The sequence below is a fragment of the Diadema antillarum genome, unplaced genomic scaffold, assembly GCF_040938485.1.
Source record: "Diadema antillarum isolate AM-2024a unplaced genomic scaffold, OU_Dant_1.0 seq00000840_RagTag, whole genome shotgun sequence".
Lineage (NCBI taxonomy): Eukaryota > Metazoa > Echinodermata > Echinoidea > Diadematoida > Diadematidae > Diadema > Diadema antillarum.
This window is the reverse complement of record NW_027271716.1, coordinates 47,178-119,266: the sequence shown is the minus strand read 5'-3', so window position 1 is coordinate 119,266 and position 72,089 is coordinate 47,178. Positions and strand designations below refer to the sequence as shown.

Here is a 72,089-nt window from a genome sequence, read left to right as displayed (position 1 = left end):
AAAAAAAAAAAAAAAAAAAAAAAAAAGAAAATAGTCCAACTGATTATTATGTTCTGTGCTCTTCCAGGTTCAAAGATGAGTACAAAAGGCAGAACGAGGAGCTCAGACGACAGAACCAGCAACTCCGTGATGAGAACGCCAATCTTTTCTCAGCAGCACTGGAAGAGAAGGAGAAGACGATAGTAGTCCAGAGGAATGACATCAAGGTGCTGAAGGAACAGTGTAGAGAGCTGGAGAGGAGATGCAGGTGAGATTGAGTTGATGCTGTTACTATGGTTACCAACTTGGGTCAAAAGAAACAGCATCATTGACACATCATTTTCTTCTGCCACTCCACACGTTTTTGCCCTCTGTGTGCCCAACCAAAAGCTGGGAATTTGTACATAGCAAGCTCCTCTCTCTAGCTCCATGTATGCAATGGTGTACCACCTTTGGTATCCCCCCCCCCCCCCCCCCCCCCCATGTGCCACATTATTCTGAGACCACAACACATGAGTGCTTATGTAAAACATTTTTTTTTTCTTCAAAGGCATGTATTTTTCTTCAAAGGCATGTATTTTTTTTTTCTTTTTATTGAAACGTTTATTCAAGACAGGCAGTGAGCAAAGAGGTAGAGGAAATTCCAAGCTTTGCTGTGAATGGAATCCTGAGTAAAGCTTTTTCATTGTGCTGTGACATTTGATGATTTGGATTGGTTTTGGCAGGGTTGTGTGTTTGAGCAAAATATGTGAACTTGGCAAGGTGTCGACTGAGTCAAGCATGCAAACATGGCACATACAGAGCTGAGCAAATGATGCAGTGTTGAGTGCAGATCACCTGGATGAGATGTTGGAAAAAACAACAACACTCAAACAAACAAAATGTGCAAAAGTATGCCAAGCTGTAGATACAAGATGAAGGCATGTGAATATTGACAATTTCCAAACTGGAATGTGATAAGCGATTTGAGATGATGTATTTAGATTTAAAAAACAAACAAACAAACAAACAAACAAACAAACAAACAAACCTGAAATGTGATTAGATGATGTTGATTTTATGATGGCCTCATATAATGTATGAATTGTGTCTTTGTGTGTGTGTGTGTGTGTGTGTGTGTGTTTTGGGGTTTTTTTTTCCGCAGATGTGACCATTGGCCACTCAAAGTTGACCAATCGTAGCTGAGTATGAGAAAATTGTGATTGATGGGTAGAGTTTAGTTTGTTACAGTGGCTGGAAGTTGTTCTTGTGACACTCTCTCTCTACCTTGCCCTTGGTTTACACAGTTTACAAGAGCAGGAACACACAGAGAAAGAGAGACAATACAAGCAGATGTCAGAGAAACTGGAGAATGAGCTCAAGGCTGCGAGGCATCAAATCAAAGGCAAGGAAATGAGCTGTTATACAGATAAATTGTCGCTGGGGTGACAAGACCTTGTATCTCAACTTTTGGTGAAAATTACTTTTTTTTTTAAATTACCGGTAAAGGTCAGATAACCAGTTAAGTGATGTCCTGTCAAAATTCTAGCTGTCTTTCCCCAAAAATGCTGCCGGCAGACTTGAACAAGGACATCAAAGTTGAGAGTCAGTTTAACCCTTTGTACCATTTGAGTGCCAGTTGACACAGAACCCCCCCGCATTGTACATGCTGTCCAAAGTCCCTGGGGCAGAAAGGATTAATCCACTGAGCCATAGCAGCTCCTCTATCACCACCCAACATCACAGCTTCTTACAGGACAAGTCCACCTTCATATACATAAGGATTAAGGAAAATTGGACAATCTGTTCAAAAGTTATGAATATTGTAAGTATCTGCGCAGTCACTGCTGGAAGAGAAGACTACTACAGTATATGATGTCACATGCGTACAACTATATAAAGAAAATAAAAAGAGAATTTCACAAAACTTTACTTTTTGCATAAAGTGCACAGTTCTTCGACTTGCTACTGATGTATGTTAAGGGTAATATTATTCCCCCTGCCTTCTGAAAGAGAGAAGTCGAGTGTTCTTTTGTTATGGGAGAAAAATGGAAATATGTTGAATTTTCTTTATTCTTTCTTTATATCGTTGTACTCATGTGACATCACAAGCTATAACAGTCTTTTCATCCAGCCGTGACTGAGCAGAAGCTTTAAAAATTCATAACTTTTTAACGGATTGTCCGATTTTGCTCAACTCTCACTATTGTGTTCTACTAATATTGCTGCATTCACTCAGCCCACATGTCTATGAAGGTGAACTTGTCCTTTAACAGTAAATTGATAATGTATGTATCTTCACGCTTGCTTCACAATTGCTTCGCACTTGATCCATGTATAATTTACCCAATAAGCTTTACTTGTTCTTTTTTTAAATCTGACTTGTTACCTCATTGTTATGATGACTTGTGTCATCCCTCTATTGTGTAATATGTGTGAATTATGTTGTATTTCATTTTTTTTCATTGTATATATTGTAAATGTCAAAAGAAATGAAGGAGAGTTTTATGCTGTCAATCATCATCACCATCATCATCATCATCATTATCATCATCATTATCATTATCGTGATCATCTTTGCTCCCCTCCAGAGGCGCTGAGCCAGCTGAAGCAGGAGAAGGAGAGTAAGGCATCACAGGACTCCGCTCTCGGCCTCAAGCTGGAGAAGTTGAGCAAGGAGCGGCAGGAGTTCCTGGACCTCTCGATGCAGCGTGGGAAACTCATCCAGGTAGGACAGGCCACACTGTGCAGATGGGATGTGCAGAAAGACTTTGCTGCATCTATCAATATGCCTCAACACTCACAGAAATGATAGCATATCAATTTATTTCAATTAAATTCAGTTCAATTCAATTCAATTTTATTTTATTCAATTCAATTCAATTCAATTTTATTTTATTCAATTCAATTCAATTAAATTCAAATCATTTCAGTTCAGTTCAGTTTATTTCAATTCAATTCAATTTAATTCAGTCCAATCCAATTCAGTTCAGTCAAATTCAGTTCAATTCAGTTCAATTCCATTCAATTCTGTTCAATTTAATTTGATTTAATTTAATTAAGTTTAGTTTAATTTAATTTAATTTAATTTAACTAATTCAATTTAATTTAATTTAATTTGATTTAATTCAATTCAATTCAATTTAATTCAATTTAATTTAATTTAATTTGATTTAATTCAATTCAATTCAAATCAAATCAATTAGCTCATCCAGATATGACTGGCCATACCATGTAGCTATGGGATATTCAAAATCACTTAACCACATCTGTGTGCAATAATACTCAAAGAAGTGATAGCATATCAAGTCATTTCAATTCAGTTCAATTCTCCTGCTATTCATCATCATTGTAGGAATACAATAAAAAAAAATAAATGTGTAATTATATATAGAGTAATCAGAATAATGGAATAATGATGATAATAATAATTAAGTGCTTATATAGCACATATTACTATTGTTGTGTCTTTTTGCATTTTAACCCGTTTAGGACCGACTGATTTTGCTACAACACCCATTTCCCATAGACACCTGCCCGAGTATACTCGGAGCTTGTCCTCAACGGGTTAAGGGAGAGGGTTGAAAATGGAAAAAAAGAAATGTACTGTATGTACCATAGATGTTCCAGTTCTATTCAGTTCGAGGAAGAAGAGTAGAACTTGGCAGTGGAAACTGCAGGAGAAGCAGAACTTACAGATAGGATCCCAATAACATTTAGGTAGTGATGTAGAATGGATGTAAATGCAAGAGTTTCTTTGTATGTTTCTCTCACATCCTGGAGCTGATTATGGGAGTGATAAATGCTTAAAGCCTTACAATCGTGGCGAGTTGTTTGTGCGGCACGGAGACGAACGCAACACGTTGCCTCCCCCATTCTGTATCAAATGTAGTGACCCCGAATGAGAATAGTGCTGGCTCAATGGGTCAGCGAACAACACGCTAGACTACAAGAGCTCTGTGCTACAAATCTCCTGACCCAAAAGGGCTGTCCGAACGAGCCACGAGAGCTTCCGAATGGACGCACACTCTCAGTCTGCATGCACATGAAGAGAGGCCAAAAGAGCCACGCGTCTTCTGGCCTCTCTCCTCCAATCACCGCAGCTCGCGGTCACAATGTTTGTGTATGATGCGTACACACACACGCACACACACACACGCGTCTCAGTGGCAGCATTGTCTCACACATTTATGGATATAGCACCAACTCTGGCATTGCGCAATTGCATGCACAAACTTCGGTCGTTCGGGAGTTTACGTACCATTAGGGATGACGATCGTCCGACTTTAAAGGGACTGTACAGTACTGGTTGAGGTGGGGATTCATGTTTTGAACATTCGTAAGTGAGATAATGAGAAATCTCTTATGAAATATGAAAGAGCATGTAATTTTATGAAGGATTCAACGTTTATTTGATGAAAATTGGTTTTCAAACGGCTGAGATATCCAAAAAAGTGATAATAATAAGAGGCGACAGGCCACGCCTTTTATCAGGATCTCTTTGTTTCTGGATATCTCAGCCATATCAAAACCGATTTTTATCAAATAAACTTTTGATACCCCTTAGAATTGCATGCTCTTTGACATCTCATAGAGTGGTTTCTGAATATCTCGCAAAACGTTCAAAGCTAAATCCTCACCTCAACCAGAATTGTACACACCCTTTAATTCTTATTCTTGTATGTAGATACTGAGATGTTGCTCCATTTTAAAAATCAAAATTAAAATGTTTCCTCCAACTGTATTTATGTTGTTGCTCAGACAGCAATCTATCAAAGTGAGTGACATATATAAAATGGTCCACTTAATTTGCCCTCTGAAGTGAATGTAATCTTCTTGCAGAGCTTTCAGTAGCAACATATTGGATTATAGTGAGGATAGTAAGAGTGGAAGTAAAGTCGTCATTGTACGAAGTACAATATACCTTTGATGTGTCCTGAATCAAGAAAATGTGTAGCATTCTTTCTGGTTGAACTCAGTCTGGATGGATGGCCTCTTCTATTTATTCTATCCTATTCAAGCTTACATAGATAGCTTCCTGCCTTCTTCTGTTTGAAAAGCGTTTTGATAAACTGCCCATGTTCAAGTTTGGTTTTGTTGTTTTGTTTTCATCCATTGTTGCTATGGTGATGACAGGATAAGCAGAAGGAGATCAAACAGCTGATGGAGAAAGTGAAGGAAGCGGAGCTGACTGTTCGCAAGATGGAGGAGAAATTTGAGTGAGTGAAAATGTTCAGGGTAGGACTAGCCTCTCTCAGAGGCTGTTACACTAATGATTGAGATAATTAATAACTGAGAGAAACAGAGCAGACTGTTCGCAAGATGGAGGAGAAATGTGAGTGAGTAAACTTGTCGAGGGTAGGACTAGCCTCTCTCAGAGGCTGTTACACTAATGATTGAGATAATTAATAACTGAGAGAAACAGAGCAGACTGTTCGCAAGATGGAGGAGAAATGTGAGTGAGTAAACTTGTCGAGGGTAGGACTAGCCTCTCTCAGAGGCTGTTACACTAATGATTGAGATAATTAATAACTGAGAGAAACAGAGCAGACTGTTCGCAAGATGGAGGAGAAATGTGAGTGAGTGAACACGTCGAGGGTAGGACTAGACTCTCTCTAAGGCTCTCACACTAATAATTGAGATAATTGATAATAACTGAGGGAAACAGAGCAGACTGTTCGAATGATGAAGGAGAAATTTGAGTGAGTAAAAATATTGAGGGAAGGAGTAGCCTTTCTCAAAGGCTGTCACACTAATAATTGAGATAGTTAATAATTGAGAGAAACAGAGCAGACTGTTCGCAAGATGGAGGAGAAATTTGAGTGAGTGAACACGTCGAGGGTAGGACTAGCCTCTCTCAAAGGCTCTCACACTAGTAATTGAGATAATAAATAATAAATGAGGGAAACAGAGCAGACTGTTCGCATGATGAAGGAGAAATTTGAGTGAGTAAAAACATTGAGGGTAGGACCAGCCTTTCTCAAAGCCTCTCACACTAATAATTAGCATTGATAGTTGTGAATGAAGTTAGACAAAGCAGAGTGCAGCAGTGTGAGGGTTTTTTGAGATCAGTAGATATGATAATTATTCATAAGCCTGTTGAAAGCCTACCTAAATGAATAATCATTTATGTGTGTATGTATGTATGTACATTTACTGTACATGATTATCCACTCTTTGTTTGTTATTGTTTATTTGTTCGGTTATAATGAAATTTCGATATAACAAAAGAAAACTGCCGGTCCCGAGGACTTCATTATAATGGGAGTCAACAGTACATGTATGTGTTGATCCATGTATGTATGTGTGCAGGGCTCAACATTTTTTTTTATGTGGCCCGATCAGGTAACAAAGATTCAAAATGGATTGTTACATTTGCTCTTATATCGGGCCATGTCATTTCTTTTTCCAGCCGCCAAAATTTCAAATTTAAAAATCTAAGTTACCCAAACAGGAATCCAGAGAATAATGTTAGTGTCGAGACGTGACGTATGTATGTGTGTATCATAAATTGGATATACTGTGTATGTATGTATGATATTAATAGAAAAAAAAATTGAGGTCCAAATACAAAGAAAGTACAGTGTCTTTATGGCATGTAATAGATATTTCTTTCTCAGGGTTGTAATAAATCACTTAAATCCAGAAGCCATTCCGTCTGGCACGCAGTGAAGCTCACCAAGTCTTTGCCCCAACTATTTTTTCTTTCAGGAGGGAAGCTGCACAAGTTTCGGCCAATCTCCAAGTCATCAAGCTCAGGGAGGAGAAGAGTGAGGCAGAGGAAGCCCTTGCAAGCTTGCAAATGGTGAGTCAGTGCCCACCTTTCGTGGAAGGAAGCTGTACATTCAGTCGCAGGATGGTGATGACTTTTGTTGTCGTTTTTCTGGTTTTTGTTATATTTATGCCTCTGCCACAAAGTGTTACCAGGGGGCATTATGTTTTCTGGTCGTCGGTCCGTCTGTCCATCCTTCCTTCCATCCATCTGTCTGTTCTTCCATCGGACGGTCCTTCCGTCGGTCGGTAACCAATTTTGTAAATGGCGTAACTTTAGAACTGTTAGAGGTATCCAAATAAAATTTGGCATATGCAGGTATGAGTTGACAGAGTTGTGCCCATCAACCTGAAGGCACACATGCCCAAGGTCAAAGTTCAAGGACATATTCTAAAATTTCTCTGATTTATCCATATTTTGAAAGTTGCTCAAGTTATTGTCATGAAAATTGGTGTACATACGTTACCAGAAAGTCATTACTTGGAGAAATGTGTGGGGCATGGTATCAAAGGCCAAGGATCAAAGATCAAGTAAAAATGCACAGATTCCACTTTCTACATCATATTTCCTTCCAATCATGTGAAACCATAATCTCAAATTGTCAAGATGGTTAAAAGGAATGCTCAACCGTACAAACGCTCTGAAAATTATGTTCACACTATCAAGATGTCTCGAAAGTTATACGACCATGCTTGCAAAACTGTTTACGTTTATTCGAACACCATCATCTATCAGAAAAACGTAAAAATTGTAAATCTAGCTATCTAACTACAAAAGCTGAAAATTTAGTCAACATGGTGTCAAGTTGGGCTTTGATGTCACAATGTTTTACTTTCATATTCATGTGTTTGTTTGTTTGGTTTTTTTTTTTGTACTTGCAAGTGACTTGTCTCTTTTTTTCTCTTCATGCAGGAGTACGGAGCCTACAAGAAGCACAGCGCCAATTTACTTGCTAAGGAGAAAAAACTCAATGCACAACTCAGGAATCTGGCGAGAGTTCCTTGACTACTTTATTGTAGGCTACCGTGAACATTATTCGATTTTGGGAACATATGTGAGACTGTTGATGTGACCTGGGCTGGCTACAAGCTGATATACGTGGAAAATTGATGGCGTGGAAAATGAGGGTTTAATCCTGCTATGCTCAAAATATTGATATGGGTGCTTCTGTGGTGCATGAATAACAAAATTTTTATTTATTGAGCTAATAAGACATGTCAGCATCGAGGTAGTGTATGCACTGCAATAAAACTATGTCATTTATGCCATCAAGTCCATGCGTCTGGCAAGCATGACTTTCATGTCAAATATGGAGGGTGTTAGCTCACCAGTAAATTGTCTAGTCATTTATCAGTACATCAGCTTTGAAAACAACAAACAAACAAACACAAAGACAGACAAACAGACAATCTACTGTGAAAGTCGATATTTTCACATGAGTAAGTTTTCACGCTCGGCCTAGTAAGATGAGTTTCGCATGCTTTTAATTGTGAAGAATCAAGAAGTATATTAGTGGAACATATGGCAAGCAGCAATATTTGCGTGCCTCTATTCATGCATTAGTTTTTGGTTGTGTGAAATGCGCAAAAATTTCAACACCCCAAAAATTTCCACTTTTACAGGATGACAATGAGCAGCATTAACAAGACTTTGGCTTGTGAATCACGTTTGATTGCTGCAGTAGGTGTACCATGATGTTGGAGTAGTTTGTGCTGATGGATAAAGGAGTGTTTTGTGTCTGTAGAGACAAACATTCTTGCTGTGTAAATAGACACATTTTGTCCTGTGAAAGATACAGATGCTTTCCTGTTGTTGTTTTTTTAAAGTAATGTTGTAGCTGTGTTGAAGAAGACATACAACACTACAGACTTTACAGGAATGCCTTGAAATCCAAATCTTTGTAGAATAAATATCTTTGGAATATTGCTTTTCATTGTCCAACAAACCCATCATTAGTGGTAGCCTGAACAGTACATTCCTCCTACTTTATACTGATTTGGTGTCTACATGTTGGTTGCAGTTGTCCACCAATATATTCTCCATACAACGTGGTAATATTTCTTCCTCTAGGAGCATAGTTTCTGTAGTTCCTCTTTGCCAACACTTCAAAGCATTTGTAGATGGTGCTGACTTTTTTTTTTCCTCAGAGTGACCTAGTGTTCACCAAAAGTGTACCAATATTGAAAACATACACTGAACCAGAGTCATACTCAATCCTGAATTCACAAAACCTGTCAACTTGATATCATAGAAAAGAAAGGGAAAAAACAAAACAAAAACAAGATGCTGTCTGCACTTAAAAAAGTCAAAAAAGTCAAAAAATTGTTGTGCAGATGATAACTATCATTATTACTGTGCTTAGTAAGTCTGTAGTCTTGTTCCAAGTGTCCTATGAAACGGTCTGTCTGATTAGAACATCACATGGGAACTGTTGCATAAAACTTTCTACCTGAGAAAAGCTCGGGTTGATTTTCAGCAGAGTTTTTCCTGCATCAAAGTCAATGGCAGTATCACACTAGCCTGAGTTTTCACTTCTTACCAGAGTTTTTCTCATTTTATTAAAATACTTCATGCAACGGGCCCCGGGTTTTCCACAGTTTTACCCACAGTGCAATTTGCTACTACATGTGTTCAATACATGTACTATTTGGTGCCTGTGTAACTAAATTTAGTACATGAGAAATCAGTGTTTGCTTATACATGTATTATGCATCCCACACTTGATTGTCTGAATAATTTGTGTACAGACTTGTAATTTGTACATACAGAATGTACATAATCTTATCTAGTTTTCCAGAAGTCTTCAAAGTATTCAAACTGTGCTGAAATATTTCCTATATATCTACTTGTACATATACCTAGCATGTAAATAATAGTATGTTATTTATTGACTTTACAGAGACATTTCTTCTCTTTCAAGTGCCTCAAGCATGCCATAATTTTAACCTTTTCACTTTGAGGTTCAGAAACTTGAACGTGAACTTGAGCTTTGTACAAGACGTACAAGGCTATCTGTACCGTATGTCCCCCCAAAAAATTACAATTGGACCCTCCGCAATGGTAACTTTAGAAATAGTGAATCAATCCAAATGATATTTCAGGGTATGAAACTATAACTTATTTCCTACATCTTACTGAAAACCCCATCCAATTTGCTTCAGTGGTCAAAGAGAAATGAGGAATTTTGTAGAGCATGTCGGGAATCCCTTCCCTCTAAGTTCTGTCCATTGTGTTCATACATTGATATGCAGTTCCAAGAGCATCCAAGTGCTAAACTTTGGAGAATCAGACCCATGACATGCTCTACTGCAATCAACATTTCTCTGTGACAACGTAACCAAATTGAATGAGATTTTCTGCAAAATATAGCTCAGATGTTACATTTCAAGACCCTGAAGTAGCATTGAGACGGTCAAAAGCGTGAAAGCTGGTCTATGCTGACACCAAAATTTGCATGCAGGATGTCCTTCCACAGGTGAATTGCATGCAAATTTCCCATGTAATCAGAAGTACCTATAATGGTGGATTATATGTAGCTGTGCCCCAATGTATATTCTTGGTACTTTGCCATTATTTATTGAATCTGTGATATACTTGTATGTGTCACTTTCCGAAGTTGAACTCCTCTATCTTTTTTTTTTTCTTTTTCAAACTTTTATGCTACAATTGTATTACAATTTCTTTGTGTAGAGAATACAGTGAATTAATGATATCACAGTTATTATACCCCCGCATACACAAAGTGCATAAGGGGGTATAGGAATAATTTGTTATAGCTTGGGTTGGAACCAGGTACGCACATAAACACTCATGCCAGGTGAGGTTGTTTAGAACCAGTTTCTATGGGGATGAATGACTATGACATCACACCTTGGGACTATTCATGAGCCTATGTACCGTGAGAGTTTAAGTGTCTTTATTGAATGCAACTGAAACCTGTTATTATGTTGTGATATGTACGGTATTCCAACTTTGAGTTATTCTTCAGGTGCAATTATTAACATATATGATATGTACCGGTAGTTATTTGTATAATTTAAGCTTTAATTCTGTTTCATAGGTGCAAAGTACTATGAAAAAGGTGCCAATATATAATTTTCTTCCTGATTTGAATCGATGATGACATCGTTGTTGTGATTATGCAATTGAATTGCGCCATTTCCATTAGTTGTATGCCTCCACCAATTTTAATATTTTTATCGCTTTATTTCAATTGAAAGTGCATATATGTATACGTGTATATAAATAATTAAAAAAAAAACACACATTTTCATCTTTCGTGTACTGGAACCAAGGTGTGGACTGAAATCCTCATTGTGTATTGTATACAATGTATTTATTTTGTCCACTAGTATTTTCAATATTTCGTATCAAAGTTTGTATTCAACCGGGGGTCTTTTTTGCGGAAAGAACAGGAAGGTTCTGATAAAACCAGAAATGGACTCAGTCTCATGACAGGCCAATGTAAGAGCTGTTTTGTCAGAGGCTTCAATGAACTTTATGACACTTTAACAAGGTACACGTAGCTCACCACCAGACACAAAGTGCTTGTCGTCTTTTGTATTGAAGTAAAATATAACTCGAATGAATGTAAATATCTACTGCCAACATGAATAAATGACTTCTGATCTGAATATTGTGCATGTAGTTGTGGCATTAATTTTCACGTTCTGCATATCGTCAAGAAGATATCAACAGATATCGAGTAAGGAACTCAGGAATGAATGTAAATATCTACTGCGCCAACGTGAATGAATGACTTCTGATCTGAATATTGAGCATGCAATTGTGGCATTAATTTTCACGTTCTGCATATCGTCAAGAAGAAATCGACAGATATCGAGTAAGGAACTCACCTAATTAAACATATTCATATAATTAGAAAATGTATGTATAATTGATAATACCATTGTATTGCTTATTTCAATCCAGGCAGCCAGGAAACACGGATAATGCAAATTTTAAAGGGTTTTCGTTTCCATTCATAGCAACAGTTTCTATTTTGAAATGATGGAAGTGTCCTGAGCAGGCAAATTAGCATAATAAGAGAATTTGCATATGTACACAGTCTAATAAATGGTTACTCATGCTATTTATATGGTGTTGAAAAGTTGTTGGGTAGAAAGATTTTCGTTGAATTGTGTTATAGATGGTGTTGAGTATTGAGGTGAATTAAGCTTGCATGGTTATCACCTTAGCAGACTTGTGCAATTATCTTCATTTGTCTTATTAGCATATTCCGCTAATGAGCATAACATTGAATAATAGAATGATGCTAATGTTGAAGTAGGAAGCCTGAAAACAGGGAATGTACCATCTATCGGATTATTGTACGTATGCAAATTAGCTCATTATGCTAATCATGATATTTAAGACACTTGCATCATTTCAGAATGGAAACTGCTGTAATAGGCTATATGGATTTCTCCTCATAGAAAACCATTGAAAACATGGATTATCGTGTTTTTAGGCTTCCTGGATCAGAATCAGCAACATATGACATATAATGATGATTGGCTGAATATGATAATTAGACTTATAAAGACTACTGCGCGAGGGTGCTTAGGTGACAACCAAGCTTAATTTACTTCAATACCGTCTACAACACGATTGAACAAAAATCCTTCTACGTGGAATATTTTCAATGCCATATACGTAGTATGCCGTACTATTTATTAGCTTCCTACACATGCAAATTAGCTTATGCTAATTTGCATGTTTAAAGGGGATGGCTAGTAACCGATCAGTGGGAATCAGTGGGAATGCTGAGGGATGATTGTTCCAATCCTTGTGGGATTCATTTAAGAGTACATTATATATCTACTGTTGTGTGAAAATTATTTGCTTCAGAACGGTCTCATATTCAAGTAATGTGCAGATTAATGCCCCGTCACTGACCAGGGACGCTTACCTGGAAACATTAAACTGCACATTACTTGAATATGAGACCATTCTGAAGCAAATAATTTTCACACAAGAATAGATATATAATGTACTCTTATATGAATCCCACAAGGATTGGAACAATCATCCCTCAGCATTCCCACTGATTCCCACTGATCAGTTACTAGCCATCCCCTTTAAGGCACTTACATCATGTCAAAATGGAAATTGTTTTTACAAACGGATTCATCACCACAGAAAACCTTTGAAAAGTTATACTATCCACGTTTTCTGGTATCCTGGATTAAAATTAGCAATTTATTTGTATTGTACGTATGCTAATTAAATGATTATGCTAATGAGGCTAACTAAAAAAAGTTGCCGAAGGTTGCCAATGTGGCAAACAAGCTGAATTTACTTCAATAGCCTTGAAGAACACGAATGAAAAAAAAAAGAAAAAAAGAAAAACCTTGTGTATACTTAAAAACATTTTCGGGTCTGAAAAAAATCTATCCAACTATTTCGAGAGCTTTCGGAGACAGACATGGCGCTCGGGGGCGAGAAATGCAGTTGTCAATAAAATTTGGTGGTGATACAGTATTCTGTTCGACGCCACTGATGATGATGATGATGATGATGATGATGATGATGATGATGATGATGATGATGATGCTTGCGACGTCCCTGTCGATTACCACCATCTTTTCCCCGGGCCCATAACACTATTAATATTGGCACAACAAAAAGTAGACAGTAATTAGACATGGTCGTCGACGAAACTGTAATTGAAAAAGCATTATACACTCAGTCTCTCAATGAATAGACAGTCATTTGAAAGTCAACATTTCATCGTGCTCGGGCTTAGTGCACGTCGGTACCTCGCTCGACATCGCCGTCGATGTTGTCGCCGGTTCTTGCTCTGTCTGTGGAGTGACCTCGAGCGCGGTCGCTTTGCACGACGGCCGTTGAGCGGCTCCTGACAGTCCTGCCCCGAAGCTCGCCCGTCGCCTGTTTGCCGGCAAGGAGGTCAGCCAGGAACTCGATGTACAGAATGGCCAGTCGCAGCGTTTCGATCCGTGATAGTCGCTTCTCGTGCTTAAATTTTGGTACCTATGGGATGAGGATACGGGACGGGGTAATAAACATACATGAAAGCAATTAAAACCGAAAGATTGAGAGGCCTCTGTTTTGCAGCAATGGCTTGCAAGGTATTACATAAAGCCGAAATATCGGCAACCTTGTAGGGCCCTAATCGGATCCTAATGGCGTTGAGTACGAGTAAAGTTTGTGGACTGTGCGTGTGCGACGTTTCACATGGACGTCGCATGAGAAATGGCCACCAAATTATGCTCAATAACCTTGACAGTTCGTCATTAATTTTTCGCATGATGGAAAGTAAAAACATTTAATCTAACAAGTTAAACCTTCAACTTATAAGTCACGAAAACACCTCAAGCTCAAAGGCATGTTGACAGAATAATAAAGAATTGATTAAAGCAGTGTATTGTTTCCATAGTCACTTACGTTTAAAGAAGATATACGATTCTTTTCTTTAACAGTGATACAAGAACAGCATTTTACATTTCAATTCAATATGCAACGCTAATGATTAATTCCTATATTGTGATAGCCACAGAACGAACCTCTTTCCGAAGTTTGTCAAAGGCGTCGTTGAGACTGAACATTCGGCGTCTCTCACGCACATTCGCGGCTTTCCGCTGGGCTACCGTGACGACCCGACGACGAGGCTTTGACGCCGATGGCCTCTTAGAATTCGTCTCTTTGTGAGCTATCGCCACATTCTCGCCTTCTTTGAACTCCTTGTCGGGGATCTCTATGTGTGTAGAGCTAAATGGTATCCCTCCGCAGGCTGGGGGGGGGGGGGGAGCGATGTACATATTGAAATACATGCATTCGCGCATTCATATGATTGGAACAACATTTTGCACATGAGTAACATTCTTACATCAATCATATATCATGTTTATGACGACATCAACATTCAACAGCTATGCACCAGGTGACTAGCAATAATCAGCAAACGGTATCAACCAGGCATACTATACGCCAGAAGAAGAAGAAGCTAAATGCATATTTCGCAATAGTATATTGACAGTTCGGAAATTTAGTGAAAACGTAATTTCGATAATATCAAATGGCTTAACGCGTAAAACAAATAAAAACTTTACCAATGACACAAATTAAGATATAATCGTGTCGCTAATTATGCCTTCAATATAAAGCATTGGCAGATGTTGGGATATGGTTAGGGATATAGTCAGGTTTACGAATATGTTCTCGAAGTTTTGTCATTGTTTTCCCCTTTTAAATGTTCAAACGTTGATTTTTGTGATCCACGTGAACACGGCATATGTTCTTATCGGGAAGGTGTGCGATTTGTTTTCCATAATGGCTTTCAATTGAGACATCGTGCATATCAACGTAAAGACATATCGACGTTTCAAAGAATTATAGAAAGGTATTCATTGCGTTGCATATGAAGTAACGATGACGATGCAAGGAGCCAGACGAAAAAAAAAAAGGAGGAAAAGAAAAGGAGGAGGAGGAGGAGATGAAGAAGGAGAAGAAAAGAAAAGAATGGAGAGTGTAAAGGCGGAAATGAGGAAGGGGAAGAGAAGATAAAGAGGGAAGGTGAGTGAAGAGAAAAGACAAAGGAAATGGAAGGGGAGAATGAGGAGGAAAAGGAAGATTGCTGTTACCTTGAACGGAACCACTTTGGTCCTGTTGGTCGAAATATGGGACGTGATACTGATAACTTTGCGAAAAAGCTTCAAAACTCGGAGGATAATTGTGCCTCGTGTTACATTCGTTCACTGTCTCGCAGTACGATGACGTCTGGACGTCGTGTATCTCTGACGAAGACGTCGACGATACTTGTCTGGTGGTCGCATCGCCGTTGTTGTTTGCATACCAATCCACATTCCAACATGTTTGATCCGGAGCAGAACTGCAGCTAACATCATCGCGCCCAGCACTGTGGGTGGAAGTTTCGGCAACCTCTCCCTCGTCGAAGAGGCCATCCTCAGCGAGAATACGCAGAAGGTGAGCCGCATTCGACTCCAGTTTTTCGATGTCGTTGACATCGAAGGTTGGCGCCGTGAGTTCGGCGTAGACAGGTGAAGTCTCCTCGCTCAGTTCTGGTTCATCGGTCCTTCCATTAACACACTGAGGTGAGCCCACGTTGAATCCAGCAAAGCTGATGTTTTCCGCGTTCGGAAGTTCCATTTTACATCAACGGAATTAAAGATTTCGTCTTACTTTGGTTGTTGCTCTGATTGGTTTAGATGATTGTCACATCTCAGTTAGCCTATTTATTTACTTCGAAAGAAGAAATATAAATCAGATGGCCACAAAACAATATTGGTTTTACAGATTTCTACGATAAAAACGAGAAGAAGAAGAAAAAAAGTTCCCCTGAAGTTTTGGTCTTCAACTGTCCGTGGGCCTGGATCCGAACCTTTATATATTAGACACCAGTTCCTGCTTACGTCAAGAAGCCCGGGGGCTAAAGAACTACCAGATGAGCAAAAAGGGCGTTGATACAAGAATGCTAGAGAATTTGAGTTGCGTTTAGACGGACAATTAATTCTCATCAAGGAGCACGCTTAGCTGCAGCACTGTCACACATTTTCAAAGATTCTCAGTACGAATGCGTTCGTTTACCACGGTTTGCTACCAAGGGCATTAGCTGATTGGCAATGAAAATGATTAATAAGTCTTACGAACAACCTCTTTCTTGACGATTGATGGTGCTTGCTTTACAATATTCCCTCTATCTCTCCAGTTTATGACGGATTGTGTCTCGTTCCCTGTCATGGCGGAGTGGTGTGAACGCAACCCCTTCGCGAGCGAGTACTCTAACGGGAGCTAATTTTCTTTGTGTTTTACAAGAGCAAGACAAACAAAGGTCGTGAAAATGCTTTCATCCTTTTGTTTGCCTGATTAGCCGGTTTGTTGACGTATTAGCACGCTCCACGCGTGGCGGGAGGCGCGAGGCATCCACTCAACCTGTTGATCGCCATTCAGAACTCGAGTGCTCTCAAAAAAGATTGACTTTGATTTTTTTTTCTCTTCTTCAGACGAGAGTAGAAGTATTCGCCTGTTTGATTATCGAGCATAGCATATTTAACCCTCTTTTATTTTCTTCTCTTTCTCCTTCCCTCTCCATCTCTCTTCCTCCATCAGTTTCCTTTCCTAACCCCAACCCCCTTTTAAATTTCGTCCATCTGTCTCTCCTCCTCCTCCTCCTCCTCCTCCCCCTCCTACTCATCATTGTCATCGTCATCATCATTATCATCACCTTATCACCACCATCATCATCATCATCATCATCATCATCATCATCACCATCATCATCATTATCGTCATCATAGCTCGTACGTCCGTCTCTCCTTTCCTTATGTACGGGTCTTTTTCTAACTCCAACCCAGCGAAAGTCAATTCATCTATCTCTCCCTTCAATAATTCCGGTTCAATTCCACATCACGTGCGAATTGACTTCCATAAAGTAGAGTAAAATCAGAAGAGCGGAATAGCACAAGCTTCTCCCGAACCAGACTTCAAACAAAACAAGTCATAAAAATATACAATAATACACTTTTCACCAATATAATGTTTATCTACCCTTGCCAATTAGAAAGGAGAGCGCTGTCATCCCCGCCGTGACCCTCCCATTCGTCTCAGTCGAAAATTTTTAGAAATTATTACAAGCCGTTTTCCGCAGTATCAGTCACCTTCGCTTGGTAACTACAAGACAACAACAATTTGATACGAAAGTTACATCTTATGAATGTTATTTGTTGAAATTATGTCAAACGCGGATATCTAGTAGAGATATATAATGTAAAGATCAGAGGGAAACCTGTGAGCCGTTAACATCATCGCCTCTGATTTCTACTAAGTCTAACAACAATTAATCAACCGATCTCCTGTTGTAATAATTATCAGACGAAATTGAAATCACTGCACTTTCCTTCCCGTTCGCTCTGTGTATCTGGACAAGTTATCCAAACTTTACTTCTTGAAAGCCAGGCTTTCTCGACATTGTTTCAGATGAAAAAGTAACCACGCACGTCCAGATGTTGCCACTCTCTTTTATGATTTTGGTGAGGTATGTTTGCGGAGCGTGCCAATATTGACTCTCCCCCGGATAGGGGGTTCGCAAAGAGAAGAACATATCAAAGGATCGATTCATTTATATAGGATAACCATAATGGATAAAACTGGCCACTGTTTACACCGCTGATGGTATTCTTACTGGCGCGAGGGGATATTGGTATATGGCGACGTGTGACAGGTGTGGGGGCGCGCGTTTGTCGCGTGCTTGGAAGACAACTTCTCCGCATGCAAGCTTAGAAAGATCATAAGAAAACGCAAAATATGTAGATAAAGAAACGAAAAGAAAAGAAAAAAACCCAAACAAATACATCTCTTCACCCAGAAGCAATTCGCTGGCACGTAAGAGTGTTCATAGTGTGTCGGCGCCAGCAGAATGGAAGGTTAGAGACCGGTTCTCTTTTAATATTGTTCCCTCAAAGAGAATGGACATCAGGCATATACTACTCAGTATACCTGTATACTGATTCATGTGAAAAAAAGGTGGGGGCAAAATATGAAAATATGAAAAAAACGGAAATGTGTTGTTATCAATCATTTTTTTATTAAAAGACAATACATAATTTGACAACTGCAACAGTATAAAAAGGCAACATACTCTTTGTGTCTATAGGCACTCTCCAACCTAATGAAAGGCGACGATAGTCAATAAAAACTTTCTATTGAAGTTAATTCCATATAAATGTTTGGCTATCAAATGGTGTCATTCATCGTACGGGATTTGGCTAACAGTCTTTCTGTGTTTACCACCAACCTTTATAGAGGTCTAAGGGGGAACCCTCCGGTTGATATTCTAAAGTTGCATCGGAAGTGATCGATCGATAAATCAAGTAGACTTTGCTCAAGCCAACCTCAAAACATTTCAATTGTTTCCCGACCCTCCTTCAGGGAGCGCCAGAGTCAACAGGCCGGTTAGCAACGTGTACACGCGAAAAGTTAATGGATCTTAGACTAAGCCTTTAAGTGAGATGTGTGTTGGTTTTACCTGACCACTCGGTGTATAGTTCACTCCGCCCTCTTATAAGGAGTCCAACAAGAGAGGCAAGAGTGCATGGAGTCCTTGTTGTATGCCCTTAGCGATTTTCATCGATATTTGTCAAAGATTATTATTCCCTTTGAAACTTATCCCTAGTTTGTTTTGTTTTTTGCCTTTTCCGTAGTAATTTTCTTTTCTCTTCTTTTGTTTATGTTTTGTTTTAGTTAGCACTCTCCCGATTTACAGGCCGATCATCACATTTCAGCTATAGGCCGAGATTCAATTTAGACCCTAGATTTCGTCTTGAAACATCAAAACCATCTTACTTCGTTCTAACAATCTGTTTATGTTGACGCCGCTGTGATTTTAAATCGCAAAGCTTTGTGAATTCCACCACAGTGAAAATTGGACTTCATCGATTTTTGCTATTGAAGAACAAAAATTACGTTTTGAGGTCATTATTACACTCTACATCTCCAGGGAGGGCCACTTTGCCTTTGCTCCCGTGAATGTTTATCAAATTATCAAACCATCGAACGTGTCTGTGGGATTTTATCTCAAATCTGGTATGATTATTTTTAGACAACCCCACACTGGATATCTCTTAACAGAGGTAGGTTGGAATTTTAGAAAAAAAAAAGAATAGTTATTTTGAGAGCGGACAGAGGATCAGGCTAGTGAAATCTTTGAGCGTTTTGTAGTGAATAGGAACTATTATAGTATTCTAAATTTTCGAAGACAATTCATAAAAGGTATCTCGTATATGACGATTAAAATGTCTGACTATTTCGTAAAGCGAGAAGCAAATTTCGGATATAACACCTTGTCATCACTTCTAACATCGGCAAAACGCGATTTCTCTTCGTCCGTTTTGTGGGGGTGGAAATTTTTAAATCCCCCAGACCAGCAGATCTAGACACTGTTTGTTCACCTCGAGAGGTAGTCAAACACTTAAGTATCGCGATGCTAATATCGGATCGATACCTCTTTACTCCAGCATTTAGAACCGTATAGGAGCTTAACTTCATAAGTGGTAGAAACGTTTTGATAAAGCAGGAGAGAGTAAACGTCACTATATTATACTATGTTTCCTTCTGTTAAACCGTATCGCATTTTGCTGCGCGTGTTGGGTGTGCCGTGTGTTGCAGAATAATAGACAAACGGAGGGTGGCATATTCAAATGCTGTCCTATAGTAAACTGAATGCTAGTCTTTTATGCTAAGGGCTAAGGGTTCGAGAAGAGAAACATAAATGAGATGGTTTGAATAATTGGGATGAGACTTACATATGTATCTTTCTCTCCCCCATCCTCCCTCCCTCTATCTATCTATCTATCTATCTATCTATCTGTAATAATAATAATATATATATACATATATATATATATATCATATATATATATATATATATATATATATATATATATATATATATAAAATATATATATGTGTGTGTGTGTGTATTAGTGATCAAAATAAAACCACAGATAACTTAATCTTCGTCGTTTTCTGCTGAAATTATGGTTTCATCAAAACCATATGGGACTCTGCATAATAAACAACTCGACGAGTTCCATTTTAGGTCTGTTCCGTGTTTGTCAAATAATTTGCCTATAATCTTGTTGTTTTCGAGTTCTGTGGAGAAGAGAGAAAAAAGAACAACGTGTTTTATTTTGGATCTGTTCCGTTGTGTCGAGTACTTTGCCCATACTCATGATAATCTTATTGTTTTCGAGTTCTGTGTAGAAGAGAGAGAGAGAGAAAAAAAAAAAACATGTTCCGTTTTTAGTCTGTTGTCAAGTACTTTGCCGTGTTCTGTGGAGAAAAGAAAAAACAACAACAACAACAACCCACGTTAACAGCTATTTTCGAGGATAGTTGCATATTGCCGTGCGCTTACACTCACTAGATAGAATTTATAGCGTATGTGTATTCGGAGCCAACTTCAGAATTTCATAGAAAGACAAACAAGACAATAAGGAAGAAAAGACAGAGAAGCACAGAAAGAAAGAAGAAAATTGCTGAAAATACAAGGAGGACAAAAAGTAGCAGGGGGAGGAGGGAAAGAAGAAAAAGAAGAAGAGAAAAAAGAGGAAGAAGAAAAAAGAAGAAGGAGTAGAAGAGGGAAGAGAAGGAGAAGAAGAAGACGAAGACGAAGGACAAGAAGAAGAAGACATAGTAATAAATAATACCCCCATTTCATAGAGATTTTCTCTGACTCATCGGTCGCTCATCGGAAGCAGTTTGTTGCTTCCGGCCACTCACAGAAGTAGCCTATATCGGATCGCAGTATGATGAATCCGACTTGATAGGTGAATGTCAGACATGTCGCGTGTGATCCTCATCGGACGATCTTGCCTCATCGGATCACAGCCCGACATGTTTGACACTGACCTGATAGTCGACCAACACAAGTCGGATTCATCAGACTGTGATCCGATACGTTTCTGTTGGTGGCGGGAAGCGATACACTTTGCTTCCTATGAGTGACCGATGAGAGAAAGTCTCTGTGGAATAGGGGTACAAGACTCTTGACTTTCAAACGGAGGTCTCGAGTTCGAATCCCACCAAGTGCCAACGTCCTTGGACAAGATGTTTTTACATTCACCATGTTCCTCTCGACCCAGGGTGTAATGGGGCATTTATCGAGAGGGATATGGTGAGTAAGTAAGAACAGCTTGTCCAATAAGGACATAAGCACTGGAATGGATTCGAACCTGGGCCCTCCAATTGAAAATCAAGAGCTTTATCCACTACGCCGCAGCGCCCCCACTGATATAGCATTATTTGTATAGGTTAGGCCACGACCAGGGAGGTACCACCTCCCTGATTGTACCAGTGTGTCGGGGAATTGAAGGCAGGCAATCATGATGAATACGAATATTCTAAGATTATTAGAATGGATTGTATAGTTTTGGTTGAGGCCTAACTTCAGGTTTCTAACTTTTTGGTGAGATAATGAGAAACCTCTTATGAAATAGGAAAGGGCATGTAATTCCATGAAGAATTTAACATTTATTTGATGAAAATTGGTTCGGAAATGGCTGAGATATCCAAAACAGAGCGATTCTAATAAAAGACGGGACCCACCTTTTATTACGATCACTTTGCTTTACTTTGTTTTTGGATGTTTCAGCCATTCCAAAACTGATTTTCATCAAACAAACTCTGAATTCCTCCTAGAATGGTATGCTTTATACTATTTTATAAGTGTTTTCTTGGTATCTCGCAAAGAGTTAAAAGCCCAATTCTCATCTCCACAAATACTGTACCATCCAGTTAAAACTCTTTAGTTAAACAAGCTGAACGTGTTTAATAAGCGAGTGTCGTATATAGTCCACAGGGTAGATGGCTAAAGTTAACATGTCGAATGATAATTATACTAATATAAATAAAATGTATAGTATGTTAATTTTGAGAGATTGTGTGTTATCATTAAACTCCTTTAAACTCCATGAAAATCCTTTCTTGTCACATCCCACGCCTCCTATAACACCAAAGCATGTTGTGTTGTGATATCATGCAGAAAGTAATAATCGATAGTCATAGTGTTATGAAAGAGAGAAGCCAGTTGAGACTTAGCGTAATCTTTTGGAGAAGTCTGCTGTTATCAACACTCAAACATTGCTAGGCGACCACATAATAATTATTAAGTTTGCTAGAGGGACGTAAAAGGCAGTCAAGGCATGTTCAAGGGCGGTGAGTTGGCTCAGCCGGTAGCGCGTCTGCCTCACGATCCTAAGGACCCGGGTTCGAACCCGAGTTTGGACTGAGCAATGTTGTGTGTAAACATACCGTCCACTCTAGCAAGAGGCAAAACACTCTGTCCCTCGAATAGGACATAAAATGGAGGTCCCGTGTATGAGAGAGTCACAACTCATGCACGTAAAAGATCCCACTTCATTCATTCATCGCAAAGAGCAGGGTGTTTAACCCGGTGAAGTGGTCCCACCCTCACATCCAAGAGGACCCATGGAAGACCAGCTTACAGCGTAACTGAATATGGGCTATTCAGCCATCTTCGCAGATGGAAATGAACAAACAAACAAACAAAACAAGCCCCACGGAATTCGAAAATAGGACTCCGTTTAAGAAAGGAGGGTCTTATCTAATATATTATCACAATGATTTCACCGTATAAATTTCCTTATCACTGATTAAATTGAAATCTATCAAATTCACATCACTATTTCCCCTTCTCGCAACGAATACGACATCCAAAGAGTCAAACGCAGGAGTGAACGAGTTAATGAGTGAATAACAACCTGAATCGCGAGACCGACAAAATAACAACAACAACAACCACACAATATATTGATGGCATTGTGAAATTATATTTCCGTGAAGCACGGTTCATATTTCATGGGGGAGGGGTATGAAGTGGAGCGACAAGACATATGTACACAGGGTGAATAATGGGTACGTAGCTGTGCAAATAAAAAGGCTAATAAAACTATCATACCCCGTTCTTTCCTGCCTGACATGGAGTAAATACAATTCAGAAAGAAGACGGATATTGAAACCGGCGAAGTGCTTTATACACTGTAAATCAGATCCAGGACTGAAGCAGGGAGTTCAATTTCATTCATCAGTTCCTCCATTCAAACTCAGCAACTGGACCATACCACTACACAAAATCTGCTGTACGGGCGGGTGCAAGCCGCATTCAGGGTGCTGCCCACGCTACAGCTTTATTCTTTTGTACGAGTATTGTCACCGCTGCGCACTCTAATTTTTCGCACTTCGGTCTCCGTACGTTTCTCACCTACTCGGATAATGGACTGGTCCCGTAGGCTTTGCGTTGCTACGGTCCGTTTCTAAGGTCAACAGGTGCAAGCTTTGGACCCTCCTACGGGCCGGAACCATGTGCACTGGTAAACATACGTTGACAGGTTTCGTGTGTATTGTGTGCAACCGGTAACCGGTCTGTGTAGTGCTATATGCATCTGTAACAAAGTTACGATTGTCGTTGTGATTTCTGTGTCGTGTTTCTGCTTGAAACAAGGATTACTTCGTGATACATTTGAAGTGTATTACAAGACTCTAAGATGGCTCTCCACTAGGAACAGATTGTTATTGAGGTAAGATAACACGATTATCGATCCCTATATATTGCTATCTGTTTATACAAGTGTCATGTACCTTGCTATAGTTGTTGTATATACACAATGACGATACTACTACCGGTATCATCTATATGGGGGCTATGGATTCTCAAGTGGCCAATTTCAAATATCATTGGCAACGTCTTGATTAATGATCAGTTCCTTTCTCACTGGCTTTGTACGCATAGCATTGTGTACGTGTCTGATTCACCAACTTGTTTCTATATAAACAATGTTGTTTGTTTGTGTGTGTTTTTTTATCTATTTTCATCATCTTATGTCTCGTCTTCGTTCTAACTCTCACTGACACGTCGCACTGGAAGTAGTTTAAAAAAAATGAATGGAGGTCATTCCTCTTCTGTTTATCTATTTGCGAAATTGCAATGCGCAGATACAGATGATTTCATTCTACACTACACTGCTCCTTGTGATCATACCCATGTTCTAAATGTTCCACTGTAGTCAAAATTCATACCAGATATACATTGTAACACCTTACGAGCTTTTGGAACAGTGACATACACTGTAAGCATTACAAAAAGTATATCAATGAAAACGTATATTGGCTTACACACATTGTCATAGTAGGCTTGATAATACATTGGTAAAGTTGAAGGTTAATCGTGGCCACCGGCTGCTGTGACTGCCAAGCCAGACAGTATACACAATACATGAGTTAGAGGGAAGTATAGGACAGAACAATGAGTAAGAGTTGCTTAACCTTATAGTCTCTGTAGGAAACAGGTTGTATTCTTACTTTGGTATGCCTGCCATACTAGAGGGATCTATAAATAACATGTCATTTTGAAATAAAGCGCACTACTTAAAGAGGGGGTTCTCCTTGCATGGGTGTCCATGTGCTCCAAGATTAATCACATTCCTTACAACGATTCATGTGCATTTTCTTCACTCCACGATAAAACAAATCAGTAAGAATTGTCTTTTTGATACAGGCTTTCAATGTACCTAATTAAACAATCGAATATGCAAATCAATGCAAACTTGCATTTTGACATATAAAGTTGGCATGGTTGGACTCATCCCTATTTCGTTCGTCTGCTCTATTTTTACAGGTTGATGAATACTAAAGAAACATTTATTAGAGTATAAGAACAAGAGGTCCAGGATCGGTGAATGTCCAGTGGACATGACGCAAGTCCAGTCTCGCGTCTCAGAGAATCAAGCCCACTGCAAGATCGCCGGTCCATCGATTCCGATGATGACGAGAACAAAGGATAGCCCTCGTCGAACTAGCACGGGCGGCGGTGGGCACACGAGGACGAGGGCGACCACGATCATGAATCCGGCCGAGATGTCCTTCATCGAAAAGAGCAAATTCCAGGCTCGGCACGACCTCCTGACGACGCGGAGCGACTCCTACCTCATCCGGCCCCCCGAGGAGCCCGAAGACATTTGGAAGCGACCGCCGCCGGACTTCACCCTCCAGCGCTACATGCCGAAGCCCCCGAAGAGGAACACGAGGGAGTCGATGCAACCATGGAGGTGGGGCTGCTACCCAGGAGCGAAGAAGGAAGAGAAGGTCGCTGACAAGACCACGGTGACATTACCGAAGATCCTGCAACCTCCGCGGCCAAGGAGCCGAAAGATGCTGACCAAATTACATTTTACCTAGTTCAAGGGACTGTATTCAACCTTGAAACTCCATAAATCATTGTCTCATTGTTTTATACGAATAGAAGAGTTTGTCGATCAGCTTTTGAAAAATAAAGCAGCTAGGGCAAGTTCAGCTGCGTTAAACTGAAATGACTTGAATGAAAAAAAAATAAGCCCACCATTTCTTACCATCAAACAAAACAAGTGTATCACTTCAAGCTCAATTACAATATTATGTTGATACCGGCCTAAAAGTAATGCACGTTTTCTGCATGGCTTGTCTGTAGATGCTACGAGTGTTGATCTGAACTTGCCATGGAATGTGAATCTTCGAGTAGGCCTAAACTATATAATACAATATGATTGTCATTAGCAATGAGAAAAAAAGAAAACATACATTTTCCAATTTTGTTCCCCCGCAGTACCCGCCCCTGGGACCGTTGGGCTTGGAGGAGTTTTTGACGCACAAAGAGAGCGACCCGTACAACATCAGGTTCAAAACGAAAAACATCGACATCGGTAAGTAAACGTAAACGAGTTTGGAATTCCACTGGAGGGTTGAAAGGCTACACCTTGCTATGCAGTATATCGAAAGGCTGGGAAAATGGAGCTGGGTGGGGTGGGGATGGGAGGATTGATATCGAAAAGGATATGGAATTTGATTTCGCATAGATACACACACAAGGGAAGGTCTAGTTAACTGGGTAGAACGGACATACATGTAAATCAGAAAGAGGCATATATGAATACATGGATAGGTGGATGGACGTAGACGGATGGATTGTAAGATAGATAAAAGCATCAGATAGATTAGATAGATGAACAGATAAATACATGTACACTGCACAGACAGACGTACCAGTGATATACGGAAGGACAAACGAGGGTACCATGTACATTAAAAGGAAGAGGATAAACATATTGTTAATGGTCGCGTTTTTTCCAGGCACTTGGGACTAGTAAGAAAGGAGTCCAACAGTTAGACATAACCAGGTAATGTGATGGTGGCTATGACAAAATCGAATACATTGCAAAGCCATAAAATTATAGATATGAATAGAAAAGAAAACAGTGCACCAATGAGCAGGTTAATACAGCAAATCGCGCGACAACAAACCCCTTCACAATGATAAGGGGAAATATATTTTGATCTAAAATAAAAATGTCAGTGCATGTCTGTCTGTCTGTCCCTCAACTAAGTATAGATAGGGACATGATTATTACTGCAGAATCATTCACATTCTTGGTGCTCCCTTGTCGCCTTCCTTGTCCAGTGTACGGTCTTCCTCCGGAGCTATCCGACCGATTTAACGGGATCCAGATGGGGCGAGATGTCCTGGTGCAGCCGCCCAAGTTTGACTCCTCCCTCATGCATCCCAGGGGCAAGTGGCCGTCACCATCCGGCGAGTTTTCGGTGAGTAACATTGACCTCAAAACAGACCAGAGTAGGGCGCTGTCCCGACAATTCTCCGGGTCAAGCAAGAAAATATTAATATTTCTTCTCTCATAAGCTCTACCAATATCTTGTGAAGTCTCAGTTTGACGATGTTTTGTCGAAGTACAACTCAAAGTGCAATTCTCTCCATCATGTCTAAGTTGACCTTGATAACTGTAGGCAATAGGCAGCATCGATGCAATGTCGATTTTCTCTTTCACTTAGTTCATAAAGATCACTAAGATTCTACATGATAGTGTTCTAAAGGTAATGGATAGTGCAAACAAATGAGACATTGACAATGTATTCAAGAATATCAACGCTTTGCAATTTGTCAGTCAAAAGAAAATTAGCGGGATGGCATGACTCAGAGTAACAAATTAGTGAATCAATCTGTACATTGATACGTTTCTAAATAGTCCAGTTGATTAATTCATCAATAAGTCAAGTAAACGAACAGTCAAATTAAATCACTCACCAACCCACAATGGACAATATCTTATTCGTCATAGATCTAAAGTTACTCATACTTTGTTCAGAACGCTAATTGTCTTTTTTCTCCCAATGACGTCACAGCGGTATCGGCAAAGGAACCGGTCTCCGACCACGGTGCTTATGGACAACGTGGAAGAGACGTTGACGAAAAGATGGGCCAAGGAGAAAGAAGAGCGGCTGAGGCGGAAGAAGGAGCGGGAGGAGGCTGAGAAGAAGCGTGCCTTCCAGGAGAAAGTTGCGCGCGAAGTGGCCGACGTCACGGAAAAGACCAAACGGCTGGCGGTGCGAGACAACGAATTCGGGGCGTGGCACGATCACCTACTGTCGAAGAATCAGTTCGGGAGCTCGTCGAGCACTCCCTCAAGCGATCTTACCAGCGACTTATGACGACGGTAAATTATGCCATCGTCACTTTTATTATAAGACAGATGTGACAGACGCCGTCGAGGTCGAATTGCTCATCGTCGAGGTTGTGTGTGATGTGGATTTTCATCGGCTGATATTTTCGACAGCAGCACGACGTCTCATGTTCGTGACGTCACAAGAAGCGAGCAAATCAAATGCTGCAAATACAGCCAGGACTGTCCTCTGGTATGTAGGGGTCTATGCCTGGAGACTATAAATTGCTATCATCTAATATCATACGAATAGTTTGATAGCAAGGAGCTGGCAGAGGTTGATGACGATGAATTTGTCACTATGCAGTGATTGTACGACATTCATAAGGTATGGTTGCTCACGATATACTTCGGCCTCGAAGCTGTTGGTTCCTCCTATATGCTCTCTTCTGCAAAACATCCGGTGTGGGAGGGGGAGGGGGCGTGGAGAATCGCTGGAAAGGTCTCGATAATCAGAATCATTAACCTATAGAAATGGTGGGTTAATTAGGCCTATTAGGCCAAGATGATACTGTGGGACAGCCTCAAAGCTGTAAGTTTTCCGCCTAAGAAGGAAGGAGCAGAAGCCTGTTGCAAAATATTTTGTATCTATTGCTATCAATAGATTTCTTTATGAGGCAGGGACATGAAAATAACGTCTCACCGAGAGCTTAAAAAAGTGCAAAAGCCACCGCCATCGCTGACGGTTCGGAACGGTGCTACAGGTTTTCAACTTTATTCCCCTTGCAACACTAATTACAGGATCTATGCAATGTAACATTATACCTGGGTTAAAATTGATTATATAGTTGATTTCAACTGTAAGTCTATGGCAGCGTGTGTGGTAAGGAAATTTAAAATCGATTATCTTTTGATAAAACCGGGCCCTGTTATAATGATTATAGAATGTTTGATGTACTTTAAAAAGGCAATATTTCGAACATGAGCTGAACTAATGAGCTGAATTGTGATGGAGGGTACTTATACTTGTTGGTATCAGACACCAAGACAGCTAAGTCGTTGACAGTCACGTATTGTGATTCTTAACCATTCGTTCTCTTCGATTGTTTCCAGACCCCATTTGATTTTGGTTAGCGGTGACCTTGCATTTAACTGGACGATGCAAACTGGGTCAGATCGGGTCAACGACAGGGTTGGTTTTTTTTTAGACGAAAAAACAAACAAACAAACAAACAAACAAAGGACCAAAAACTAGAGTGGAACTAAACTAGGCTGACCCCCTTCGAAGTCATAACAGGGTATCATGTTAATGTGAATGGTTAATGAGATTTGCAACAATTAATGTCGATGTATAATCATGACCTTTGTTTATCTGAATGCAATCCAAGGAGTCTACACATGTCATGTGCTATGTTGGCCCACGCATCGAACAACGATTGTACGTGGTTTGCGGTGCAAACTCGTTCATGTAGAACGTAGGCAGGTTTACTATGCTGATGATTATGCAAACTAACTTTTGATGGTGCGCATGTCGGGTCGACGTACAAGGTTCACAATACAAATGCTGTGATACTATGCATCTGTTCAAATCGTGTAATTACATACCTTCTGTCATTTCGAAAGGATCATGTGGATTCTTTTCTTTTAACGTATGAATGTGCAATTTTAATCATAGAAAAAGGCAGAGCAAATCTGCCATCGCGTCGAATATTGTGCCATATGAGAGAAGGCAATCTGTAAATCTATGCAAATAAAGTGGCTGAACAAAAATCATAATAATATCCAAAGCGCAGACGTGTCATGTGTTAATTTTTGTTTGTTTGTTTGTTTGTTCACAAGTTTGTTGGCCGTTATTTGTTGCTGAGAAAGTTAAGGCTAGTAACTGGAGTAACCGAAATACTAGTTCTTTGTTACATTGTGTTTGGGAGAGAGAGAGAGAAGAACGTGGAGCAGCAGAAAGGCGCATGTCAAATGACGACTGGGGGATTGTGTACAATGTAAAGAGGTAGAGTAACGGCAAAGAACCGTGAGAGGGCGACATTCGTTGATGAACAGTGATGGCCAGGTCGGCTGTGATCTGGCAAAACTACGTACGTATCTCGTTTTGGCGATTTCGAGATAAATGACTATTTACGTTACAGTTTAAATGCTTACCGTTTATTATGTATTGTATTGAGTTACGTAACTTGGAATGGTGTTCTGTAGCAAAAAGTGAACATAAAATTTTTGTACAAATCAAAATTATTTTGCAGTTGCTGTTTTGTTTTGTTTTGAGATACGAAGGGCCTAGTTCTGCCAAGGAAGGGTCAAACCTACACACACATACACACACACACATAAAGATACTCACAAGTATACATGCCCACACACATGCAAGCACTAAAACAAACGCACTCACATTTACACAGAGACATTCATATACAGCCTGAATCATCCAATCAACTTATTTGGGCGTCAACTCCCCTACTATAATTATACTGTATCAGGGCAATTACCCCCCGAGGGCAATTGCCCCCGGGCTAAATACTGGCTAGTGATAAGGTTAGAGTAAATATTAGGGTTAGGGTTAGGTTTAGGGTTAGGGTTAGGAGTTTGTGTTAGGGGTAGGATTAGGTTCAGGATTAGGATTAGGATTAGGGCAGGGGAAGGGACCGGGGTAATTGCCCCAGACCCTAATTATACAGCTCTTGTCTCATCACATAAACTCGGATGCAGCGAAAAATGTAGTCATGTTATAGCAGGTCTCTGTCACCATAAACTCTCAGCGTCATTCTCAAAAAAGCACAACGTGAACGAGTGCATGCACTGACGTACGAAGAGGGCAAGAATCTCGTTAGCTAGATCGGAGAATATGAAATTTATGAAATACTTACAAAAAGAAGGGAATTTTAATGTCGCATATAAGTGTTTCGGGCAAATGTAAACCTAGCTGACAATTAATGAATTAAAAAAGCGGCTTTTACATCACATTGTCTTAAGTATACACTGGTATAATGATATTTTACACATTCAAATGTAAATGACAAACACTACACAACCAGTCTTCAGTCAAAATATTCAGGCTTTTATTTTGCGTGAGTTTATATATTTCTTTAACCATGATTACAAATCAATATTCAAGTACTTCAAACACCTAACGACAGTTGTAATAAATTCTTTGGACACATTCGCAATACTTACGACTTACACAAAATGAGAAAAATACACCCAAATGACCCCATTCATATATTGCAATAATAAATTTCTCACTTCTCTGAGCTGACATTATAAATATTCCACGACACGACACGGCACGGGTACGCTTCTTTTTTCATGGTGCACCGCAGGTATGTAAATTTTGTTTGCACTTCAATAGTGATAGTAACAGAGCGGACAGGGAGTTTTCGCTACACGACGCAGCCGGTAGTTGAGCGTGCCGTATACAAAATTTGCTTCTGCGCATGATCAGATCCGAGAAACGTCCCGTCCTGGGGAAAAAGCCAGCCAGCCAGCCAATCAGCGATCTTGTCCCCACGCCTCCGTCCTAGCAGGAAAGCGAAACTGCTTAGATATAGGGACGGGAGACCGAGTACGGGGACGGGAGTCCGAGTACGTGGACGGGAGTCCGAGTACGGGGACTGTCACAGCTGATTGCTTCCGCGTATTCTTCCCGTCGTGTAGCGAAAACTCCCTAATGTATGGTGGAACGAGACACAAGGTACAATCCTCACCAAATTACCATTGTCAACTTCAATCGGCACACTGAGCTCTACCAATGGAGCGTTTTGGTATGCATATACAATATAGTACTTTTTGTATCGGTAGGTTTTGGTATTTAAATACAGAAAATAGTTATAACTATCCTGAGCAAAACCAGGATCAAAGATTTCCAGATCATCACCGGTAAAGACCGCCGCACACTATACGACTATCGGTCGCACGACTGACCCGCGACTGTGGATCCGAATTAAATCATTATAGCGTCAGAATAAACAGGCTTGTTCATTTCAGATCCAAAATCTGTCAGTCGAGTTACCGAAAGTCGTATAGTGTGCGCACTGTACGACTCATGACTATACGACTGACAGACTATTCGGATCTGAAATAAACAAGCGTGTTTATTTTGAGGCTATTGAGATTTATTTCGGATGAAAAGCCTGTCAGTCGTACACTCGTGAGTCGTATAGTGTGCGGCGGGATTAAGACAGCTTGAGATTCATCGCGACACTTACACCTGGAAGATTATCCTATCATCACACACATTTCATGTAGTGTTGAAGCACACACTGCTCCTCTAGCACCGTAGCCCCTCCGAGTAATTATGGTGTCTCCTCGTAGCAAACACTTACACAATAGGCGCGGTCACATCACTGCGTGGCAAAACTTTGAGATCTTAAAAGATCGCGATCTTTAAACTTCTTTATCTTTAGCCAGTCTGACCGCGCTTTGCATGTAACAGTAGTTCTGTTACTAGGAAGAAAAAAGATCAGTCTGTCCGGAGGAGTTTTATAACATTTTTTTTTTAATACTTCTCCAGAGAAGGAGGGGATTCCGTGAAGCCAGACGTAGTCTCCACCGAGCATATCCCCGACGACAAGATACAGAATGTTTCGGTCTATTCTGTGATACGGTCCACATGTACATGTGGGGTGGGGAATTATTTGATAGCCCTACACAAAAATCTTTTCCCCTAAAGTTTGATCAAAGAATAACAATTGATATGCAAATATAATGAATAACCACCACCATCAAGCTATGCAGATAGATATAGTCGTGTTTAAAGGTGCCAAGTTCCTTGGAGGGAACTTTGAAATATTGATCTCGTGGTTGCTGCTTAATAAACATGCAACTGCCTCCAAGCGGTGGCGTAAAATAATCTAAATTTCAAACAACAATAATTTTTTTTTTTAAAGAAGGTCAAAGAATTGTCAGCAATTATGATTGTTTTCTGTTCCCTAAAAACAAGAACAAAAAACAAAAAACAAAATAATGATACACAAACCAACAACGGACTTCATATATACTGCGTCACGCCGAGTTGTTTGAATTCAATAGGTGTGTCACTCATGTTGTTGAGGGATAATAGAATGGTTGATTATCGAGTTGTGAGTAACGTTGTACATGAGTTTAGTTGAATAACTAAAAAATGGAAATATGAGAGAGCAATTACAACAGTAATGTGTCGGTGTCGTCTATACAAACGACCTTTGATGATGATTATGATGACTACGATAACAGAAAACAAGAAGCAAAAATCACGATCATCATGATCATCATCATCATCATTATAATCGTAACAACAATGTCATCAATAGTATCATCAATAATAATGAATAATAATGAATATCGGCAGCATGGATAAAAACAGATTCTTTTACACATGTGGCACATTTTGTATTCCCACGGACACCAACTACAATTTTGTATTCAAACAAGTAATGCCATTGATAGTTCACAAAATTGCATACAATACTTGTACAATGAGTATCAAGTGAGAATAATCTGACATCCAGTAATGAAGAAGAATAAATTAGTAAGAATTTCATATGGCTGATCACCGAAGTGAGAAATGCCCCAACGCGCAAACATGCATAGAGGTATTTAAAGTGGGCATAACTGGCCATAAACGCTACAAGATTCTACTGGGCGACTTCTGTGTCACAGTACTGTCATTGCTGTTGTACTAGGCTACGAAAATGGTAGTTACCATGGCAACAAAACCACTTACAGCCAGCTGACTGGTTGTATCCCAGTTGTTGCCCTGGCAACTCGATGAATATATCAATGGTGTGCCCTTCCCTGTGGTACACAACTACGAAGGTGCACTTCAACCACGGGGTATCCACATGACATTTTTTCTCTTTTTTTTAGAAGGTGAATGAATTGATGAGCTTTAAGCGCAAGTGTTGTGTGAAGGAACTGTACAGGAATATATGACTGAAGCATACTCCCACATGCAGAATCTCTTCACCAGAGTTTAATACCAAAGTAAAGGAACATTCAATATGAATGAAATGGGAGAGTATAATGAAAGACGAAAATCATATGTACAAATGTCAATGTTAATGGCACATATTATAGCTCTACCAATGTATAAAAAATAACAAGACATTTAATTGGTGACTTATCTAGTCATTGATTCATCACACACAGTTAACAGATACAAACATTTGCCTCCCTATATCAACCCACCACCAAAGAATAATATCTCTGATACAAAATACATTTGTTCATTTTAAAAATGGGATTAACACGCTGGTACATAATTGACTAGAAAAAATGACACCACATAATAAAAAGAACATAAAAAAACCAGCACCTTAACCAATATACCCCATCCTTTATTCATTCAAGCATATGGCACAGTGTACCTGGTCGACACCGTTTCACTGGAACGAACCACGAGTGGTCGGCATCATTCGCCCGTTTTCTTGTGTGGGTGGGTAGGGGACCACTTCACCGGGTTGGCACCCTGCTCTTTGCGATGAATGAATGAAGTGGGATCCTTTTGCTGACGTGCGTGTGTCGTGGCTAACACACACACGAGAATTCCGTTTTATGTCCTATCCGAGGGACAGAGTACTTTGCCTCTTACTAGAGGGGACGGAATGCTTACACACAACATATACCACGTCCTGATTACAAGACTGTAATGCACCCTATTATAAGCCTCCGCATTTGTGTGACCATGCATCACAAAACCAACAAAAGGTCGCCAGACATGGGTTTTTACTCGTTCAGGGCAGATTCGGAGAGACCAGACTCTAAGCTTTAAAATGATGTATTACTCAATTCAAATGGACTCTCTTAAACTTATCTAAAATATTGGAAAGAAAGGCCTATTCAAGCGCTTAATCTTTCTCAAACCGTGCTAGCTGTGCAATGAATGGGACAAAAAACAATCTCCGCAGCATCAACAATGATCAAGGGATTATCAAATCAAGCTGAAATTCCTCATGCTCTATTAGCACACTCTTCCCGTGACTAATAAACAACTTTTAAAGCAGTAGCTTTATCCTTTCAAAAGTTCTTAGAGTCAAAAGGGAAGAATGTATAAAGGGTTTTTAAGAAATGACAAATTGCCTCTCAGACATACCTGATCACACTAATCTAAAAAAAAAAATTGTCGAAAAACTGCTGAAAACACACTTTCCCATTCATTTTATGATCCCAAACTTAGGAGTAATGTAGGATAAGAATAGCTCTTACAGAAAATATGAAAAAGTCGAGATTGACTTGGCTGACCTATTTCACCTATTTTTAGTCCTCACGTAAAATCACGAGGTGCAACTTTTTGTTGGTTTTGTGATGCACGGTCACACCTGTTTTGTACATGATCGAATAGGTAACTCTACACCATTTTTCATTGGAAGACTTTGTTTTTTTTTCCACAATCATAATCATTTTTCAGACAACATTTACATCATCAACACAACAGTATGACACATCCTCTCTGGCAAAGGAACTTTAGTTTCTGGAAAAAAAAGAAATCATATTTTTTATGCTTTTTTGTGGGTGTGCATGGCATATAATTCTCCCAAAGTAACTTCAGTCATATAAGCATGAAAGCCCCTCTAATATCCCCGTAAGATGATTTTCCCATGGGATGCCAGATCTAATGGCGAAATGACATTTTTGTTTTTTACACTAGTCAGATGTCACTTAAATTCCTGACAGTCTGCCACTGTATTTAAAAAAAAAAATATAATGTTAAAATTCTATCAAGCAGTACATGATCTGAAGTGTGGTAAAGTTTGTGCAGCACTTGTCAAATGCTGGATTTTCTTTATACTCTCTTTTTAGTGTAAAATTAACCAAATCCCTTATGACAAAAGAGACAAAAATATTTGTTATGACAAAATTTGACTCCACACTGCAGCAAGCATTCTTCTTTCCTATCAGTGATTGCTTTTGCTGGACACACATATCAACATTTCATTCCAAACTTACTACAAAACAAAAGTCAGGAAAGTCAATAGAAAACTCTACATATCCATACGAGACGAAAAAACAAAACAGAAATGAGCACCGAGTAATAATAAAAATCAAATATGCAGCATGGCTGGCATTTAGGCCTACAGCTAGTGGTGTCAATTGCAACGTATCCTGGGTTTCATAAACTTTGGGCTTAAATTCGATAGTACTTGAAAAATTCATCATTTTTCTCCATAAATTTCTCCCTTAACCCCCAGTCTACTAGAATCTGTTTGGTCTTGTACTGAGTCCATGGGACAAAAGAATCTTGTAGGGGATGGGTTAAGAAGTCTCATCAAAAGTCTCTGCTGACCATTGGTGACTATACAAATCAACACGGTAGAAAATTAAATAAGCTACTTCTTATTCTTTAGATTAACCTCCTCCCCCTCAAAAAAAACAACAAACAAAACCCCAAACAAAACAAAATTGATTCATTCACATAACCTGCCTATCTCTAAAAATATCCCCAACCATACATTTTGTTTACCTTTTTTTTTTTCTACTGGAAACGTGTCTGATCGTGCTGCCGTCACAAGTCGAATATGCTGTGCAAAAAAAACAGAAATGCTGTCGGCCATTAAGTAATGTGCTCCAGGCAGCTTCGGCCGGAGTTTAACCTCTCTTTCCTTTTTTTCTTTATTTGTGAGCACACCTAATGGATTTTACTGGGACGGAATCCCACCCAAATTTCGTATTGCATATCTCAAACAATGAACCCCATGCATAGTGCATGCATACTCAATGGAAAAATACACAAAACAAAACAACATTCTACTTAACCTATATCACATAATCTACACTATTCTTTATGGCCCTTTCCTCCAATAGAGTTGTTCATTTTTGTTTTGTTTTGTTTTGTTTTGTTGTTGTTTTTTTTTTTTTTTGGGGGGGGGGGGTGAGGGGGTAGCCCACAGCTGCATCCACTTTCATTTCATAACTTGCATATGTGAATGGAAGGAAATGCTGTGATCAAAATCACTAATCCCTTACATACTGGAAGCTAATGGATTGTGTAGAAAGTTTATGGGGATTTAGAGTCTTTTAGGGGACAAGTTAATGCAATGGTGCTTCACGGGTGGTAAGTTCATGGGACTCACAGCTATTCAGAGTAGCACACCATAACAGTAATAGAAGCCTCAAATACATTAGATTACAGTAGGGTCAATCAGTCACAGGCAGTGACACTTCCCTATTTGATAAGGCACAGTGGAGCAGTTTGATAACACATTCAAATACATTTGTATCATGAATACCTCGATAACAAAGACTTTTGCCTGACAAAAGGAAATTTTGTCTGACGTTTGCCAGACATCCAAGCAATCAATGCCACACAAAATGCCCAAAATATTCCATCAAGTATGCACAGGTACATTGCACATGGAACAGTCTCTTTACTAGGTCCATACAGAAAAATGCCCATATAGAATTTGCTTCTGAGTCAAGTGGCGTTACTGTTTCTCAGTCATAATTCAATATTGCATATTGGACTGTCTACAGTCTGGTGCATTTATTGGATCAATGCTACAAGTAATTCATAGACACGGACCAGACCTGCTAATGATATAGAAAACTTGAGAAGAAAAATGCATTACAGAAGAATCGCTCCCTAAACCAAGGGGTGTTTCCAGCTGATTCTCTTGGTTTGGGTGATTCTTTTGATTGTTTTGCTTGGATGTAGTTGTTGTTATAATGTTTGGGGGAATGGGACACTCTCTGTCGTCGAGAGTGAGAGAGGGAATTTTGGGAGTGTGGAACACTCAGCTGGTTTCGCCCCCAGGCTCCCCTGGCTGCTGTGCACGCCTCGCCTTGAGCTTCTGCCAGTATCTGTTAACCTCCGTTCCTTCCCACGATCGACTCACTCCAGAGGGGAAGTACCTTATACAAAGAAAATGGAAACATCTATTAGGAATACATAAGGAAATATATATAAATATACATATGTTTGTTTGTTTTTTTCTTCACAAGGATACAACACTACTATTACTACAGTAACTATTACTACAGCATCTTCTACATCTTCTACTACTACTACTACTAAAGGGCTGCCAACCTTGAGTGAGAGTTTGGCGCGAGACACTGTGAGGGAGCGGAGCGACCACCTGGCTAGCGCCTGGCGGCCTGCTGTGCGGCCGTACGTACACAGTCAGTGTATGTAAAGCGATGTAAAGCACACGTCATAGCCATACATGTACTGTAATTTGCCAAAAGTACAAATTACGCTCACGTGGTATACGTAGAAACCAATCGTAATCCAATAGCTTGTCTTTGCGCGCGAACCGAAAACGATTATTAGTGGCTAAGCTTTACACCTGTGTGGGAAAATCTCGATATTTTGGGCTTGGGCATATCGATATTCGGAATATCAGAGAATTTAGAGATATATTTATTTTTGTAGTCACGTACATTCCATTTTGGGGGTTTAGCGTGAGATTTCGTTTATCAGAGTGAGACAGTCAAAATTGGTTGAATTGCGCGAGTCTCAAACTCAATGCGTGAGAGTTGACAACCCTGCTACTACTACTACTACTACTACTACTATCACTACTACTACTACTACTACCACTACTACTAATACATCTACTGCTGCTGCTGTTAACTACTAGTAGTATTACTATTACTGCTACTACAACTACTACACCTACTACTGCTAGTACTTATACATCAACAACTACTAAATACTACTACTACTAAGCCTTCCCCTAAGCCTTCTCCTCAGTAGAAGTAGTAGTAGTAGTAGTAGTAGTAGTAGTAGTAGTAGTAGTAGCAGTAGTAGTAGTAGTAGTAGTGGTGGTAGTAGTAGTAGTAGTAGTGATCTATCTTTTCATTTTTGAAGCACCATAAGCACTAAAAGGTGGCCCTGTGCGCTATACCAGTAGCCACTATTGTTATACTACAACTGATGATAATAATGAGATTTATAGCTGTATAGTGGTAGTAGAATTAATCACAATAAGGAATATAATCAAGGGTCCTAATAACAGCATATGCGATACAAATATACCACACGTGCTCACATTTATCACATTATAGCATTTGACACATCTTAGCAGAGATTCTCTTTCTTTGTCCTAGCTGACAAAGAAATGTGTAAGAGTGTTGGTTCAGTACTCCAACTCAGGGCAGGGAGGTGAGACGAAACCTCCCTGCTCAGGGCTAGTTCATTGCAAGACAATGGACACCATGCAATGGCAACTGCATACCATGGACTATTAACCAAAATGTGAAGTCCTATCAAAAGTTGTATACAAGAATAGATTTATGACATGGAGACAGAAATATTTTACATCGCTACCTTTCCTGGATGTGCACTAAGGCCTTCTCCTCTGTATCACTGAGTTTGTTGTGTGCAACATTCAAATTTGATTCCACGTACTCAGGCCTGTTTGTGTAATAACGAGTGGAGAAAAAAAGAAGAAGAAAATTGAATGTGACAGCGTTTTCAGAACTCTGCATTTTGAAGTCTTAATATATCATAGTATACTTTTTGTGCTCTCAACTTACTTGTTTGTTTACTTTTGTTCTTGATTAGTTTTAGGTTTATACTATATCCCTTATCGAGACTCTTGTGACAGTTATCTCTTTTATGAACTACGCAATCCATCCCTGCAGCCCTTTTGACACAACACCAACATAAAATACATGGTTGATGATATTCTCTTAAAATCTCCATCACTATTGCAAATTCTGAAATCATTCAACCATATATCATGTCTCTAATCTATAACATATAGCTTATGCTTCAAATGTTAGGATTGACAGGACTTTATCAAATATATGAAGAATTTCAATGCACTTTACCTTGTGCATTTGTATTCTTCAAATTTATTTATCATTCATTTGGCAACTCTGAATTCTTACTGCACATACCATGAAATAAAACATGACATGGAAATGACTAAATGCATAAAATCTACATGATTCAGGAAAAAAAAAAAAAACTTTACAATAATGTGCTAAGAAACAGGCAATTCAATCTTTTGCACTGCAGTGCCAATTTAAGAGTCAGTGATATATTCAGTGATTACAAGGTTTTGACATCCTTGAAAAGAAACAAATAATGAAATATGTGAACAAGCAAGGGCTCAAATCAAAGGGAATTTCTCACTCCAGATACACCTTGAAACTCTACCAATGAGTAGCAAGAATTACAGTTTCAGAGTTTAACAGCACCAAATCACAGAATTGCAAAGTTTCTAGGTATTGACGGGTCTAACATTTGCTAACGACTGATTGGACTGACCGATCCAGTCCGACTAGGACCGTGGAGACATCCCGGTGGGAGAAGGCATAATGCAGGGCAAGTTTGGCAAAGTCCACAGAGTGCTCCCGACAGTAGCTGGAGGCAGCCAGACACGTCTCCTTCACCTCGTCTGAGGCAGGGTGCCAGGCAGGGGGGCCCTGGGGGGTGAGCAGCCCCATGGAGAGGGGGGAGGCTGATATCAGTCCTATTCCTCTCTCCTACAAATGGGGGGGAGGGGGGGGGGGGCAGATGAAAAACAAAAATGACAGTACTGTTAAACCAGGAACATTTATTCCCGGCATGAAGCTTTTGCAGATTGGAGCTGATGTCCCTTTTCAAGAATTGTCGACCATGAAGAAATTATGATTATACTACATAAACATGCATTGTGCAGACAAAAAAAACAACAACCCAACTTTCATATACATTTTACTTTTGTGAATTTTGGCTCTTTATGAAATTCATTAAAGTTTCATGCAATTTCTGGTTTTACAATAGAGTAAAGGCTAAGAGACTAGCCTTCCACACATTGGTGCATTTTTGGCTCAGATTGTGACAACTCATCAATTTCTTTCCGTGATATAAACAGTACTAGATTGAGAGTGGAAAACAATGAATTTGTGAATTAATGAAGGAAAAAGGTGAAAGAAAAGATTGAATAAAAGAATGTGAATGATCAAAAGTGCATAGAATGAACAAATGAATGAATACCCAAATGTCACATCTACAATATGATGGCATGAAATATGACATTTTGAGTGAAGTACTGATCTGACCAACTGACTTCTTTGCGCCCTGAAATATTCCCCATCCATAGGAAAGTATGATGAACATCAATGGTAAGCAAAGAATGAGTGCACGCAGGTGTAAAAGCAGACAAAAAAGTCAGGAAACACATAAACCAGAACTATATATATGACACTTGTCAAAAGAAGATTATTTTAAGCACTGAATAAGCCATAAGTTGAATTACCATTTTTTGTACAGTTAGTCCACGTAATACACAAAGAGTAATGTAACATCTGATGACGATGATGATGATGATGATAATGAATAGGAATGATGTCTCATTGGGTTCTACCTCAAATCTTTTCTAGATTTTTTTTTCAGCAATGTACATATGGTGATGTAACAGTGCAAGGGATAATTAAGTTCCTGGCTTTTAATCATGGTCCCAAAGAAGATGGGCTACTCTTTTTGGCACTCGTGACATGGGAATATGAAAAAAACAAACAAAACAAAAACAAAACAAAACAAAAACAAAAACAGACAAAAAGTTGTACTTTTAAGGTCAAACTAACCTTGAAGAATGAAATATGTTGGAGAAGGGATGAATCGTTGAGATCTAAATGGCAGTAGGACAGCACTGTGTCTATCTTCACTTTACTCCGCTCAACAATTTCCCTGCAAATATTGTGAGAGACATACACAATTTGTTCCATACTTCTTACGTAATGTTACATCAAAAATTCTAGTACCTTGTCAATAATAAACAAACAAAAGAACAAACAAACATAATATTCACGGCCATTACTGGTGGAAATCAAAATTACAGTTCAGGTTGTACATAGAGAAGTATGACGGGATCTACATAAAAGCAAGCTTGTGTTGCTGTGCTAAAGCCCCGAACAATCAGTGTTTGTGAATGAGAAATGGAGAGCAGATAAGAAGTTCAGATCAGATAAATTGATAATACCAAACAATGGAAAAGAGGAATGCTTAGGCCTATATGATAAAACTAAACTAAAATGTGAACAATATTTGTGACTGAATTCTAATTTGTTTCCAGGATAAAACATGATTCGTATATCATATACTTTGCAAAGCAAATGGTATAGGAAAGTTGAAAAAAAAACCCCACACACAAATTCAAACCAATGAACAAAAAGAAAAAAACACCATAACAAAGCAAAATACAACAAAACAGCCAAGGGCATATGACACAAGAGTACAGTATTTGTACACATCATGTGAATACATAAAATTGCTATCCACTGGTTTATCCTATCAGACGCATCCATACAAATTTTCTGTGAAGGTCTCAAGGGCTGCTGTTATGTGTTCATTAGCAAGGCTGAAATGAGCAGTTTTTCTGATGCAGAACTGTTCTTCAAGGCTAACGTCATCATCTTGTCTACCAAGCAGGGAATCCCCTGGTGTCATATCTTTCTTTTCGTCTTTAATTTTTCATTTTTCTCTTCAACTTTGTACCATCATCAAGACACTACTTCTCTAATTTAGGATTATGCAATCATCTGCATCCATAACAATACCACACTGGGGTTTTGGAGGCACATTTTGAAGCTGCATGATGGGGGGGGGGGGGGGGTGTTTTCTACTTGTAAGTTGAAAAAAGGAGATATTTAGTGTATGTTTTTACAATATACTGTATGCCCATAATCCAAATGTAAAATCCTTATGCATATTAGCAAAGAATGAATACTTAAAAAAAGTTTGTTATTTCTCTCTTCCTTTCCCAATTCTTTGTGTTTAATCGATTTTATAATTCCTTGTTTGCAATTCTTTGGTTTTTGCATTACTCAGTTTAATAGTTTATGATAGCAAAAAGGAATGTCATGCAAAGAAATTCATACAAAGAGAGATTCTTCTGATGACACCTATAACCCATATAACCCATAAAAATAATTGGAAAGAGCCATTTTTTGTGATGTTTGTCCCAAATACATGCTATATCTCTGCAAGCTTACCCCTGATTTGTGCAAACTAGGCCTCAAAATGTGCAATAGATGTGAAAGAAAGAAGAGTCGTGCAATTTCAGCGTCACATCTTTTTTCTGCTACAGAAAACACACACACACACACTCACACACACACACACACACACACACACACACACAAATCATGCAAAATGTTGAGGGGGCTTTTTTTAGCTCCTCCCTCCCCAGTGTTTAAACTATTGAAGAAGAATCAGTCCACTGACACACTGCTCTTTTCCATACCCCATTCTTTACCCCTCTAGCATACCATGTTCACGTATATAACATGCTGTGTTCATGTGAACAACATGCTGAGTTCAAGTGTACTATTGCTGCATTCATGAGCACAATGGAATGAGAATGTGTCTTTCATGTTCATAAGCCTGTATATAGATTGCCACACTCATGTTTTGCCCATTTGAAAAACGGAGTCTAGGGCAATTACCCCCTGGGCAATTACCCCAGACCCTTCCCCTGACCCTAACCCTAATCCTAATCATGAACCTAATCCTAACCCTAACCCTAACCCAAAATCTAGACCCTAAACCTAAACCTAAACCTAATGCTAATCTTTACTCTAACCTTTAATATCACTAACCAGTATTTAGCCGGGGGGGGGGGGGGGGGGGGGGGGTGTTATTGCCCTCGGGGGTTAATCATTCTGAGACGGAAAGAAAAAAACATTTTCCCATGAGAGAGAGAGAGAGAGGAGTCCAATACAAAAACCACAAAGGCCCAATGCTGTCTGTGCTCATTGATCTGTGTTGATTGTACTAGGCGATGTAGAAACTTCAATGGGAAGAATCTATTCTTATCTGCTCAATTGTCATTCCTCAAGATAAAAAGGAAAAGAGCCAAAAGAATGTGTGCGTGTGTGTGTGTGTGGGGGGGGGGGGGGGATACAGCCCACAACCCCATATCTGGTTCCCTTTGGATTATCTGCAAGACTGATTTCATTGTATACTAACTTCTTGGAATTTTTTTTTTAATTAGTTGTTTACACAAGATGAATTGGAGAATATGACACACTTAATTTAGGGTGAATTTACAGTGTCATATACAAGGCATATTCTGAATATTGCACATATATTCTGTACCTTCCTGTAAATCCTTCTCTCTTCTATCCCATGTACTTCTATCCTATCTGATCTCTGAAGGTCTCCATACTCCCTACCATCTAGGTGGTTATCTCAACATTCTGTTCCCTGGAAAAGATTAATCCACTCCATACTGAATTCTTAAATCCCCAAAGACTTAATACACAGGCCACCAGGTTCCGGTATGGAACGAGTTAAGACTTCCCTGACTTTGTTGTGGAGCACTGTTCACACAGGTAGATTCCCCATGCTGGCAGAACAGACGCATCCCCACACTGTGGTATAGGTGCTTGTAGGGATTCACTGTTTCCTTTGTAACTTCAGTACGGTCTATGTGTTTTTATAATGGTTTGTCGATTTTGATAAGATATTTTTGCATTTAGATTATCTATTCTTTTGGTATATGTGAATCACAAAACCAACAAAAAGTCGCATCCCTTGATTTTACAAAATGACTCAAAAAAGATGAAATGGGTCGACCGAGTCAATTCTAAGTTTTTCATATTTTCTGTAAGAGCCATTCTTTGTCTACACTATTCTTAAGTTTGGGATCATAAAATGAATAGGAAAGCATTTTTTTCAGCAGTTTTTCTACAACCCTCTTTTTTGTAGAGTATTTAGATCAAGTATGTCTTAGAGGTCCCTCTCCATTTCTTGAAAATCCTTTGCAAACTCTTCACTTTCAACTATAATAACTTTTGAAAAGATAATGCTACTGCTTCGAAAGTTTGCATTAATCATGAACAGAATGCAGGCTCAATTTCAGCTTAATCTAATAATCCCTTCATTCTTGTTGCTTCAGTGGTTTACAGCCTGTTTTTGTCCCATTCATCGCACAGCTAGCACAGATGGTAAAGATAGAAAACGCTTGAATAGACCCTGTACTTTAGAGCCTCTTTTCTCAGTTCACACTTTTCCGGAGTGTGTGCTTTCTTTCAACTATTTAGATAGGTTAGGAGAATCCATTTGAACTGAGTTATACATCATTTTAAAGCTTAGAGTCTACTCTTTCAGAATCTGCCCTTGACTAAAAAATCCATGTCAGGAGACATTTTGTTGGTGTCAGTTGGTTTTGTGATGCAGGGTCATGTAAGGAATTTAAATTGCAATTAAGCAGACATGATGATGTGATGTTAAGTTCTGTGAAAGAACTTAAATTTGTACAAAATCAGCAAAAACAAGGAAAAGTAGAAATTACGCGGAGCGTAATATATGTCCCCGCCGGAAGTAGCATTTAGTAGCAAAATGTACAATATAGGTAAAAAATCAAGGTCAAAGGTCAAAGAAGTAAAAGGTCAAAACTCTGTGTAGATGTTTTGAAGCCCTCACCAAGTGCCATCACATAAGGCAAACAGAATCGAAATTGGGTTAGAAATGGCGAAGGAGTAGCATTTTGTAGCCAATGTACAATATAGGTAAAAAATCAAGGTCAAAGGTCAAAGAAGTCAAAGGTCAAAATTCTGTGCAGAAGTTTAGAAGCCCTCACCTAGTGCCATCACATAAAGCAAACGGAAGTGAAATTGGGTTAGAAATGGCGAAGGAGTAGCATTTTGTAGCAAAATGTACAATGCAGGTAAAAAATCAAGGTCAAAGAAGTCAAAGGTCAAAATTCTGTGTAGATGTTTTGAAGCCCTCACCTAGTGCCATCACATAAAGCAAACGGAATCAAAATCGGGCTAGAAATGGTGAAGGAGTAGCATTTTGTAGCAAAATGTACAATATAGGTAAAAAATCAAGGTCAAAGATCAAAGAAGTCAAAGGTCAAAATTCTGTGTAGAAGTTTTGAAGCCCTCACCTAGTGCCATCACATAAAGCAAACGGAATCGAAATCGGGTTAGAAATGGCAAAGGAGTAGCATTTTGTAGCCAATGTACAATATAGGTCAAAAATCAAGGTCAAAGGTCAAAGAAGTGAAAGGTCAAAATTCTGTGCAGAAGTTTTGAAGCCCTCACCTAGTGCCATCACACAAAGCAAACGGAATCGAAATTGGGTTAGAAATGGCAAAGGAGTAGCATTTTGAAGCAAAATGTACAATATAGGTCAAAGGTCAAGGTCAAAGGTCACAACTGAAATTCTGTGTAGAAGTTTCAAAGCTCCCATGTAGTGCTATCATATAAAGCAAACAGAATCAAAATTGGCTCATAAATGACAGAGAGGTAGCAAATTGAACATTTTGATCACACACGGACGCACAGATGGACGGACAGACGGACGGACGGACACACGGACACACACACGTACGGAGCCCGTTTCATAGTCCCCTGCTCGAACTCGTTCGGCGGGGACAAAAAAAACCAAAACAACAACAACAAAATTTTGCAATTTCACTCAGAAACACTTATCCTGATCATCTAAACATGTTGACAATATAGGGATAGATTGAGTGATCTACAGGCATTCAATAATTCTGAAACTAAAATTTTCAATGATATGACCACAACTGAGCTCTAATGAAAGTGATTTTTTTTTTTAAAATAATGCCTCATGATATACAAGCAATAATGAAAATTATGTTATGCTAAAAAGATCGAACTAACATCAAACCGCAGGTTTTTTATGATTCTTAGATTGGAGAGGATGAGAGGATCAAACTTTGACTAAAACCAACTTGGCAAGTGCTCTTTAGCAACTGTGGGACTGGATATTACAATAATAGTGTATACTTTTATAGCGCAACAGTCCATCAAAAGATGCTCATGGCACTTTTTTAGGTTAAGGTTAGGAGAAGAAAGAAAGAAAGAAGGAAGAGAGAGAGAGAGAAAAAAGGAATTATGTGACATCTGCACTTTTTTTGTTTCCTACAACATATTAAACAGATATGTTTTTAGGAATGTTCTAAATGATTCCACAGAGGATGACTGGCGAACAGTGACAGGGATATCTTTCCAATCTTTTGGTCCAATGTGGGAGAAAGAACGAGTTCCCCATGAATGCTTAACCTTAGGTATCTGAAATGAAAAGGAAGTGGATGATCGAAGTCTGCGAGGAGGGTTATAACAATATAAAGAATTCTGGAGATACTCGGGTGCAGTTGAGTGAACCATATGATACACAAGAAGAGCAATTTTGAAAATAATTCACTTTTCAACAGGAAGCCAATGGAGAGAACGATGAAAAACGCACCTTAGAGTACTGATGGGGTAGCCTGTGATACCGATAAATCTCGCCTTCCCAGCATCCCTTGCCCTTGCCAAAGCTGGTAGAGTCTCTTCCAGCACAACTTCAAGGCTTGGTGCAAACTCAACATCATGAGCCTAGAAGAAGTGAAGAAGAAACAACAACAGTCTAAAAACTCACCTGTTTATGGCCTCCATTTGATTACTCATCACATGTATTTTGAAATTCGTATGTTCTTTATCTCCTTCACTTTCTCTTCCTTCCTCGCCTAGGGCACTCTGCAGAGTGGATTTGGCTCTACATAAATCATATCAATTATTATTATTATCATTCACAACAACAAATAAAAATCATTCCTCCTCCCATGGTAGGGAGATTTTTCATTTTTAGGGTTGCCAGCTTGCAATTTTAAGCATACTTTCATGCTCTATTTTTTCTCTCTTTTTTTCTCCCCAATAATTGGGGGGGGGGGGGGGCTGCATCGTGTTGTCAAGTAGCTCTAGATTACTCGAGGACGGAGCCCTTACAAAGTGAAATGGCATCCCAATAGGATCATAGCATCACGTAGCTCTCTGTGGTGTGAATTTGAGCGGACACAAAAATAGCCTAGAACTGACAGTGCAAACTCAGATGACGCGAGGTTGATTTTTACGAGCAAATTTGCACATGTGCAGAACTGCTTTTATGTTTTTGGTTTTTTTTGCTCTGAATGTATGCATCGCAAAAATCTAAAGCTCCCTATTGTGTCGACTGGTGAAGAAAACCCACCTGCACGCCAGGCAACCAGCAAACAATTTTCATGAATTTATGTATAATTTGAATTTTGTAAACAGGAACTATAAAGTCTTTAGACTTTTCACCTGTCTGTGTGTTTTTGGATGGCAATAAACATGATCAATTTCAATTTCAATTTCAATTTCAATTTCAATTTCAATTTCAAAGCACAAAAAGGGTTAAAGACCTAATAGGGTGGGGATTCATGGTGGCCCAATTAATTTGTTGCCCACTAAATCACAAACAGCACCAACCAGCAAATAGAAGCATCAAAACGAACACTCATCGGTAATAGTCAACTCCGGTCTAGATTAGGATATGTGCTAAAGCTATACAAGTGCACTCCCGTTATAACGAGCATAGTCATAACGAAATTCCAGTTACAACGAAGAAAAAATTCAGGCCATAGCGTTATCTACACTATGCATTTTTTATTGCTTATTTGTTCGGTTATAGCGAAATTTCGATATAACAAAGGGAAACTGCCGGTCCCGAGGACTTTGTTATAACAAGAGTCCACTGTACATATTTGTTACGGGGATTCTCAAAAGTATCTGAGCCGGGCCAGCCTTCCAACTCCACAGTATCCCTGAGCTAGCTGGGTTTTAAAACGACGCATGGGGAATGCACCAACCTGGATGATGTCGACGCAGTCTAGACCGAGCCGGGCAAGACTCTCGTCCACGCTGCGAGCGGTGCGTTCCGCTGTGAAGTCGAACATTTTCTCCACATTTGTCTCGTAGCGGCCCACCTTCGTGGCGATGAAGTAGCTCTCTCGCGGAATGCCCTTCAGTGCCTTTGCACAAATACATGATTAGGATGCAACATTAAGCCAATTTTCACAGAGGCAAGAAGAATCCTCACAAGGTAATCATGTTATACTGCTTATTCTTGTGGAGCAAAAGCAGAATTAACATCCTCATCTAACTAGTATTGCAAAAGAGATTGCTACAACAGTTGACATGCAAAACAAAACAAAACAAAACAAAACAAACAAAAAATCTCAAGGCATAAAGAATATTATTTTGGAGTGATTATTCATTCATTTTTTTTTTTTTTTTATAAACAAGTACATTATCAAGGAATCTATGGATATCTAGAATAAACAGAAAGATTTGAATATAAGATACCGTGGTATATCTATTAAATGTTTCAGAGCCCATTGATCATGACGGCAAAACAATTATTCCTTGTTTTCCTTTGTACAGCAATATAACCTTTCACGAGTGACAAAATCAAATAAAACATTCCTCATCCGTTTGAAGTTGTATCCCAAACTGTAAAAAGACTTCAGAAGGAATAGTCCATGGAAGTAATGTCCATCAATGCTTGCAGTGAATTTGAAGCAGTTACAGAACTGTCGAGGAAAGGGAATGGATTTGATTCTCTTTCCCCTGTCACTCTAAGTTGAAATCTGGTTGAGCAAAGAGATGAAATTTAGCTGTCTTGGATGATATATTTATACCTTGATATTCTTTTATCTTACATGTTATTTGCTCTAGACTAGATTCTCCCCACTCCCTATTTCCAAGAAAAATTGTTATTTGCCAATAAAAGATGGATCAAGCAAGCTCTTCAGATGTAAAATCTTCACAGGAAATCTTGAGGCCAGTCTACATCAAACCAACAACACGAACCTATCTCAATACAGTGCACTCTCGTTACAATGAACACGGATATAAGATAATACCAGCTACAATGAAGTAAAAATTCAGGCCACAACATGTTTATCTATTGTTCATTTGTTCAGTTATAATGAAATTTTGATATAACGAAAGAAAATTGCTGGTCACAAGGACTTTGTTATAATGAGAGTCCACTGTACTAGTATGCACTTGCTGTACCACACCATGAAGCATACAATTTGAGATTATACACTGTTTTTATAAATCTGCAAACAGCGAAGGGAAATGTGTCCCAACACTTACCACGCCCAGTCGCTCCTCGGACTTGCCTTGGCCGTACCAGGGAGCAGTGTCGATGTAATTGATGCCACTGCAGAGTGCCTTTTCTACCGTAGCCCTGCATCTTTCCGCAGATGGGCCCTCTGTGCCATAATATGGGAAGCCCAGTGGTGAGGCACCTGCAAGACAGAAACAAAATTGACCCCCCCCCCAAAAAAAAAAAAAAAAAAAAAAAATGTTAGAAAAATCAGAAAGTGTGTAAGTAAGAGGTGAATTATTAACATATCTGTCAACTCTCAGCTCATCGTCACAAACTGTATGTGCAGTTAGGGCAAAAAGTCAGAAAATTTATTGCAACTATTCGATAAGATGTTTTTCCATGCTGCGACATGACCGCAACACAGAGGGATGAATCATCTCCAGTGGACAGTACTGTATCCTCCAGATGTCAGACTTTTACTTGAATGTGAATTGGTGTAAAATCAAGAGATTCATGTCAAAAACTGTTTAACTTAACTTGAGGTTTTGTTGGGCAATGACATTTGGCAGATTTTCTATTTATGTTTTATTTCCTAAAATGACATTTTCTTCCCATCCAAACAACACCTTACATCTGATGATGTAGACTGCTTCTTAGGAAATATCTTAGATGACTAACTTGTAAAGCTTCTGGAGTTAATTCTGCCATTATTAGGATCAATATGTTAATACCACACGATACAAAAATTCCAATGAGGGTATTTTTTTTTCCAGCACTAAACATATTTGCATTCAACAGAGCCAAAGATGCACAGCATGGTGCAAAAGCAATGGAATCTACCAGAAGTAGGGTTTTTCTTTGTTATCAATGTAAAAGTGGAAATTTTTGCACATTTCCCATGACCAGAGACTAACGTGAAAAAAAAAACATGATAAGGGCAATTCCGCAGTTAGGTGGACATGACATGAATAAAAGAAATGTGCCTCTTTATCTTACTCTTTAATTTAGGTATCAACTAATGCCATGGATGTTCACCAATCACTAAGGTCTTTCAAATTCAGTAGATTTTATTTTTCGTATTTATTGATTTTGCGAGATCTAAAACCATCATTTAAAATGTACATGTGGGACTGGGGATGCTGAAATTCACTTAAATGCAAATTACAGTTGGTTGCTCTGAAATTTTTCCCTCAAATTTTTTGCTAAAAGGTAAAAGATGAATACATTTAAATACTCCAGAAGTCATGTGGCATTTTGTCAATTACAAAAGGGTGAAATGACCTGCGGAATTACTCCGGACAAATGTAACGTTACTAACCGTAACGTTACTAACCATGCATTTGGGGGTCTAGCTCATAAATTATCGGTCGAACTGCTAAAAATATTTGCGTGAACATTTGTCATGATGCAATAATTGAAATTAATGCAACACTTTGTTTGAAGCAACTTGAAATTTTGCACACTTTTTGTTACAAGACAGTGACTTTTTTGTCATGTCCTTTTTTCGTAACGTTACTAACCAGCCCTTTTAGTTGCCATAGCAATTCTAATATTTATTTGATTGTACTCATTCTTTTCTATATCATAGACCTGGGGAGGATGAACATGTTTTAACATGATTTTGACTTGAAATGAATAAATGGTGATTTAGTAGTAAAGATAAATATCTAAATTTCTTTAAATGTAACGTTACTAACCGCGGAATTGCCCATAACGTTTTTGCTTGTTATATGTACCACTATGTAATGTCTTGATTCCGTGGAATTACAACAAGTGGAATTACAAACAAGTGAAATTCATCTTACTCAGGAAAGCGCAAAAAAATTACTGGTGCAAAAATATCTACTTTTACAGTATATAAACCACTACCTTTGTGCAATTATCATCACCTAACAGTGTTTACACTAATTATCTTACCAAATCCTACAGCAGAAACGTCCATGCCCGTGTTGCCGAGGGGCGAGTACCGCATCCTGGAGACTGCTTCCTCGTCATGGAAGCCCTCCACGTATGTTCGGATCATGATCTCTTCTGTCTCCGCACACTCAAACTGGGTAAAGAGTACCAAAGTGTGATGTCAGAATCATTCATCGCCATGGAAACTGGTTCTAAACAATCTCACCTGGCCCACGCATCTGTGAACACTATTGTTGCTTACCATGCTCGTACCCTGAATCCGATCCAAGCTATTTAACAAAAGACCATGACTTCATCGCAGTGGTACGGTACTCTCTGAGATGATTGATAGATTTTGCAGAGTGAATTTATGTTAAAGAAACCCAAACCCAAAAAGCAATGGGGATTGACAGGTGAAAGCAGGAAATTATCAGAACACATCAGGGAAAGTTTATGGAAAAGCGGACAATCTATGCTGTGCACGTATGCAAAAGTTACAAATATTTAAAGTTTTGGTGGAGTAATGACTGGATAAGGAGACTACTTCAGTTTATGACATCATGTGTGGATAACAATTATAAAGAAAATATAAAGAAAATTCAACATACTTTCACTTTGCCTAACTTCTTTCAGAAAGCAGGGGGAATGCAATTATTAGTGTGAGGGACAAGTTGATCGAATATGACAAATGAATTTATTAGATTTAGTACATGTTGTTAGTGATATGTCATATGAAACTAAATAATTACTCTGTATTTTACTTACTATTACTAGTCTAGATCTAGACCCTACTATGATGGTCTACTAGAGTGATAAAAAGCATGTCCATACAATGATGCATCATGTAGGCACCCGACCTACTGCTCAACACAAATTGTAATTATCAGGCTTTCTTCGTCAGGCAAATGAGTTAAATTACTAGGTCGGTAATGATCTGTAATCCTTGATGTGCCCACGCCCACTACCATTTACTAGTTAGTACAGTAGTCGTACAAAGATGATACACATCAAATGACGATGTTCACCACAGGTAGACACAGTTCATTGTACAGCCTTACAGCCTACAGGATTTATCCATTTGATTGCCATTCATTGGCAATTGGGCAATCTTTTCGTACAGTAAAAATAAATGGGAAAAAATAAATAAAAAGTAATGAAGAATCTAAACTGACTCTAACACATGTTTTAGCTGTCAGCAGATGACTCCCATTGGGGGTCCAAGTGCAGCTTACCAGTATTCAAGAATGGAGTTAGACAGTTTTTGCTGTCTGCTATGATAGAAGCTGAAACAACACTACACAAAAGTCTAGATATGGGACCATGCCAACTTGATCCACGGCGGTCTCGCGGGTGGTAGGCTGTACCAGAGAGGGGGCGTTGACAGGCACACGTAGAGCCTTGGCATCTCTAGAACAACGATACCGCTCACTCAGGTTCAGCGTGTCACAATCACGTCGGAGGCCACGACGGACGACGTGAATTCTGTTGAATGAATGACAATCCCTGTTATGTGGAAAGGGCGGCGCGGGGATCGGTCTGCGAGGGGGGCGGGGGAAGAATTCCCAGGTCAGTGGAAAGTCAACAGTAGGGCAGGAGTCATTACAGGGGAACTAGGGCCTGTATAGTAGTGTTAAAAAGTATGTTTATGCTTCAACACAAAATATAGACTTAATACTTGGTACCTTGAATAGTAATCCCCTTATTATCTGCTCATGGTCAGTTCACATTCAGACATACACCAACGACCACTATTTTATTAGGACCTATTTTTTTTTTTCCATATGGTCTTTTGGGCCAGTTGTGGCCATTATGATGAAAGGTGACTCTAAACTGAGCAACACATTGATCAACATATTTAAATAAGTAAGTTTAGGCCTACCTTTAAAACAAAAGAGTTTTTGTGAAAAAGAAAAGGCCCGCCAGAGTCCTTCCTGAAAATTGCCCGCCACTAAAAGCAACGACTACAGAATTCAAAGAGAACTCTGAGAATTAATTGAAATTCAGAGAACATAGGGCCTATATGATAATGGAAAGGTTTGTTCCTAGGTCAGGTGATGAATGTCCATAGATTATTTAACATAGGTCTAACATTGCAAATTGGTCTGTTTCGCGAACATTTTTGATCCCAACTTTAATTTTAATTCAATTTTTGCATCCAAAGTTCTCTACAAGCTCACCTGTTATCACGAGTGACCAACTCCTAGTTATTTTTTTTTTTCAGTACGAACATAATTGAATTGCTTCATTAAACTGCTGTAAACCAACTCGTAAGCTTACCAAATTCAAACTTTTCCCCATTATGTATTTTAATCATGTTACTTGATTTTCATGAATCCTTTGAGTGATCATAATCAATTGTATTTATGTACTATTACAATACATGTATATCTTTTAACTTCAATTTCAAAAATCTTAGAAAAGCTTGTTCACAAACGAACTCTTAGATTCCTTATCAACTGCAATATTCTTTCGAATTTTCAGTTTGGTTTCAGAAAACAGCATACCACAACCCACGCTTTGTTAGCTTTCATTGATAAAGTAGCACATGCTTTAGACGACGCTTCCCATACTATAGGTGTTTTTCTCGACTTCTCGAAAGCGTTTGATACGATAGACCATGATATTTTGCTTTATAAGTTAAGCCATTACGGCATTCGTGGGACAGCTCAAGATTGGTTTAAAGACTACCTTACTCTCTAAAAAAATCGAGTGAAAATTTTCACTCTAAAAAGAGTGAATACAAAAAAGAGTGAATTTCGAGTGAAATTGGAGTGAATTTTGAGTGAAAATGCTCATTTTCACTCATTTTGGAGTGACGTCAGGGATCACTCGAAGATTTTGGAGTGATCCCTGAGGTCACTCCAAAATGAGTGAAAATTAACATTTTCACTCAAAATTCACTCCAATTTCACTCGAAACTCACTCTTTTTTGTATTCACTCTTTTAAGAGTGAAAATTTTCACTCGATTTTTTTAGAGAGTACTAATAGAAAGCAATATGTTTATGTAAATGGATATGTCTCTCTTGAAAACAACTTCTTGTGGTGTCCCTCAGGGTTCCCTACTTGGCCCGTTATTATTTATCTTGTACATAAACGACCTCCAAAATTCGTCCCAGACTCTTTCTTTCATATTTGCTGATGACACAAATTTATTTCTTTCACATCGTATTCAACTCAAACACGCTTATACATATGTTAAACAATGAACTGAAATTTGTTCAGTCCTGGATCCACGCAAATATGTTGTCACTAAGTATTGATAAGACGCATTATATGCTGTTCAGCAATTCTCTGAACTCTGTTTCTGATTATGTTAAGATCAATGGTATCAATTTAAACCAGGTAGATAGTATCAAGTTTCTGGGACTTTAAATTGATAGTGATCTATCCTGGAAAACCCATATTAACTATTTAAGTAAAATTTTGTCCAGAAACATTGGAATTTTAAACAAGCTGAAATATAACTTCCCCATACATATATTACAAATTATATATGCAACAATGATTTCCCCTTTACCTCAACTATGGAATTCTAGCATGGGGTAATTCGTCCAAATTTTTGCTTGATTCGCTTTTCCTTCTTCAAAAACGCGCCATCAGAATTATCAAAAATGCCGGATTATCTCATACAAATGAATTTTTTCACAAGAATAAAATTTTGAAATTGATTGATTTGTTTGATTACAATTTAGGTATTTTCATGTATAAATACTCCACGAATGATCTTTCTGATGTTTTTCTTCACATGTTCAAAAGAAACTACTCAGTTCACAATTATCCCACCCGCCAACGGGACGCTTATCACCTTCCACGTACTCGCACAATTTTCGCGATTTAAACAATTATGTATGCGGGACCGAAATACTGAATTGAATTGAATATTGAATAACTGAAACTGCACCGGTCTTACACTCGAGACACAGTAAACAGTTTCAGCATATCTATTTTCATATTTCACTTGAGATACATTTCATCGAAATACATTAAAAAGAATACAAACCAAGCAAGATACAAAATATGTTATAAATCGGGTCATGGACAGAAAGTGTGTCAGCGTATATAAGGTACATAAGACAATTCTCTATAACTTGTGAAATATGATGGAACCGCAAAAGCAAAGCTTGTAAACGCAGGTTCCAAGAAAACATCCAGTGTAAATTTGATATGCATTCAATGGATCATAGGACACAAAGTAATAATGACGAAACTATATAAAAGCTAAATTATCAAGGTACAAAGGAAAAAGAAAATAAAAGAGATGAAAAAGAAAAGAAAAGAAAAAAACCAAGAACCTAAGGAATAACAACAGGGTAAAAAAGTTAATATATAGCATATAGATACACATGTATATACACACACAGAATCAAATTCATAACTAGTTCAATATGTTAATACTGGTACGGATGCAGTGATTATATAATGGGAGCATAAACCAGAAGTAAACAATCATAAACTGCAGGTTGATTCATCATACATTAAATTAGGATACTGCAGATAACATATCAAAGAAAAATTCTAATCAGGCAGGTTATATTGATTTATTAATTTTGATTTCAATTTTCGTTTGAATATAAACATACTACAGCAATTGATTCAGTCGGTGGGAAGATCATTCCAGAATTTAGGTCCGGTAAAAACAATTGTTTTTTGAGCAAGGAGTGTACGGGTACGTGGAAGATGAAATGAATCTCTTTGTCTTGTTGGGTAAGCATGGACGGCATAGTTTTTCTGAAACATGTGGGTAAATACGTAGGCAATCCGTTGGCTGATAACTGAAACATAAATGTGCCTAAGTTATATAAAAACAAGTCAGCAACCTTAAGGAGTCTGTTCTCAAAGAAAAAAAAAATGATTCGTGTGACAATAAAAATCGGCTAAATTAACTGAACGAATAGCCCGTTTTTGTAGTTTGAAAATTTTATCAATGTGTAATTTGGCTCAGTTGCCCCAGGCAAGTATACCGTAACTGAGATAGGGTAAAACAAACATTGAATATAATTTTTTTAGAATATACTTGGGAAAAAATGTTTTAGCTTATTTAAGATCCCAGTATTTCTCGAAAGCATCTTAGACAAATAATCTATATGATATTTCCATGTTAATTCATGGTCAATATAAAGACCTAAAAATTTAGACGATTCAACTTGAGTCAAACAATCATTGTTCATTTTTATATCGCCAGGCAAATGCGTAACAGAGTTACTAAATAACATATAAACAGTTTTGTTTACATTAAAAGATAACTTATTTGCTTGAATCCACATTTGAACCGACATTAATTCTCTGTTCACTACTTCTAAAAGAGTTGTTGGATCTCGATGTGAAAAGAAAATATTAGAATCATCGGCAAAAAGAAGAAAAGATAAAACATTAGATGAATTTCTAAAGTCATTTATATAAAGAATAAACAAAAGTGGGCCTAAAAGGGATCCTTGAGGGACCCCCAAGATAGTGTTTTTAGACTGGAACTAAAGCCGTTGATGTTTACAAACTGTTTCCTGTTAGTTAAATAGCTCCTGAACCAGTCCAAGGCCTTTCTACGTATCCCATAATGTGAGAGTTTATATAACAAAATACCATGATCGATAGTGTCAAAGGCCTTGGACAGGTCCAGGAATATACCAATAGTATGTGATGAGTCGTCTATAGCGTGGGCTACTTTATCTATAAAAGCAAGCACAGCGTGAGTAGTAGAGTGTTTTTTCCTAAATCCAAATTGAGACTCACAACAAATATTACATTCATTTAAGAACTTAATTACACGAGAATATATCAAATGTTCAAGAATCTTAGAAATCGCCGTCAAAAGAGAAATAGGACGATAATTACTTACATCTTGTTTATTACCTTTTTTATAAACCGGAACAACTTTAGCCATTTTCATTTGACTAGGCACTACGCCAGTAACAAGGGACAAATTCAATATATATGTTAAAGGAGACAATATTGCGGATATAATATTTTTCAGTAAAAAATTCGTAATACCATCATATCCAGCACCCTTTTTTGCTTTTAACTTAAGAACTACATCCCTCACCTCGTATTCTTGGATGGGAGTAAAAAACACAGAATGAGGATTTGGGTCAGTTAAAAAATAATGAAATTTTTTATCTGTTACTGGGATATTACTAGCAAGATTGGGGCCTAAATCAACAAAAAAATCATTAAACGCATTAGCAACATGTATCGGATTTTGGATCAAGATACCATGCTGGGATATTTCCTTGACTTGTTCTGGTTTATCTTTAACTCTGAGATTTTTATTAATCACCTTGCACGTGCTCTTGGTATCGTTTTTGTAAAGGTCAAACTGCCTTGTGAAATAATTCCTCTTAGCAAGTCTCAAAGTAGTTGTAAGAATATTACGATAACGAGCATACTTACCTTTCGTTTTATCATTTGGATTCCTCTTGTATTTACAAAATAAATTATTCTTATGATTGATAGACTTAAGGAGGGATTTGGTGATCCAATGCATTCTTGGTGCTTTTTTATTGGTAGAACGGGTGGGTTGTCGTAAAGGAATAATTTCATCATAAAGCAGTGAAAATTTATCCAAAAAAAAAAAGCATTAAATGCAGTTTCTACATCATTGTCAATACCAAAAACTTCTTCCCAGTTAGCAGTCAACAACCTCTCCCTGAGTCTATCGATGTTTCTTTCAGAAAAATCACGAAAAGTAAATCCTTGAGACTTAAGACAACTTTTCGCGAGAGGAACCTTTGCGTATATCGGGAAATGATCAGATATATCGGATACTATGACACCAGATAATACAGATGAAATACTATTACAAAAAATATTGTCTATCAACGTGGATGATGTGTCAGTCACACGAGTTGGTTTTCTTATTAACGGTATAAGGTATTTGGATAACATCAGATCTAAAAATTCTTGGCAGTGAACATTTTCATTGTAGTGAAGCAAATTCAAATTAAAACTGGAACGACCTCCCCCCTGAACTCAAAGGTTGTTTATCACTATCATCCTTCAAATGCAAATTAAGACAATATCTATTGAATAATTACGCTACATCAGCTCATTGAAATTCTGTTTTGTGCTGTCCAGGACTATCCCGTTATACTGTACTCCAGGGTTGTTGTCATGTCAAACCAGACTTTAAGAGCCCAGCTGTTTGCGCCCTTAAATTCTATCACTGTGTTTATGCATATTTTTCCTTCTGTAAAGATAGCTGGGACGAGGAAACAGCTGGTATTTCACATTCTCACTGCATTGCAACTGGTTGTTGAATGTCTTTTTTTTTTCTGAATTTGCAGGTGCATGTGTTCCCTTCTTAATACACGCAATGTACACATTTCTAATACAGTCTAAACGGTATCATTGTTATTATATTAAGTCATATTGTATTGCCAGAACGACAATGGTTCATCCGCCTATATACTGCATGTGGTTTTTCCGACCCCTAACCTGCACTAGAAAAGAATTTGCTATATAACTGTATATTTGTACTTTTTTATTTTGTTTTTCTCTTATGTTCCGGTCATTGTTGTACCCGTGCTCCCCTTCTCAATCTTAAACTCGTTTTTAACCGGGACCTACGCTCAACAAGTTCGCTTTTAAGTAGGTTCCTTCATATTTCTTTAGCATTCATTCACAGATTCCAAACTTAACAGATCGACCACTATTATGTTTTACATATTTGCAATATTCTATGTACAATTGTATGTCATGTACTTTATTCAATTTTGTTATATTTGATGTAATTTTTCATCGAGAAATATGAAAATAAATTGAAATTGAAATTGAAATTGAATACATTGCAGCATCAGTATGTAACTTCATTATTCCTACCGATAAAAGCAAAGCACGATGTACAAAAGTGTGCACTGAATAACAAGAGACTGGTCATTTTTATTTTGCTTTATCTGCATGTCCTGTCTGTTGGACACTGCACACACACACACACACACACACACACACACACACACACACACACACACACACACACACAAGTTGTAGACAGTAGAGAGACAGACGTGAAAGGGGGGGGGGGGCGAAAACAAATACTAAAAGGCTGCCGGGTCAAGCAAATATCGGATACAATGATTGCGATACGTGCACTCATACGCAAAATTACACACACACTATTTTAATGCGTACTGTATTTGATGGTGGATAAGATATGACGTTCACTCTGGGTTTCTGGAGACAGTGCTAGTGCTCCTCAGATTTTTCCTTTGGATAACAGTCTGCGCGTCTGTACCATCAACTCTGCCTGATCGAAGTGGAAATCTACATTGTCGTATACAAGGTCTGCGCCCGTAGACTGCATTAGTATCTCTGGTGTTTATATGTCTTTCTTTCGTCTTTTAATTTCAGCGGGGTCTGTACTCTCGGAAAATGTCTGGATCCAGTGGTAAGTGTTCCTAATAATTTGTATACTAACTGCTGCTGCTTCTCCTGCTGCGCTGCTACTACTTCTTCTACTCCTCCTACTTAACTACTGCTATTACAACACTGTACTATCACTGTTATACTACTTCTACTACTACTACTACTGCTAGGACATACTACTACTACTGCTACTATATACTACTATACTACTACTACTACTACTACTACTACTACTACTACTACTACTACAACTACTACTACTACTACCAGGGGCGGATTCCGTAGAGAGGGGGCGCGTTTACAAAATAAGGGGAGGCGCACGCACCCCTCCCCCATATTTTCTTTTTATTTCTTTTGTTTCAACAAAAAATGGGGGGGGGGGGGCGTGCGCCGGTTGCGGTCCTCCCTGGATCCGCAACTGACTACTACTACTACTACTTCTACTACTACTACTACTACTGTGCTACTATACTACTATACTACGATGTACGGTATATAGACTATCACTATCTTGTATACTTCTGACGCAGTTATTGTCTACTACTATACTTCTACTACTATACTTTACAAGTATCTATAACAGTTGTGGCATATATTTTTTTTCTTATAGAGCTAAAAGTTGCAAAGTTTTAATTTTAAAGTTTTAAGTAATTAGACATGCCTATCAGGAGGTGTACTTGGGAACTGATATTCAGAATGGTGCATGCCAAAATGTGACGTGAAAGTATTCTTTTCTGTTTATTACTGCATAAAAGAATGGCAAGCAATAATGTGTTTGTGTATTATGACAAACCCTTTCTTCTTGAACATAGTAGAACAAATGTTGGGACATTACACATATTCAGCTATAAGTAATCCGTTATACAACGTCAACATACCTACACCATAGAGATAGTGTGCTTAGTGCCTGTATAATTATCTCTATGACCTACCTATAGTTTTTATAAACTGTAGAGAAAAGGTGATTAACAGACACATAATATTAATGAGACAAAAAAAAAAAAAACCCAACCCGTTGAACAGATTATTACAGTCATAGACGCGAAGTAGTCTATATAATTCAGTTAAATTCAAGCACCTCAAGACATTTCAGTCACAGCTATCTTATTCCCTTTGCAATTGAAGCCGTGTTCAACGCTGCTACGAAAAAAAAATATTTGAGTATTTTGCCAAACTGAATCTAAGTCACTGACAAGAAAACGTCATTTGATTCCTGTCTTATTGTGTAATGACCAGCCGCTCTCTAAGGAAGACAAGTAATGTGTCTTTATGATGGTAATAAGGGCTTACTTCTCGCTATCTGCACTTGTAAAAGATGAGCGAAACATTATGGTAAAGACAGGGGATGCTGGAATAGAAATTGATGAAAAAGATATTGATGAAATAAAAACAAATATCTAATAGCGTACTCGACTGTGACATTATTGGACATTCATCTGGCATATCAATTCATAAAGTCTGAAGTAATCGGTAAGTGATAATATCGGCTTTCCATGATTGAGGTTGCCATTTCAAACACTTTCACAACATACAGCTCAGAGTTACAATCTTGCACATATTGTTGTTTTTTTGTTGTTGACAGGATTGACTTTGTGAAATTTCATTTCATAAACGAGCAAAATTTAAATGATAATGTTAGCGTTACACATGAAACTTTGTCTTTTTAGTGGGTCCCTCCATTTTTCGAATTTTGCATACTGTTTACTTACTTCTAATCACTTGAGTTTTATGATAATGTATAATAGTTGTAAAGTGCTACAATCATTGTACATTCTTTTCATCTTACATAGTTTTACGCACCTTATTTTCTGTTACCCAAAAAAGTGATGTCTATATTATGTTCTTGTCGAAAAATGAAATAAAACATTGAATTGAATTGAATTGAATCATCGGATTTGCTTAGAAAGATGGCGACATTGAACCCCGATCATCAATGGCACAATTGCACCTGTAGAATTCTTTTATGCATCAATAGAAAACTGACATATGTTTGAATGTTTATAGCCAGTTGGAACTCCATCTTTTGAGCTTCCTTGACTAATATCATCTCTTAAAGTACCAGGTTGAACCTGATACAGCTATCACTGCAGAATAAACAAATCAGGAGCTAGGAATTACCTCTAATCTTTTAATCTTACAATCAACCAATGTTTAGCAGAAGTGATATTTGCAATTTTCTCTACGGAAGATAAATGGAAATAAAGTTTACATTGAAAATGAAACAAAGAAACGAGCAATACTGAACACGATGTTCCATGCAATGATGATACACGTGTGATACGCCTATATACGTATGTATAGATCGGCATTGCATCCAAGGACGAAAGAGCGCCCGAGCGTTCCGTGAGAGAGTCCCGCCCGTGTTAACGCAGTATTTAAGGTCTTTGATGTTGATACACTATGATGATAATATTGCAAGGGATCTTACTCTTGAGATATCAAGCACACCAACCACACCACAGAAAATAGCTGAGTCAGTGTACCACTATCAACTCAATCTCGACAAGTGTGATCACGTGATTACGTGGCTATACGAAGCACTGGTGCATCTCATTCAAAAACCCCTTCAAAACACCACCGCCTTGCTCAGTCACAGCGTACACAGTCCAAGGTCCACATCCTTCACCGAGATGTCGTGCCGAGTCCACACATTATTTCTGTAGATATAATTGTTATGACTTCATTTGATTTCTACAATGCAAAGGGGCGGAGAAGGAAACTTTTACAAGCGTTTGCTAGAAAGGGTCGCCATATCCTTTCTATATAAAGCGGGGTCTTCCGAGACCGGCGTGAGTGTGTGTAATAAATACGAATACTGATAATCTTTTTCTCATTGTTGTCAGTTTTTAATGCCAGGGGGAAGAAATGTGTATCATTTGTGTGTATGTTTAAATGCATGTATTATTCATATATGATTTTCAGCATTTATATAATACTGGACCCCCATCGAAGAACAGGATCATTACAATAATGAATCTGAAATGAGCAATCCATCCATTTTGAAATCTCTGAATTGTTCTGTGTGTTTTTTAATGTGAAATGGAGAATAAACAACAAACAAACAAATACACAAGTTCGGCATTGACAAAATGTCCATGAATCATACAGCCCATTCACGAGTCATACGCAGCTCATGAGCTTGACACTAGGCAAATAGCTTACAGGTGTAAGGCCCATGAGTCCGACACAAGGCAAAAAGGGCCCATTAGTCCCACACTATAAGGCTAAATTAAAAGGCACATGAGACCAACACTGTCGGATTCGTAGGTCTTGCTTGCCCTGTGTTGAGCAGTGGGCTGTATGACTCGTGGATGTTGGACTCTTAACGTGCACCCCTAATAGCGACATCTACACTAATGCGTGCGAGTCTGATTTCAAATCCAATGCATGTTTCTGAAAGAATATTCTTCTTTTATGGACCGCCACCCAATTAAGGCAAAGGCTTGTCGTTTTATTATCTGTGATGAAGATTAGATACCGTTTGTGCTGGAGCACTCTTGTTGTAAAAGGCGATTTTTACTTCGTTTTGCGAAATTTCAAGAGCCATTTTCGGATCATTTGTTTGGGACGACTAAATTTCGAAATTGAAATGAATCATAGATGTATACAACTTTACAACAAATTCTTTGTTGATTCAATTCCCCTGTACAAAACAAGTTTTGTGTATTACCGTGTATGTTTCTGCACTTGTCTTATTCGATATCTGCTGTTTGTCGATGATTATGTTTTCCTTATAATTAGTTTTAAAAACTCTCATTGATTTTATTGAGTAAATTGAATCTACAAAGTCAACACTTTTTCCTCGAGTTCCGTCCATGTCAAGAATACTAGCAACAAGCAGATTTATTCTGCAATATATATCCATCTGGCATTATCCCTGTAATTGTTTTAATCGGTGCAATGGTGAGATCAGAGTGATTGAATCGATAGGAATGTGTCTTTATCATCTACAAGTCTGCTAAGAAACTTTTTCTTCCAATTTTGGTGAACTATGGCCTTAATTTCTCTCTGCCCCCTTTATGAAACAGAAGGCACCCCTGCTGCTGCTGGAACGTCCCTGGTGGACCAACTCCCGGATTGCGCCAAAAGTCTCTGCTATGAAAAGGATGGACACATCATCTCCCTCTTCATGACGCCGAAATGCATCGAGAAGACCATGGCGTTCAAAACTCGGCCCGACGACGTTTTCATCGTCACCTACCCCAAAACAGGTCATTATTTCTGCTCTAGTGTATCACTTCTGCAACATCAAATTATCAAAGTCATTTGTTGATGCAGTGCAACAAATGTTGATGTTTTTGTTTGTTTTTATCTAAATAATTTCTTATCGTGTTAACATGATTCATGTACATTGATTCACGGTCCCAATGAAAAACAGCTTTTGCTGATTGGGCATTTTTATCCGTAGTAAAATAAAATGAATGAAATGAAACTTAAACTCGAGATCATTTCTACTCAATGTCTGGCCTATTTTGTCGAACAGTATGATTTACCTATATTCGTAGTAATGAATCACAGTGGGAACACTGTGGCACAGCGAAAAAAGGATTACAGACCTTCAATCGGGAGGTCCCGAGTTCAATTCCCGTCAATGGTCAACGTCTTTCACAAAATGTTTTTGTCTAACGTCAGATCCATCTTGTCCCAGGTATATGAATGGGTACCCGGCAACGCTAAGGTATTGATAACACCTCAGCCATCTGGCAGATCAGTTGCAAAACTGAAGAAGCTACTCTGGATAAAGGTTGAAGGAAATCATGTTACCATTAAAATCATTAATTTTATTGACGAAACCGGAAAGAAGAAATCTCGCATGTCTTGAATGTTGATCTCTTCTACTGCCCTTGTCCAGGCACCACATGGGTCCAGCTAATTGCGTACCTCGTAAAGGTGGACGGGGACGAGAAGGCGCTAGAAGGAAAGCACATCATGAAGGAGGTGAAATTCTTGGAGACACCAGATCTCGACTTTCATGAGGAAGTAAGCCCATTTAATTTCTCCTTCGTTGTTGATATGTTTATATTATGATAATGAAAATACTACATGAATGAAAAAAAAAGTCTGCCAATGTTTAGTTTGTTTACACAGGACAAAGGAGGGTATTACCCGGCTCCCTCCCCCGCCCAAAAAAAGAGAGAGAGAGAGAGAGAGAGAGAAATGAATAAAAGACTTTTGAAATAGTTTGCTCTCCAAATCATCAGCGCAGGTGGCCTTGGGTCAAACATTTAAAAAATAACATGATCTTCTCCACAGTTTTGTATCATTCTCTCATTCAACCAAATCCTACAATATCATTAAAATAAGCATATCACATCTTCATTACTATTCATTACCACTTTGGTTCTTAAGTGTTCTTATGTTGCACGTGCTATGATTTGCTTTAAGTTGGCGCCCGTCAGGGAAGCAATGTACAAGGAAACGGAAAGACCGAACGCTTTGAGCTTCATGCAGCAGATGCAAAATGCCCGTACAATCTGTGAAGTTGCCGACGCCATGCCGCACGATTCTGTGAGAATTCTCAAGACTCACGTGATGCCAGTGTGGCTTCCGGAAAACCTCCGCGATGACCCGAAGGTCAAGGTCATATACGTGGCCAGGAACCCCAAGGACACGGCCGTGTCGTTCTATCACTTCTGTATGTACATGAGAGGCTTACCAAAATACGAATCTTTTGAACAGTTCATGGAGGAATTCCTCGCGGGAAGATGTAAGAAAAATAGTTCGACACTCCCTTTCTCTCCGTACAGCTCCACCTGTCCTTCTGTATGTTCCCTATCTTCCATGGCATTGGTCTCGGGCAGCTCCTCCATTCCCACCCTTTTCTTAACCCTTTCTTTTCCCATTTCTAGCCCTGGTGACCCTTCTTGATCTCTTTCTCCTAAAGTCAAGCCTTCCTAATCGCCTTCTATCCCATACATCATTCTCTCTAATATAGAAGGTAACTATAAAGATAGTGAGAACTATACTCTTCATTGCCATCATCATCGTCATCATCATCAATCATTATCATCATCATCATCATCGATCATCATCACGATCAATCATCATCATCATCATCATCATCAATCATCTTTGTCATCATTTATCAATATTTGTGTCATCATCGGTGTTATCGTCATGACCATTTTCGTGTCCTACAGTCCTCCTCTTTCATTCTTTTGCACGTGTATAGCCGTTATCTGAACAGTTTCTACGAAGTCTTTTGACTTGAGGATGAAAAATAATGTGCAGTTTTGACTTGGTTAAGCAGTATCCACTAGCATCACTAGCAAAGGAACTACTGAAAAAAAAACCCACGTAATAAAAGTCTTTATCCAGGTTCAGTGGCGTTGTTGACATCGTTAAGTTAAATCTGAATTGCTTGATGTTGATTTGATAAGACATGTCAACATTGATTTTGTTCATTTTAATGTTGACGTTACAGTGCCAGGAGGGGACTATTTCGACCACATCCTGTACTGGACCAAGCTGAGAAATCACCCCAATGTCCTCTTTCTTACTTATGAAGACATGAAACAGGTTAGAGTTATCATTGTTTCTTCTTCTCGCCAATTATTTTGGGTCCCTTCTTTTTAAGCAAAAGTAAAATGAGGCTACAGAAGAATAATGATAAAAAACGCCTTTAAGTAGATGGTACCTGATGTTTTTCCAAGTACGTGAATCTATTTGATTTTACGCTGTCATATTACTTCTTGCCTGGCAATATCCCTCGGTCTTGTGAGTGCGTTGAGACATCTTAGGTCTTTCCTGAGAGCAATGCTCATATAAGATTTCCGACAAGATTGATAGGCTTTCTGACTTACCTTGAAGTTTTCTCCATCCAACCCCAGGAACATGAAAACAAGAAAAGTAATAAAACGCAATAATTAAAGCATGTAGCGCTCTTCCAGTAATAAAAGTGAGGTAAATAGTGAAAGAGGTAAATAAATACTTATAACACACAATCATGTTTTCCTTCTAAATGGATGACAACGTCAGAATACGGATAAATGACGAAATCTCTTTACCACTTCTTTCTTCCCGCCTCAATCTGTCTCCAAGGATCCGCGAAAAGCTGTGGTGCAGATTGCCGAGTTCATGGGCAAGTCGCTCCCCGATGACGTCATAGATAAGATCGTCAAACTCAGTTCGTTCGACTCCATGAAAAAGAGCGACAGCACCAAATTGTCCGAAGCTTTCAAGGAGGAGATTGACTCGAGTGGCAACAAGGATTTCTTCAGAAAAGGTCTGTGTGCTCTGCCACCGGCATGCATGCATTGCATGGAAGATTTGTATTAGAACGATTGCTTATGAAGATCGAAGGTTAGAGAATCCACGGAATATTTCATCTGTAGAATGGTTGTCTGAAAGTCCTCACACAAATTCATGGTTATTACAAACATGGGCTCGTCCATTTGTCAGTCTGTAGAATAGTTATCTCAAGGAGTCATCACACAGCCCCTTGGCTATACAGTTCCTCATTCCGAAGACTCGGTACGAAGGTTCGTTATTCTGAAAGGCTGTTAATCCCACAATAAAAGAAGGTTCGTTAATCCGTAGGTTCGTTAATCTGAAAACGAAATAAGGCTCGTAATTGGTTCGCCTCTTACCGAAAATCGGAATACCGAACCTTCGGAATAATGCTACAAAATGTTTGGATTAACGAACCATATTTCATTCTCCTATAGCCGAACTTATAGGTATACGGAATTTGTGTGTTTCGGAATACCGTACCTCTGAAATAACAAACTTATTTTGTTTTCGGATCAACAAACCTTTAGGATAAAGGAATATCATTTTTTTTTCTCATTGTCTGTTTTTTCCTCGTTCGGGTGTCGCAGTTGGGTAGAATAAAGGGAAAGGGTGGTTTTGTGAGGGAACACAGCAAATCAGATTCCATCTTTAAGTGTTTCTTAAAGACGGGATGCTTTCATGACCTATCTGTGTCATGTCTGCCATTGTTACGACATGGGCAACAGTACTGTTTCTTTATAAGCGACTTCTCAAGGTCGCTAAATACATCGAAGATACTTGAACAGCAGATGAAGATGAAATGATACATGGATATAGGGTGCAAAACCGGTGAAGTGGTCCTCCCCAAGTACAACTGGACCCCATGGATAACCAATAGTGCAGCTGAATATAAGGTATCAAGCCATCTTGTCAGATGGAAAATGCAAACAAACATACATACAAACAAGCAAACAAACAAACAAACAAACAATTGAGATGTCGATGATGACGACCAGGGAGAAGAACGCTATTTTCCATATTCTATACGGTCACCAATTCTGTATGTTGATTTATCTTATTTTCATTACGATTATTTTCACAGGGATTGTCGGTGACTGGAAGAACATCATGTCTGAGGATCACAGCAGACGTGTTGATGCTCTCTTCGAAAAGAAATTCGCAGGGACGGGGCTGGTACTGATGAGTTAACCCGATCAACATCACCGCGACAAAATTCCCGACCACTATATGCAAACAGATTGCCCTCAGTAATGACAGAGTTACCTTTATAGCTGCATGATCATGATGGAAACCTTTTCTTTTTTTTATCATGATACAACATTACTTGATATAGTGCAGCAGTCACGAGTAGATCGGCTTTACTTCGATTTGCCCATTACCACAAATAAAGTTAATAGCAAATTTTATATTATGCAAAATATCAGAATGATATTTTGGCTCATAGAACACAGAGGACAATCATTGTACTGTAAGTTTTCCGTGCTTTATTCAAGGATAGCCCGAATCAGAAATAGCTAATTTGTTCAAAAGCAAATCCAAAACCCTATGACACTGACCGGCCGAAAAGAAACCTTGATCATTAAGTAGGCTTACAAAATAGTGTCTATTATATTCAGGCCACTCTAATAACCTACTCTTGTTTTTTGTTCATTGACAATCTCTCATAAGGCGTGTCCAGAAATGAATGCCTTTCAAGAAAGACCTTGCATAGTGCCAACTTCGAGAACATTCCTAAGTTCATCGATCTCATGTCGCAAAATATTAAGTTTTATTCTATTTTTTTTTTTAATTTCTCTGTCTGCATGTCAGGATCCGTTGGAATATTAACGAAAAACTAAATCAACATACCGATGTTATTGCTCCTCACATCTATGAACGAAAATGTCTTCTGTAAGATGTTACCACCAAACAATGACATAAAAAACAACTTTACAGAAATGAATCAGATATTTCAAAACAGCCTAGCTCAGAGAGAAAAAGAGGGTACGTTCTATTTATACGTACTATACCGTGTACAAACTGAATACTGGAAGGAATGCAACACTGCGAAGAAGAATAATCGGCTCTATCTCGGAGTGTAGAAAAAATCTCACTAAAATGTTCTGAACATTTTTATGTTGTGAAAGTAATGAATACAGCTGCACCCAATGGATTATTATGCTGTCCGATGTTACATGTTGTCACAAAGCTGTGATTTGAAATAAACGAAATAGAAAGGTGATGTGTATGTAACGATGATATTCAAGTAAGAGATGTTATAAAGTGGTAAGCAGTCTCACATTAATTGATCTATGTAGTTCCCATGTGCTTGATACTTATCAATAAAGATACTGCAAGCAGGCCCAAAGTCTGCCTATTGCATGCTGTTATTACAAAGAATTATGAGCTCACTGAATCTTGCTTCACATTCTAGCTTCGACGAGTTTTTCAGACTTTCAACTTTCGAATGACGCATGAAACACACCAACTTTGTTGAGGAAATAGAAAATATTCCTTGATAGGTGTAAAGGAAAAAAATATAGATGTGAGAATATCGATAAGATTTGGCTCAATTTCAACAGGCCATATGTTTGTGGTGGAAGATTATGATAATGATGACTTCATGAGACTGACTCGAGGAAAATTCAAATGTCATTGTAATATGCTTCCAATGAATTGCGAAGTTCCAGAAGAATACGTAATTCGTAGAATCTAACTTACTCATGCACACAATAATAGTAATAATAATAATAATAATAATAATAATAATAATAATGATAATGATAATAATAATAATAATAATGTGTATAATGAATGTATATATACATGTATATATATATATATATATATTATGTAATATATATATATATATATATATATATATATATATATATACATATAGTGTATGTGTGTGTCTGTGTGTGTGTATCAATAGCAAGAGAACAAAAATTCTTCGGAAACTTATTAATGCTGTACACCAACAGTTTGTTTTCGATGCAAGGTAGGCTGCAAATAACCCACACACAACCCCCAATACTAATTCTATTCGCTCCGGTAGCAATAGCTCAGATGATATCAACAGCAAGATTACTGAATCGATCTACACCACATCTTAATGAGGCAACACGTGCTTTGCTCGGAAAGTTGCACGTGTATCATCCTTTTTAGACCATACCCAATTTTCTTCGACTTGATTTAATGTCATTATTCGTTATTGCGCTGCCATCACTGGCCGTATTTCGTCTCTAAACGAATTTCATTTTATTTTCCGATTAAGTAACCCTTTTTCATTTTTGGCACGAACGAACCAGATTGTATTTCAGATCATCTGACATACTCTCATTTATACTTTTTGCTGATGATCCAAATATTTTCTTTTCTCACCAAAATCCAGATACTCTCGTACGTATCGTTAATTCCGAATTGGAAAAAAAAGTAACTCAGTGGATAAGAGCTAATAAAGTATCGCTTAATCTCCAGAAAACTAAGTATATGTTTTTTGCAATTCCATGGAAGCTTTACTCACAAATATCATTTTTGATACTTATATATATCTACTTATGTAGATATCACATCTTGCTTGTTTCTATGTGTTCATTTACTTTCTTTTTTGTTGCTGTTGTATTATGTGATTATTACTCACAATATGTACTATTTGTAACAGGGCTCACTTGAAAAGCAGGCCCTTGGGCCCTGAACGTGACTACCCTGTTTTTTTTTTTTAAATAAAACTGAATAAATAAATAAATAAATAAATAAATAAATAGATAAATAAATAAATAAATCATTTTTTATGATACTCTGCTAGAACGTGCATGTATCTCATATAAAATTCCTTGGTACTACAGTGGACGATAAACTTTCGTGGAGGCCGCATATCAAAGTACAATAATTTCACGTAATAGACACAAGTCTCATATTCCGTTGTCCTCTTTGTTGACATTGTATTTTTCTCTGATTTTACCTTGTCTTAATTACGGACTCCTAGCATGGGGCAGTGCCCATCAATTACTTTTACTGCAAAAAAAAAAAAGGCACTTCGTATTATTTGTGGCGTCCCGCTACGTTCCCATTCAGACCCATTATTTACTAAATATAAGATTTCGAAGATTAAAGATTTGTACCTTTTTCAACTTGGTCAGTTTATGTTTAATTACAATGCAAATGCACTTCCTAGTATATTTTCAATTCAATGTTCCCATGGAACCAGTTTTTTCATAATTATCTTACTAGGCAATCTAATGAGTTTCATTTACCCCTCCTGGGAACTTTACTAGCTCAGAAGACATTTATATATACCGGTCCTAGATTTTGGAATTCATTGAGCTGTGAAATAAAAAATTCCCTATCTTTGCATTCTTTTAACCGCAAGTTGAAATTCTTTCTGTTAAATCCTCTCTGATATTTTTTCTTTATTAGTTAGATCTCATCAAGCTCAGGGTTCATCATCCATCCACCAATCAATCGATCACTGAATTCATTATTACGTAATGAAATCTTTGCACAGTTGCGTGCAGTACCAGCTCTCTGAAGCACACCCTCAATCACCTCCTGTTCCATTTCCCTTGTTCAGTGTGTAGGCATTCTCTTTTGTTTTCCTTTTTCTCCTTCCATTCTTTCCATCTGTTCTGTCAAGTCGTGTCATGTTTTTGTGCTTCTCCTGTTTTGTTCCGTTCTGTCGTAAATCATATGTGATAAGACACGTGTTTGTAAATAAGTAATTCATAAGTTTGTTCTTTTTTTTTTGAGTGGTTCACAACATACAAGCTTGCTTTTTAGTCATGTTAGTGGGCCATTTTTTTTTCTCAACTGAAGCATAACGTTGTACTTTTTTTTTTTGCCAGTATGCATTCTTTTGTTTATCTGTATCATTTATCTTTTGCAAAGTCGAATGTTTCTGTTCATGATGTAATTCCAGATTAATTATGTGTTATGTTTTGTTGGAAAAAGAAGAATGAAAATAAATGGATTGAAAATTGAAATAGAGATTGAAATTTTGCTTTTTTTTTCGTATTAACAAACCTTCAGAATCACCTCTTTTTAATACTCGGACTGACGAAGATACGGAATAAGGAATCCTCGGACTCACAAACCTCCGTAAATGGTAAAAACGAACTATTGGACTAATGA

The 72,089-nt window shown here is 38.4% G+C and overlaps 4 protein-coding genes across 4 annotated transcripts in view; 3 read left to right on the top strand and 1 right to left on the bottom strand.

Annotated features, from left to right (window-relative positions):
- Positions 1-7,748, top strand: part of LOC139740210 (coiled-coil domain-containing protein 89-like) — a 13,220-nt gene extending 5,472 nt beyond the window's left edge. The window contains exons 3-8 of the mRNA XM_071650795.1: positions 68-247; positions 1,266-1,363; positions 2,550-2,686; positions 5,095-5,177; positions 6,670-6,763; positions 7,643-7,748. Coding sequence (XP_071506896.1) covers positions 68-247; positions 1,266-1,363; positions 2,550-2,686; positions 5,095-5,177; positions 6,670-6,763; positions 7,643-7,735 — 685 coding nt within the window. The 3' untranslated portion in view covers positions 7,736-7,748. The remainder of the gene's footprint in view (positions 1-67; positions 248-1,265; positions 1,364-2,549; positions 2,687-5,094; positions 5,178-6,669; positions 6,764-7,642) is intronic.
- A 17,228-nt stretch (positions 7,749-24,976) lies between these two features.
- On the top strand, positions 24,977-27,760 carry LOC139740208 (putative uncharacterized protein C7orf78). Its single transcript, XM_071650793.1, has 4 exons — positions 24,977-25,461; positions 25,817-25,962; positions 26,718-26,857; positions 27,455-27,760. Exons 1-4 carry the CDS (start codon positions 24,977-24,979, stop codon positions 27,758-27,760), a joined length of 1,077 nt encoding a protein of 358 aa, XP_071506894.1.
- Positions 27,761-37,424: 9,664 nt separating this feature from the next.
- On the bottom strand, positions 37,425-52,761 carry LOC139740207 (uncharacterized). The gene is made up of 9 exons (XM_071650792.1): positions 52,624-52,761; positions 51,413-51,545; positions 49,540-49,694; positions 48,246-48,407; positions 46,844-46,974; positions 41,209-41,311; positions 39,908-40,125; positions 38,960-39,046; positions 37,425-37,542 (listed from the first exon to the last, which is right to left on the bottom strand). Exons 2-9 carry the CDS (start codon positions 51,516-51,518, stop codon positions 37,425-37,427), a joined length of 1,080 nt encoding a protein of 359 aa, XP_071506893.1. The 5' UTR covers positions 51,519-51,545; positions 52,624-52,761.
- Positions 52,762-59,601: 6,840 nt separating this feature from the next.
- On the top strand, positions 59,602-68,168 carry LOC139740206 (sulfotransferase 1A2-like). Its single transcript, XM_071650791.1, has 7 exons — positions 59,602-59,769; positions 63,776-63,958; positions 64,600-64,719; positions 65,176-65,454; positions 66,172-66,266; positions 66,789-66,972; positions 68,062-68,168. The coding sequence occupies exons 1-7, from the start codon at positions 59,754-59,756 to the stop codon at positions 68,166-68,168; spliced, it is 984 nt and encodes a 327-aa protein (XP_071506892.1). The 5' UTR covers positions 59,602-59,753.
- Positions 68,169-72,089: the final 3,921 nt, after the last annotated feature.

What these genes read in the sequence shown, in the direction of transcription:
- LOC139740208 (XM_071650793.1), top strand. Translation starts at nt 24,977, where the DNA reads ATGACGCAAGTCCAGTCTCGCGTCTCAGAGAATCAAGCCCACTGCAAG. An exon ending in AACGAAAAACATCGACATCG is followed by an intron (nt 25,963 to 26,717) that starts GTAAGTAAACGT and finishes TTCCTTGTCCAG; the next exon opens with TGTACGGTCTTCCTCCGGAG. An exon ending in CACCATCCGGCGAGTTTTCG is followed by an intron (nt 26,858 to 27,454) that starts GTGAGTAACATT and finishes ATGACGTCACAG; the next exon opens with CGGTATCGGCAAAGGAACCG.
- LOC139740207 (XM_071650792.1), bottom strand. Translation starts at nt 51,518, where the DNA reads ATGATCCGAACATACGTGGAGGGCTTCCATGACGAGGAAGCAGTCTCC. An exon ending in AACATATTTCATTCTTCAAG is followed by an intron (nt 40,126 to 41,208) that starts GTTAGTTTGACC and finishes CCCCATTTGTAG; the next exon opens with GAGAGAGGAATAGGACTGAT. An exon ending in GTCCTAGTCGGACTGGATCG is followed by an intron (nt 39,047 to 39,907) that starts GTCAGTCCAATC and finishes TTACACAAACAG; the next exon opens with GCCTGAGTACGTGGAATCAA.
- LOC139740206 (XM_071650791.1), top strand. An exon ending in CGTCACCTACCCCAAAACAG is followed by an intron (nt 63,959 to 64,599) that starts GTCATTATTTCT and finishes GCCCTTGTCCAG; the next exon opens with GCACCACATGGGTCCAGCTA. An exon ending in GGAATTCCTCGCGGGAAGAT is followed by an intron (nt 65,455 to 66,171) that starts GTAAGAAAAATA and finishes TTGACGTTACAG; the next exon opens with TGCCAGGAGGGGACTATTTC.